Raw genomic sequence first — 72,089 nt, forward strand, 5'->3', positions numbered from 1 at the left:
TGTATTAGTGTTAGGGTGTCATATGAAGAGGAGTGGATGGTGGCCACAGTTACCAAAATGGAGGAAAAGGGGGAGCAGTGAGCATATTGTAAGTCTACATCCCAGGTTGGTCAATGGCTAAAAGAACATATCCCTGCCCATAAGGAGGCAGATGACTTTCCAGAACAAGAGTCCTTAATACTTCCCATTAACATGCTTATGCTTTAGTTTTTAAGCCTCTGCCCTCTCAGAATTCCCTGAGTTTTCACAAGTTTTCTCTATGCCCAAGGCTTTAAATGGAAGGGGTATTTGAAATTTGAACCTTTTTAGAATTTTAATGGAAAGAATTATTGCCATAATCTTGAGGTTATCCCAAAACTAAACAAATTAAAGCACATATAAAACAAGCCCAAGTCATATCAAATCCAGGGAGGTACTGGTCTGTTTTTCCACAGATCTTGGTGGCATCTGGAATTACCAAGATATTGGGAATGATATCTGGGTTACAATGAGCATGATAACTTCAAACAAAGTGTGGTGGACATAGATGCGTATTAATTAGCATATGTATAGTGGCTGCATACATAGGTAAATATCTATAATTCACATATTATTCCACCTATCTGTCTCCTTTTTCTCACAGAACATCAGCTATTTATATGTGCTCAGATTTCTCAGACAAAATACAACCTCCAAATCTTATGCTCCTTCCTTGATTCTGCTCTATTACCAGCTCCAAAACAATACTCTTCTGGTAAATAAATAACAAAAAGCAAATCTTGTTCAGAAATGAACCCTATTTAGTGGGGGAGTCCAAAATCTTGTCAGATAAGGCCCTTTGCTCTATATCAAGTTTAAGCATTTACCACACACACAGAAATATTCTCAGCTGAGCTGCATTATCCTCTGTACTTTGGTATACCTCGCCCTGGAACATATTTCCTGGCCTTTTCGTTGCCAGCACAATGCAACTCAGCTCCACTTATTTCATTGAATCCATCCCATGACATGTCACTTACATGAGATAATAATAAATTCCTTGGCATCCTGACTTGGGTTTTATTCTTCTTTACCTGCACTATTTCCACACAGGGCTACGAACACAGTGAATATTTTATGACTTTCAAAGCCTCTTACTAGCATTAGCATTGACTTTACAGTTCATAAACAGCTATTCCTTATGTCTTAGGCCAGGCTCATCTGAACCTACGCTCAAAGACAGACACAGTGAGGTATGTGTGGCCACATCACCTTGAGAGGTATGACATTTTTCTCCTGCTCAGGTTGTTCCAAAGGACTTAGTAATGTGGGAGTGTCAGCTATTGATTCCTGAGTTTTCACAATGGCAAGTCAACTCAGCTCAACTCCTGACTTCTAGAATGATGGGGCTGAAATGCCATCTGGTCCATGCCTCTGCCTCTGTGCAGGGCAGCACCCAAGTCCTCAGTTGACCTGCCTTGGATGAAGTGATGAATGAGCAGCATATTTACATGAGGAAGACTGGAATTTAAGCCTTGACTATGAGCTATGAAGGCTTAGGAGCCACGTCAATATAAACAACTTGGTCAGCAAAGCATTGACTTTCTGAGAGATTCCATTTGTCAAGTTGTCTCTCTTTCATGTAGTCAAATTTTCATGGTGGCTTGCACCTGTAATGCTAGCTACTCAGGAGACAGAGATCAGGAAGATCGTGGTTCTAAGCCAGCCAGGGCAAATAGTTCACTATACCCTATCTCAAAAAACCCTTCACAAAAATAAGGCTGGTGGAGTAGCTCAAGGTGAAGGCCCTGAGTTCAAATTCCAGTGCCACACACAAAAAAATTTCACCATCTCATGGAATACAAGAGAACATTAATGATTTAATGAGAAGTTACTCAGTCTGAATAATTGTCTTTTCTCTGTGCTCCAAAGATAAAATTAAGTAAATTAGTCATTTTTTGTTTCCCCATCTGTACAAACTCTTTAAACAATAATAAATGATGAAACAATGCCTCATCCTAAGAGCTTATACTGTAACTGAAAATTATTGAAATAACATCTTTTAAAATTACATTAGTTGATTGTTACTAATGCTATAATTTTATCATATTGATGGCATATATAGTGAAACTGTATTAAAGTCTCTCATATTTCCCAAATTGTTATACTGAGCATTATTTTTTTAATTTTGGTTAAACATACTACAAAATTTACCATTTTAGCCAGTTTTAAGTGTGCAATTTAATAGTGATAATACAATTTTACATCGCTTTGTAACCAATCATCATGTTGCAAAACCAAAACTCAATACTCATAAAACAACAATTCCATATTCCTCCTGAGGCAGGTTAGAAGTAGGAAAAAATTTGGGGCTTATGTAGGTTGCCTGGGGATAGGCCAGACCACCCTCACCTGGCTGGGAACCGCCTGTGCCCCTCCCTGCTCATCCATTACCCGATGGGAACTTCCTGGGCTGGCCTTCCCATGGGGTAGTGTATATTTTAAAAGCACCTGAAACAGAAAAGCATCTCTGTCAGCAGACTCCACCTGCACCCACCATACCCTCTGCTTCTTCTTCCCTTTCCTCACCTGGGAGATCAGGTGAGGAGACTACCCTCTCCTCAATAAAGCTACCCTACCTCACCCCACCCACATGCTCTGCTTGGCTTTTTCCATTTGGAGCACAAAAACCAGGATCTTCTGATCACAGACTGCACCAGTGCCATTAACGTTCCCTGTCCCTAGCCCCTGTAAAACACCATTCTACTTTTTGCTTTTCTAAATTTGACTAATGTTAGTATCCCATGAAAGTGTAATTATACAGTATTTTTATTTTTGTCACTGGCTTTTCTTAGCATAATGTATTTAAGGTTTATCCATCAATGTTGTAGCATCTGTATAAATGTCCTTCTTTTTTAAAAAGGACATAATATTCTATTGTATGTATATACCACGTTTTGCTTATGTAAACATCTATGAATGAAAAATAGAATTACCTCTACTTTTTTACTATTGTGAATCATGCTGCTATGAACTTCAGTGTATTAATAACTCTTCAACACTCTGCCCATAATTCTGTTTAATACATATGTGTACAATTGCATGTAAATATACATGTATATATATATTATCTGTTATCTATCGATATATGGATAGATGGATATACGTATACATGTACAGACATATATCTGTATCTCTCTATATGTACACTAAGATGTGTAATTGATGGATCAAATGTTAATCCTATTAAGTTCTTGTGTATCCACCCTTGTTTTCCATATTCATTATATCATTTTATATCCCACCAACATAGCAAAGGTTCCAATTCTTCTACTTCCTAATCAATAATTGTATTTTTCTGGTTTTGTTATATTTTGCTTATAGTAACTTTCCTCTTGGGTTTGAAGTGTAACTCATTGTGTTTTTATTTACGTTGACCTAGGAGTGATGCTGAACATGTTTCAAGAGCTTATTGGTTATGTTTATATCTTCTTTGGAGAAATGTCCATTCATGTCCTGTGCCCATTTCAAATCCATTTAGGTTGTTTATTTATTTGTTAATGAGTTGTAGATGTTTGTTACATAGACTGGATTTTAACCTCCTATCAGATATATAATTAGAAAATGTTTATTTCCACATTATATGTTGTCCATTTCACTTTTTCAATTTAACTTTTCCAATTAAGTTAATGCTTTTTAATTAAATTAAGTTAATGTATTTGTCAGCTTGAGAATTTCTGTTTGGTTTATTTTTCATAAGTTGTATCTGTTCATGGTTTAATTTGTTCATATATAATTTTCCTAATCTCATTTAGCTGTCTATCCATACTCTCCATGTGTTCTGTGGACATATTTAAGATAGATGTTTTAAAGTCTTCTTTAAGAAATCCTTTGGCTTGTGTTTCTTTAAAGTCAGGTTTTCGAAATTTATTTTAGTCCTATCTTGGGCCAAGTTTCTCTTTGTGTGTCATGTGATCTTTAGTTAAAAACTAGCCATTTGAAAAAACAGCCACCTCTCTGTCTTCAGAAACTAGCTCTGTGTAGGGGAATACCTTCACTGTTTGTCTCTAGGCTCTTCTAAACTTATTCTGGGGAATTTCCTCCCTGGGCATATTTTGATCCAGTTCCCTGAATTACTTTTAAATATTTCACTTTTCCTGAGAGTTTTATTCCTGCTTTTCATGGAGTCTCAACCAATGAAATACCTCTGCTTCTAATCTGTTGCCCCCAGGCACCAACAAGTCTGCAGTCTCCCTGAAGCTCTTACCTGCCCTGGTATAGGCACTGCCAATAGCAGCTTCAAATCTAATGTTCCATCCATGCCACTGTCTCTTCAGAGGTCCAAAGTCAAGTGAGACAAAAAAAAATCCCTCAGTCAGTATCCCAACAACCAGAATGTTGCATGCAGGTGCCATTCTCTTCAGTTCATTCCAAGGGAAGACCAGGGAATTCATATGCTGCTCCCAATTGCACCACGTGCTTTCAGTGATGGGATGGTATTACTGGTGAGCGAAAGCACCATTCAGTTTCTTCCTGCTTGATTACCATTTTTTTCATGGCTAAACATTCATTTGGTTGCTGCAGCTATCATACTGGTTTCTATAGTTATTCCAAGTTATTTGGGTATATATATGCTTTTTTTAATTCAGTGTTTCTAAAGTAGAGCTAGGACCTCGAACTTCCTAGTCCACTGATGTCATTACTGCCAAGAATTGTCTTTACATCTATTAGTTCATTATTATATTTTATCTCAATTGGCCAGCATTAGAACAAATTTATGTAAAAATAGTGGGTACATTTTAAATTCATCTAACCCCAATAACTTTGGCTGGAGAAATAAATGAATTTAAAAGTTTCTTTCATGAGTGGTAATTTCCAATAACAAAAATAATTGTTTCCACATACCTTCATGCTTTGGGACCCTTTTAAACCTTGCCAATGAACCAAAAGGTCTCTCCAAATAGATAAATTATATTCTTTATTAGAAAGATTGGATAATTTCTATAATCTATTTTACAGACCACTGATTTTTTTCTTTCTACTTTTTTTTTGAAAATTAAATATTCATGAGTTTTGCCCAATTTTTATTGGAACTTTGTTTTTCTTATTTCTATGAACCCTGTGTATATGAATATTGTAAGTCCTATCAGATGCATTGTATTATTTCCAAGTTTGTTTTTTCTTTCATTTTAGCAGTAACTTTTGCCACTTAATAATTTTTAACAGTCTGGTTTTTAAATGTTTTCATGGCATACAGAATAATGGGTTTCATTAGGATTTTTTCATACTTGCCTACTCTGTACTTCAATCATATCCACCCCCACATCACCCTCAATTTTACCTCGTCCTACAGCTGGTCCCTTCCAAATTGTACCCCTTCTACTTTCATGAGTTTTTAAATCTAGACTCCGTATATGAGAGAAAACATGATACTTGTATTTCTTAGTCTGGTTTATTTCACTTAATGTGATGATCTCCAGTTCTACCTGTTTTCATGCAAATGACATAATTTCATTCTTCTTCATGGTTTAATAAAACTCCATTGTATATATCTACCACTTTTCCCTTATCTATTCACCTCTTAATGGACATCTAGATTGATTCCATAGCTTGGCTATTGTGAATAGTGCCACAATAAGCATGGGTGTGTAGGTGTCTCTATTGTATGCTGACCAATTCCTTCAGGTATATACCCAGGAGCAATATAGCAGGATAATATGGTAGTTCCATTTTTACTTTTTTGAGGAAACTCTATACTGATTTCCACAGTGGTTGCAAAATAAACATTCCAGCCAACAGCGTGGGAGGCTTCCCTTCTGAGTGAATCCTCACCAGCACTTGCTGTGGTTTGTTTTGTTCACTATGTTGAGATGGACTCTTAATGCAGTTTTGATTTGCATTTCTTTTACAGATGAGGATGGTGAATATTTTTTCATGTATTTATTGACCACTTATACTTTTTTGAGAACTTTATCTTTACTTCATATGGTCATTTATTATTTGGAATTCTTTTTCATTCACTGTTTAATTTTTTGTTATTTATATCTTCTGTACATAATCCCTTGCCAGATGAATAAATGGCAAAATTTTTTTACAATTCTGTAGGCTTTATCTTCACTATAGTAACTGTTTCCTTTATCATATAGAAACTTTTCAATTTGATGTACTTGTACATGTTGGTTCTTTCTATTATTTCCTGAACTGTTGAGGAGTTGTACTCTGAAAGTCATTGCCTATGTCTACATCTTGAAGTGTTTTCTATGTTTTCCCTTATTTGTCTCAAAGTTGCACTTCTTACATTAAGATGTTTCATTCATTTTGAATTGATTTGTGTATAGGGTGAGAAGTAGGAATCTAGTTTCAGTATTCTACTTGTGGATATCCAGTTTCCCTACCACCATTTGTTGAGGAGGCTGTCTGTTCTCTAACATATGTATTTGGCACCTTTGTTAAGAATCAAAGGACTCTAGCTGAATGGGCACATCTTCCAACTCTCCCAGTTTTCTTCTGGGCATTTATCATTAAAGGAGTTGAATTTTGACAAAGACTTTTTCTGCATCTATTTAGAAAAATCATTTCATTCTTGTCCCTATTTCTACTTATGGACTGTATTACATTTTTTGACTAGTATAGGTTGAACCTGAAAGGAAAATGAGGAAATCGAAAAGAGAGACACACCAAGAAAGAATCTGTGACCTTCATAAGCAGCAGGTCTTTATTAGGGAGAAGAGATCTGAGAGAGACCCTCGACCATCAGAGTAACACTCTGAGAGGGGCGAGAGCAGATCTGTCTCATAGGCTAAGGTTTTTAAATATCCTGTGGCAGGAAAAAGGAAGGTTGGAGAGGATGGGCATTAGGTAAGATGGTTGCGAAAGAGGATGGAGGGAGATGCTGGACATTAGTGGGAAGGTCATTTGGGTTGAGCAGGTATGTGTGTTGTTTTCTTGACATTCTAGTATTTGCATTGTTTCAGTGTTTCTCAACATTTCAGCTTTCCAGGCTCTTTGATACACACACACGCACACCCACACACACGCATATGCATATGTATATATAAGGGGCACTGTTGTAGGAAGAATGTCGGATCAGCAAAACCAAGACTCAAACCCAAGTGGTTGGAGGAAAGGAAGATTTATTACACTAGAGGGCCAGCACCTGGATCTCTCCAAAAATGGCACCAACCCTGCAGCCTTAACATTATGCCTCAGAATACAGAAGCAAGCAAGTGGGAAGGACAAAAGCAGACATTGCAGATACCCTCTCACTGGGAGGTTACAACATATCATACTAGCACAAGGTTACAACTTATCACACTAGCACAAGGCTACAGCATATCACACCAACACATCTGTGAAACCAGGGCGCAGCCAGGGGAGGGAGCTTGCCCTCAGATCATTCCCCTGGGTTTCTTTATCAGTGCCACCTGTCTTCTGGCTACTTCCTGCTGGCTAGGGGCAATGTGGGGGGATTGTCAAGCCTGGAGAGTTTATGGAAGCATGATGGCCTTGAACTGCTCCCCTGAGATAGCCCAGGAAATAGCTGTAAAATGTTCCTGTAAATATTTTTGGAGGATATTAATGAGGCATGGTAGGAACCTTAGAGCCAGACAAACAAGAATGAGAAGGACATCCAGTGGGATGAGCCATGGGTACAATGGAAAGAATATTAGTAGGCTGTGAGGATGTTAGCTGTTGTGCCCTATCCCTGAGTTTTTTAAACCAGTCCCTAACTATGCCAGGCTTATTGGTGAGTAAACAACAATCCTCTCCTAAGAAGAGGCATAGCTGTCTTTTTCAGCTATGAGGAGATCTAATCCCCCCATTTTGTAGGACCACTGCCACTTATGAATGGATCTGATCCTGGATTGCAGAAATCTGTAAGGCAATGTCAATAAGGCTTTCTTTTAGAGCTTCTGATAGTTTTTGGAACTGGCTGATTGACATCTCTAGTCCAGTGGATCCTGTCCCAATCCTGGTGAGAAGACCCAGTCCCACCATGAAGAGGGTGAGACAGATATCTTTTTGTATGTATAAAGCTGACAATGGGTACAGGAATAATTTCTGAGTTGGTAGTGTATAAGATAGGAGTGATTAAGAAGGCAAGTGTACAAACTCCCACCCAGTTAGTAGGCAGACATGTATATACTTGGGACCCACACAGAAAGAAAATTCTTGTGGAGGGGAGAGACATCCCATTAATTCCAAAGAGAGAAGGGGTTCTAGATGATCCACATTTTGTTCTCTCTTGTAGGAGTGGAAGGAGATGGAGATGGAGGCTGTTAAGAGGGATTGTAAGAGGGGGGAAGAGGCGTTGTAAAAGGGGGAACAGGCACTGGTGGGCTTAGGGGATTCCATGATGAGTCAGTGCATTGGTGGGTAGAGGAAAAGCTGGCAGTAGGGTGTAAATAATAGTTTGCAGTTACTTTTGGAGAAGGTGTTTGGGTAGAGACCTGGCATTTTTTTTTTTTTTGCACTTCTGAAATTTTTTCTTTTTTTTATTATTTTATTATTCATATGTGCATACAAGGCTTGGGTCATTTCTCCCCCCTGCCCCCACCCCCTCACTTACCACCCACTCCGCCCCCACCCTCTCCCCCCCCACCCCCTCAATACCCAGCAGAAACTATTTTGCCCTTATTTCTAATTTTGTTGTAGAGAGAGTATAAGCAATAATAGAAGGAACAAGGGTTTTTGCTGGTTGAGATAAGGATAGCTATACAGAGAGTTGACTCACATTAATTTCCTGTGCATGTGTGTTACCTTCTAGGTTAATTCTTTTTGATCTAACCTTTTCTCTAGTTCCTGGTCCCATTTTCCTATTGGCCTCAGTTGCTTTTAAGGTATCTGCTTTAGTTTCTCTGCGTTAAGGGCAACAAATGCTAGCTAATTTTTTAGGTGTCTTACCTATCCTCACCCCTCCCTTGTGTGCTCTCGCTTTTATCATGTGCTCAAAGTCCAATCCCATTGTCGTGTTTGCCCTTGATCTAATGTCCACATATGAGGGAGAACATACGATTTTTGGAGACCTGGCATGTTGAAGAGTGGGATGGCATTGGGGTGGAGTCTTCCATTACAAAAGTCTGAAGTGACTGTACTGAATTTGCCCTGGGGATAAAAGTGTGGCAAAATGTATAAATTGGGGCTCGAGAAGTAGACCATTTTGATATGTTTATGCCTGTTGCCCTTCTGAATAAAGAGTTGGAGTTGCCTACGATGGGAAAGTGGGAGAAGAAGGGTCTATGCACATTGGGAAATATTAAGGGAGCCTATGGGTCTAGCATCTGGGAAGTGGAGTCTTTGTATACATAAAGGTGCTGTCTCATAGAGGTCAGTTTGAGCTATAGAGCCTGTGCTTTTGTAGGGATGGAACATTATGAACTTTCTAATAGGGGTATTGCTTGGAGTCTTAAATCAAATAACACCTGAGAGGCAGATTCAGCATCATTGCTCTGTGAATGGCAGGTGAGTTGAGCTCTGATATAAGGTTCTCTTCACGTTGGTCCAGTCCACTAAGGTGACAGGATGTGCATTCCAGTCCTTTTCAGTGGACCTAGTACAGATCCAGCAGGAGGAGAGACTAGGATTGGCTGCTAAAAGCAGTTGAGCAGAGGCATTAATTAAGGGAGAGTATGCAGTTAAAAGGGGTGTGGCTGTCATTGCTTGCTGGAGAGATAAGAAGAGGGGTACCTGTGCAAAGAGAGCAGAGATAAACAAGAGATTCATTGTGAGACACATGGTGAGGGCTGAATGTGAAGAAAAGGCAAATGAAGAGTATTTGGTCAGGCATGAAATCAATGCAATCTCCTTGTAGCCAAAGGTCTGAGAAATCCCTGCGAGGTTTTCTTGTGGTAGGTGATAATTGTTAAATTGGCTTTGGAGTACCTGGAGGAAGGTCTGGTACAGTTGGAGGAGTCTACTCATCAGTCTCCTGGATAGAGGGGCAGACAGGTAAAATGGATCTTGGGGGGTCCAGTCCTGGAGCAGAACGGGGGGTCCATGGGGAGATGAGGCTCATTTTATAGAAGAGACATGAAAGGAAAGTAAGAAGCCAAAAAGAGAAATACACTGAGGAAGAATCTGTGACCTTCACAAACAGTAGGTCTTTATTAGGGAAAGGAGAACTGAGAGAGACCTCATCCATCAGAGTAACACACTGAGAGGGACAGAACACATCTCTTTTATAGGCTAGGGTTTTTAAATGTCTTGTGGTGGAAAAAAGGAAGGTTGGAGAGGAGGGGCATTGGGTAAGATGGTTGGGAAAGAGGATGGGGGGAGGTGATGGACATTAGCTGGCAGGCCTTGGGGGTTGGGCACATATGTGTGCTTTTTCTTGACATTCCAGCATTTGCATTGTTTCTGTGTTTCTCAACATTCCAGTAGAACCCTCTTTGTATCCCTGGAATAAAACCAAATTGATCATGGTGGATGTGTTATCACATTTGGATTTCAAGTATTTTATTAAGAATTTTTGTCTTTGTGTTCATCAAGGAAATTGGTCTATAGTTTTCTTTATTTGTTCTATCCTTAGTCAGTTTTAGTGTCAGGATAATACTGGCTTCATAAAATGAATTTGATAGTGTTCCTTCCCTTTCTGTTTTGTGGAATAATTTGAGGAGCATTAGCTCTTCTTTACAGGTCTGTTGAGTGAAGTGTCTTTCAGTTGGTAAGTTAAGACCATTTACATTCAAGACATTATTGTCAGATATTTATTTGCTCACTCATGTTTTTCTTTTGGTTATTTTCCTGGTTGAATAATGTACTATTTTTTTTTCCTTCTTTCTCCTTTATTCATCTTAGGAGTTTGCCTGTTTAGTGAGTGGAACATACTTGATTGTTTCCTAATTCCAATGTGCTCATCTGTTCCTCTCATGAAGTTATTTCTTTAGCTGTGTTTGTGACTTTTTCCCTCATCTCTGTGTAGTATTTCTTTAAGTATCTTCTGTAATGCTGACTTAGTGGTCATGAATTGCTTTAGTTAATGCTTATCTTGGAAAAAAATCTTTGGTTTTCAAGGATAACTTAGCTGGATATAGTATTCTTTGTTGACAATTATTTACTCTCAATTATTATTAGTTATTCCATACTTTTCTTGGTTTTAAAGTTTCTGTTGAGATGTCTGGTGTCATTGACACTTGCTGTTGTAAGTAAGTTGTTTTCCTCTTGCAGTTCCTTTCCTGGAGCTGCACTCTTGGAAATTTTTAACTATAATATGGCTTAGAGTAGTTATTTTATGGTCATGTCTACTTGGGGTTCTAAATGCCTCCTATATTTGAATATCCACATCTTTTTTCTAGATTTAGCAAATTTCTGCTACAATTTCATTGAATAGGTTTTCCTTTCCTTGTGCCTCCTTTCGATTGTGCCTCAACTCTTTCTTTTGCCACATGGATTCTTAAATCTTGTCTCTTGATCATGACCCAGAGTTCTTAAAGTTTGTGTACATGTTTGGATTTTTTTCCTTTATTATTCTCTGAATGCAATAGTTTGTCAACTTTGTCTTCAATCCCTGATATTTTTCCTACTTGTTCTTGTTTATTGGTATTGCTTTCTACTGCATTATTTGATTTACTGACTTTTTCCTTTCCATATTTCCTTTTTTTTTTTTTTTCAGCATTACAATTTCCTTGCTGAACTTTGGGCCCTATTTCTGAATTGCTTCTTCAGCCCTTGAATTGGCTTCCTTACTCAGTTCATCTGTCTGTTTGAATCCTCTTTGAGGACCACTTTTTAAAAACTAGTCTTTTGAATTGTTCATCATTAATTTCAGTCATTTCCATATCTTTTCACTTAGTTATTGAGAGGGTATGGAGGTTTTGGGAAGAATAATATTGCCTTGCTCTTTCAAATATTTTTTGTTTGTTTCAAAGTTGTGATTTCTGTACTTGTTGGGATGATTATCTCTTTAAGTTTTTCTTTTCATTTTTCATTTTTTTACTTTACTGGGAATTTCTTAGTGGACAGCTTTTGTTAATGGTATGATACAGTCTGTGATCAGAATCTTGGTTTTTGTGACCAGAGGAGCCCTTGAGCCAAGAGGGAGAGCAGTCCCAAACTATCCCTAACCTAGCCTGCCTCACTTTCTCATGGGATCATGTTTTTATTACTCAGAGGAGAGAAAACAGCTAGCATTTACAAAAACAACTATTTGACAAACAGCCAGATATTTAAATGTAGAAAAAAAAAGGAAACATCAACTATACCCCCAAGATGTTACAAAAGAAAGGAACTAAGATACTTATATGATCAACTAAGAGTTTTTAAATTATTAAAGCTATAATAATCATTAAATAGTAAGAAGGAGAAAGGAAAAAAAGAGAAGGCAAGGTAAGAAAGAATGGAGAAGTATAAGGGATGAAGACGTAAGAAAAGTAGAATACAATAAAGTAAGTAGAGACAGACAAAACATTCAGAAAAAAAACACAAGAGCAGTGACTATATATTATTATATAATATTTATTCCTTGCTAAGGAGGAGCGTGCATTTTCATCCCCCAGGCTTGTCTTTTGCAGTTTACTTTGTGGGTGGGACAGTTGTTTTTGTTCTCTGAAGTTAGAACCAGAACAAGTTAAACCAGAAAGGGCTGTCTGCAGAATGAGTCTCTTTAGAGCAGTAAGTGTTTTCCAGTCTCTGACTCTCAAACTGCAGCTCTTCAGAGGTTTTCATCCACTATTTATTCTGAGGTTGCTGTGGCCCCCAGCTCTCTTGTGGCATGATGCAGTCTGTGGTTCCTTTCTATGTCATGGGCTAACTTGAGGTTCCTCTCTGCTGCACAGTGTCTCAGGCCCATGTTTTCTACTTCCTACAGAATTCTCTGCCTGTGAATGTGAGTCCAAGTTTCCTGGGTCCACAGCAATTCTAGGTGCAGTCCCTGTCTTAGCTAATGAAGTTGTGAGGCCTTTGGGGTTTGGAAAGACAAAAATGCAGAGTCTTTTTCTCTTCTTACCTGAAAAGTTTGTCTGTAAGACCACTCCTCTCCACAGCACCAGTGAGTTGTTGTGGATTTGGTGAGCTGCAGATTGGTAAAATAATTTACTGAGACAGAGAGTGGAAAAAAACAAAGATTTATTAGGATGCCATGAAAGGGAATAGAATGGTGGTCAGCTATGCAAAGAAGTTTACAGTAAGTTTTCTACCTCAGGTTAAGCCACTTTTGATTGGTGTCTCCACTTTTATGGACCTTACTAATTGATTGTCTCTTCCTGGGGTCATGGTTTGAACTTCTCACACACTGGTAGCATCTCTGTTCTATGTGGGTCTCCCAGAGGGCTGGATTCATCCCCCACATTCCATCTGTTCCTTGGTATTCCTTTGTCTGCCATGCTTCTTAAAATAGGGGCCTTGTCCACAAGAGTGAGTTAGGAAATACATAAGGTCCCTTCTTCAGAATCTTCTTCCTGTGTATAATTCAGAATTCCAACGTTAAACTTTGCTTCTTCAGAGTACCAGCTCATGCACCAGTTGGATCTCCTGAGGAGACATTCCGTTTCTCTTACTTGCAGCCCCACGGCAGAGATTCTCACCCATCCCTACCAATTTGCTTAGTGCTCTATGTTACTGTTCATGGTTTCTTTTATAAATCTAAAGTTGGATATTGCTGGATCTTCCTGTTCTGTAACTGCTATTTACTGTTGCCCTCCCTTGCCTTTCCATGCCAGCCGCCTCTCCCTGGACACATGCACCTGATGTTTTGTTTCAAATTTGTGAAAATGCAAAAAACTACAGGGAGTCCTTAATCCAATATCTTCTCTTCTTTAGTATTTAATTTCATTTGTATATTTTGGATTTGTACTATTTTTTTATGCTTCCTCAAATAATAATTAGTAAAGCAACATTTACAATATGTAGACTTTAATTGTATGTATGCAACTATAAATATTTGACAAAGCTCATAAAAATTTACATTTAATAACTTTTCTTTCTTTCTTTATTTTTTGGATACGGTCTCTCTATGTACCTCAGACTAACTGTAAACTCACTATTTAGTCCCAGGTGCCTTTGAACTACTGATCCTCCTGCTTCACCCTTCAGAGTGCTGGAATTTCAGATGTACACCACAACATCTGTCTTTTGTTTTCTTTTTACAATCATTTATTTCCTTACATGTCTAAAGCTTGTTTAAGATAAGCAATAGAGAAATTGTTCCTGAGATAGTTTGTCAAGTGTTCCCAAACAATCTCATTGGAACACAAGAATTTCTCAGAAAATAGAAGCAGATTATCTTCTTCTAACTAAGCATGAAAATAACAAATATGTTAACAAAATTTCCTAAAGTCATTGTCCTTTAAGTGGAGAAAGCAAATTAGTATTCACAAAGTCTGGCTCAAGTCCACTCTTCTACTCAGAAAATATCTAATTGAGGAGTCAATTTAGATTTTTACTTACCTGTGTTAAGGAAGAAATAAAGATTTCCTTTTGGAGGAACTTCACAGGTAGCTTTGTTTAAAACACGCATATTGTCATATATATATATAGAGAGAGAGAGAGAGAGACATATATGTGTATATGACAATATATACTAAATTATAGTCAGAATTTCAAAGGGTCATCAAAAAAGCTGGTTATCCCAATCATTTTACAAATGGAAAAAGTGCATCTTCATGCTAATTGTGCTGCTGAGATGTGATCCTAATCTTTTTGGTCTAGTGAACCCTGGCCTGGTTATGTACTACAGTCTCCTTCATCTATCTCACTGGCACCATGAAATTCAATTTGTTACTCACTATTAAACTTTGGGGTTTCATATACAGGTGTCCAGGCACCAGACCTGACTAATAGTTTGTAACAGTGAGGGCCACAGGTATCTGTGTTTATCAAGCCCAAAATATGTTTCCCCTAGTCTCTACTACTTAAGAAGCACAGTAGTCCCAGTAAAGAATTAAATAAAGTCATAGTGTTAATTCCACAGGATCAACTTTTCTCTAAGGGAGAATTGTTTTAACGTCTCGGTGATGAGTGAGACACAACAGGTAATTTGGTTTAGATCATGGAGCATATATACAAAAATCATCAGATTATTTCCAATATCTCCTGCCCATGCTCATCCCCCTTCACCATAATTTCTAGACATTCTCTCCCTCTGTCCTGTCAAGCTCTTCTTTCTATTATAGGCTTTACTCAGCCTCCCCTCCTGCTCTGGTTTTGGCATTACTCCAGGAAAGTCCTTGCAGTTCTTCCCAGTGGATATTTTCGTGAGTCACAGGCAGCACGGAGCCTGTAGTCATATCAGGAGGTGAGTGGATGGAGATAGTCTAGCCCAATGCCTTAAACTGATCTTGGGCTCTGCCCTTAGCCTTATGAGACAGGCCTACAAGATATAGCATAAGAGGACATGCCTTCTGCTGCCCACATAATTCCTATCACAGGTAATGAGTGGATGCTGTTCACCTGCTTGCCTCCATAAGGTATAGGGCAGCTGATCCCAACTTGGAATATGAAAATGAGTAGTGGGTGAATTTCTCCCATTATCTGCCACTTCATCTCTTTAATGGTATCTGACTTTCAGACTCTTTCTTGGAGCTTAGTCCCTAAACTTTCCCATTTTCCTCCTGACATGTTAGTTCATTAGCTCCAGGAGTCCATTGTCAAGATTTATCACATGCGCCCCACCATGTTGCATTGGGAGTTAGTTTATCGTCGCATGCACGTGTGAGTCTATGTCTGTGTTTGTTTCTAAGCATGTTACATGCACTACATGTGTGTGAGGAGCATGCTTTCCAAGGTAGACCTGCCACTTAAGAACAGCTTCAGTTGGAAATATTTCTTGAAAGTTAGGTTTTTGGCTTTGGAACTTGTCATTCTGATCATGAATTCTAGCTCTGACCCTACAAAAGAAACCTGGGACAAATTATTTAAACTCCCTTAAGAGCAGGTCACTAATAGGTGGGGGGAGTAAGAGAAGGAAGGTAAGAAGGCAAATATGGTTGATGTACTTTCTATACAAGAATGAATATAGAATTTGTAAAACTGTTGAAATCACCCTAAGAAGGGGACTAAAAATAGAGGAGATGAACCAATTAGGTTTATTATGCACATTTATCTGGAAATGTCACAATAAAATACCTTGTATAGCTATTGTAAACAAACAAAACTGCCTTTTTTCAAAAAGAAGAGCAGGAAAGTAAAACAGACCCTGCCTGAGGGTTGGTACCAGTGGGAGGAGGGAGAATATAAGGAAAAGGTGTAAGAAGATGAATGTGATAGAAAGATCACGTACTCATGTATGAAAATGGAAAATGAGAACTATAGAAACTGCTCCAGGAATGGAGGGGGGTTATAAAGGAGAATGATGGAGAGAGGTGAATTCAACTGTGATATATTATAAGATATTTTATAAATGTCACAATGTACCCCTAGTACAACAATATTATGATAATAAAAGAGATTTTAAAAAAGAATGCAAAAACTAAAAAAATTAAAAAGTAAACTTTTCTACTCAACTTCTCTACTATGAAATGGGAGATTTTTAATAACTTTCACTTCATGATTTGTGAGGAGTATTAAATAACAGCTAATTTAGAGCTCATCAAGTTTCCACACATATCATATACACTAGAATCCATCATGATTATATTACCATTATCCTTTATCATCTTCTAGAAGCATTGTGTGGTAGTACACTGATTTTTTTTTTGGCAAGTGTGAAGCCAGTAGTCCTCCATAGAGTTTCCAAGTAACTTTTCTACATGACTCAGGCCAGCAGCATAAGACCTAGAGCACATAGACATGCATGGAGAAAATTCATCACCCAGCAGAGACCTAGCCTGATACTGCCTGTGACTCTTCTATTCCTGCTCAGGTTGTTACAAATGGCTTCCTTGTAATGAGGTGGTCAGGGTATGAATGTCTTGGCTCACACAGGTCAGTCTTATTCAGGAGCAGAGCTTACTGATTCTTAACATAATGGGCCTGAGTGGTCACATAGTCCAGGCCTCTAGTGGATGTGATTTTCCCCCACAATTGTATCAGTAACTTGGTTTAGATCTGGGTGATCAGTTGGTTGCATGCTTGGAACCTTGTAAAGATAGGTCTGCTTGCCTTTGACTGTATATATCAATGATTTCAATTCAGTAAGAAAATTATTAAGTAAATGATCTGTTTTCTGGGTGTTCTGTTATCAAAATTGGGACTGGACATGGCTGAGATCTAAAATGAAAGTATGAAGCAAATCAAAAGTAATGCATATTTCCCATATTGTAAAGTTGTAGAAATATCTTTGATCATTTCTTTTCAAATTAGCTTTAACTATGTCCTTCTAAAACCAAGTTACTGAATAACACTTTTGAAAGCATTCATTTTTTTAGAACATCATTAATTTTATACTTAGGAATATTTTGCTTTATTCTATAGACAGCAACAAGATCATTACTAGATTATATATTTTACTTACCTAATCTTTATTTTGCTAACAGACACTATTAAATAACTATATAAAAGTAATAAAGAAAACGTAGTTGATTGGTTGTTATGCCTGGTAGCTACCAAAACCATAGTATAAAAGAAAAACATGATTTAATTTACCCATTACCAAATGAAAGCTATTCATGTGAGAAATATAAACACATAAATAACTGTTTTGAGTTGATTCATTCCATTCATCTTGAATGTTTGACCATTGTTTTCTGGGTGAATATCTAATAAGAAAACATTTACTTCCTGTTTAATGTGCACATTACTTGTCCCCAGATTTTGCTATTGTGAGGAGCACTACCCATTTCTAAGTTTTCACTTCATTTTGGCTCTTAGCAATACTATAATAGTTCTTTCAAACACAGCAGAATAACAGATATAAAATTAAAGCAAACACAGATGCCTGCAGAAGAGGACAGTATCCCACCTGGCCACCTGCAAGTTGGACTGGCCCTCTCTGTATGTTGCAAAGGCCCACCCAGGGCTGACTTTCCACACCCTGCAAGTAAGCACCACCTGACCCACACTCCTGCTTCTGTCTTGGCCAGGGCAGTGCTGAGCCCTAGCTATTAACACAGCCCAGTGGGGGTGAATCTAATAAAAATGAACAAGAGCCCGGTGAGGAACAGTAGGGAACACTTTTATTACTTTGTAACTCAAAAGAATAGGCTAGGACCTGAGCATCTGGGGAGAATTCAGACACTTCACAGATTTCAGCATCTCAGAGCCCCAGGACATAGACGACAGAAGGGAGGAGGAGCTGCAGGCTGGGGCAGGTTTTCTGCATTTCAGTTCCTGCAGCATTCTTGTCTGAGGTCCTCATGGCCCAGATCAGCAGCAGCCCCCAGAGCAGCAGCCAGAGCCTCCAGACTGCTGTCCACTGCCACAGCAGCCACTGCTGCCACCACTGTCACAGCAGCCACTGCTGCCGCCACTGCCACAGCAGCCACTGCTGCCTCCACTGTCACAGCAGCCAGAGCTCCGGTGTCTGCGTCGGAGAGACCGGCGGGGTCTATGGTGGCTCAGGCAGCAGCCACCACCCCCAGAGCTGCAGCAGCCCCCAGAGCTGGAGCCACAGCAACCCCCAGAACCAAGGCTGCAGCAGGAAGAGACTGGAGGACACTTAGGGGGACACTTTGGGGGACATTTGGGGGTCTGGCACTTGGGAGGACACTTGGGGGTGCACTTGGGAGGAGGCTGGCACTGCTGCTGACTCTGCTGGCAGGACATCTCAGTAGGCAGGTGTTCAGGAGCTGGGAAAGAACAATACACAAGTCAGACCCAGGACAAGGAGGCCACCTTACCTACTCTGACCTGCTTACCAATTTTAATCATGGAAACATCATGTCCAATAGTTTTGGGTTTTTTCCCTTTGTTTTTTAAGCTTTCTGTGTGCTAATCTTTTATTAAAACAAAGTAATTCCTAATTGGGTGGTGAATATGATCAAAGTACATTACATACATGTATAAAAATGTACAAGGAAACCCATTATTTTGTACAATAAAAAACCTCCACTAGTTATATTTTTAGTACTTTATCATCCTCACATCATCATCAACAACTCTTGGAAATCATATAGGAATTTCATATATTATAAAATAACTGTACACTAAGACCAAGTAAAATTACAAACTGTGTCAAGGAGTCAAAGATTTATAACTGGAGGAAGAAATACTTCCTCGGACTCTGAATTCTCCGATAATGTTAATTTCAGGGAAAAAATGTTTTTTGGCAGTACACAAGTTTGATTTCAGGGCCTCATCCATACTAAACAATCTACCACCTTAGTCCCGTTGAAAGCCCATTTTTCACTTTAGTTATTTTATGAAAAGTTCTTGCACTATTTTTTTTCTGGTTCAGAATGTCTAGCATTATAGCATCACCACACCCAGATTTTTGCTGAGAGGGATTTTACTAAATTTTTCCCTGCAATGAATCATGATCCTCCTGATATCTGCCTCTGGAGGAGTTGGGATTACAGCAATAAACCACCATGCTAGGCCGAGTGAAAAACTATTTTTAAAAATTAAATGCAGTCATTCTTTCATCATGATTTGTAAGATAATTTTACTCCGTAGGTCATATTGCAAAACTGGTAATGTTGGAGATTTGTAGCTTAGGAAGCCCACTCCGTAAGAAAAGACTGATAAGCCCATCAATTCCTGCAGATATAAGACTTGAACCCCAGGCTCCTCGGGTCAGACCACAGCTCAGATGTCTTCAGCTCACCACCTGCTCAGTCTGAGGGGTTGGCATGTCAAGTTTCAGGCTGGTGGTGTCCTAATCATCCTGTCAAGTGTGTGACTTGTCAAGATTCCTGGCTCTATGGGTTTCCTAAGCCCAAGAGAACATCATGTTCCCTGACCTAGCTCCAATTCTTCCTCTACAGGTTCTCTCCAGAGCCCAAAGGAACACTCAGTTCTTCCTCAAACCTTCAGTGGTGCCAGAGTCCCCTTTGTCTCCCACCCCTCAGTCTTCCTTAAACTCTCCTCCTCTGGGGGCCTCCAGGGTCCTGGTCAGCTTCCCCTTTAGCTTTGGTCTGGTTATCCCTCTGGAGAAGCCCCTGCCCTGCTCCCATGGGACACTTACTGTGGTCACAAGCAGCACAAGATCTGTAGGCACCTCAGGAGGTGAATGGATGGAGATGCTCTGGCCCTAAGCTCTTTTATCCTGGCCATGGGCTCTGTCCCAGCCTGTGAGCCAGCACCTGGGTATGAGATGACCCACCTCCTGATGTCCACATGGTCTTGTGATAGGTGAGGACTGGATGATCCTCACCAGTCCATGGACATGAGGGATGCTGATTCCAGCTTAGGCTATGACTGAGCGAAGGAAATGAATTCCTGGCATCATTAACCTCATTTCTTTGAAGGGTACTGGCTGAGAATGTCTCATTGCTCAGTCTTTCTCTTCCAAAGGTGATCTATGTTTCAAGTAGCCTGGATTGAACTACTCAAAATAACCTGTGGTTTTCATGGATGTCAACTTCTATCCCTGTGCTCTGCCAAACTGCTGTGTGGGCACAGGGTAGAGATCTACACAAGTAAAGCTCTGGAAGAGGACCTGTCTCCGTACTGGTACATGATAAGGTAGGACTTTTAAAGTTAGTTAACCTGTATCATTTCTCCATTATGTTAATATGAAATAATAAAAAGGATACCATGAAAGACCCTGAAGGACATACAGAAAAAAAATTGTGCACACACACACAAACACACACAAAAATACTGCTTGATAAAGAGACTGGAACATGGTAGTCTCTTGAGAATTGAAAAGCATATAGTTGCTGAACACAGTCAGAAGGTACTGCTTTTTGCCTTAGTTTTTTTCTTAGATATTGTCTGACCCCTTTGCTTGGCCAGGCCTGGACTGACTGCTATCCTACTGTCTACACCTCCCTTATAACTGAGATAGCAAGTGTACACCACCATACCAGCTTATTGATTGAGATGGGATCCCATTAAAGTTTTGCCTAAGCTGGCCTCAAACCAAAATCCTCCCAATCTCTGACTCCAAAGTAGATAGGATTATAAGCACAAGCCACCATGCCAGCCTAGATACCGCTCTTTTAAAGAAATAATAACATGAGGTGAATGGATATGATCTAACATATCTATGGCCTCAGCAAAAGAAAAGGTCATTTAAAAAAATAAACTTATGGGCCAGGAATAGTGGCACATGCCAGTTATTCCAGCTACTTAGAAGCTGGCAGCAGGAAGATCAGGGTCCAAGACAGTCTGGGAAAAAGCTCAAGACCCTATCTGAAAAATAAACTAAAAGGAGAAAAACTGGGATTGTGGCTCAAGTGATGAGTACTTGCCTAGCAAATATGAGGCCCTGAATTCAAACACAGAACCACTAAAATAAATAAACAAATAAATAAATACCACTAAAACAAAAAAAAAGTACATGCTTTAGCAGCAAGTATGCTAAAATTAGAATGATAGATTATTATGGTTGCTGGGCAAGAGTGCCATGCAAATTTGTGAAGTATTCTACACTAAAAAAATAAAATAATTTTTTTAAAAATCACATAACGTAAAAATGAGATCCACTCTCTCCAGAAGGAATATGCTTTTTACTTTTTATTATTAGCACATATCAATTATATAAATAATGGGTTTCATTGTAGCACTTTATGCAGTTAACTAACACAAATCCCTAATACATCACGTGAATGTGCTTAAGGAGTTAGTTTTTAAGCCCCTGTCCCCTCTCCATTGCCTGGATTTGGAATAAAATCTGGGTCACAATGAGTATGGTGAGTTCAAACAAAATATGGTGGAGACACATGTGTATATATCAACATTTGTACAGGGACTAAATATTTAGCAAAATTAAATATTTAGAGAAATACATGTGTATAATTAAGAATTATTCCCTCTACCTACTTATGCATCTATCATCTCCCCTTTTCTCTGACTATAAACTGTTACATGTGCTCATACTTCTCTGATAATATACTACCTCCAAACTTTCCTTGCTTCTGTTCTATTATCAGATTCACTTCAGGACTCTCTCATTCCCACAAATAATTAACACTAAGCCATTAGCAAAATCTTGCTCAAAACTACAAAAAAGGAAAAAACTCCAAACTCCTATTGAGAAATATGGATATATTCTTTACATCCACTTTAAGCATTTACCTCCCACCCTTGGAAATGTTCTAAGCTGAGCTAGGTTATTTTCTGTACTTTGGTTATGCTTCTCTGCAACACATGTCCTGGCCATTGCCCTGTTCAGACAATGCAACTCAAGTCCCAGTTTTCTGTTAATTCATCATATGACATATCATGAAAATGAAATTATAATAAATCCCTTGACAGTCTGGCATGGGCTTTATATTTCTTTACCACACAACTTGAGCACAGGGCTATGTACACAGTGAATATTTTATGACTTTTAAAGCCTCTCACTAATATTGGCATTGGTTTTACAGTTCACAAATAGCTATTCCTTATGACTTGGGCCAGGCTCATAGGAATTTACATTCTGAGACAGGCACAGTGATGTGTGTGTGGCCACATCACTTTGAGAGATCTGCCACCCCATCACCTAGGTACAACATTATTCTCCTGCCCAGGTTATTCCAAAGGACTTAGTAATGAAGGAGTGTCATGTATTGCAATGGCAGGTCTATTCAGAGGCTCAACTCCTGATTCTTAAGATGCAGTCGAGATGCCATCTGGTCCATGCCTCTGCCTCTGTGCAGGGCAGTGCCCAATTCCTCAGCTGATCTCCCTTAGATGGACTGATGAATCAGTCACATACATGAGGAAGACTGGGATTTAAGCCCCGGCTATGATGGCTTAGGTGTCAGGTCAATGTAAATATCTTGATCAGCAAACAATTAACTTTCTGAGGGTTTCCATCTGTCAAGGTATAGTTAAATTCATGTAGTCAAATGTTCACTATCTCATAGAATATAAGAAAATACTGCTGGTTCTAACTAGAAGTAATTCAACCTGAATAATTATCTTTTCTATGTGCTCCAGAGCCATAGTTAAGTAAATTAGTCATTTTTCTTCTCTTTCACCATCTCTGCAAACTCTTTAAACAATAATAAATTATGGAGTAATGATCATATACTATAATAAAAAGTTCAGTTAGTATTCAAACAGTGTCTTTTAACATTATATTGATTGCTATTTGCTATAATTTTAATATGTTAATAAGATTTTATGAAACTGTGCTAAATTCATTATTTACAAATTGTTACAGTATATGTTCTTTTAAATTTTTTTTTGCTGAAAAGCACCACACAAAATTTGCTATCAATCTGTTTTTAATTTTATATCTCAATGATTTTAATCACATTGTTTTGTATCCATTCTTTAGAACTTTTATCATCTTGCAAAATTGAAACTCTTCACTCCTAAATAAACAGTTAACTGTTGCTACCTCTCCCTAGCCTCTGTAAACCACCGTTTTACTTTCTGTGTTTCTGAATTTGGCTACTATCATAATCCACATAAGTGCAATTATAGAGTATTTGTGTTTTTGTCACTGGCTTATTTTACTTAATGTTAAGTTATGCTTAAGGTTCATCTGTTCTGATTGTTGCATATGCATAAATTTCCTCCCTTTTTAAGGCAACATGATATTGCATTGCATAAATGTACATTTTGCTTATGCTATTATCCATGAATGGACAATTGAATTGCCCCTCCTTTTTGCTATTGTGAATAATGCTGCTATGAATTTGGGATATGAATAACCCCTGAAGACTATGCTTTCAATTCTTTTATATATATATATAAATTACCGGATCATATGTTAATCCTGTTAAAATTTTAAGTAGTCACTCACCATACTGTTTTCCAAAATCATTATATTATTTTTTATTCCCACTAACAATGCTAAAGGATTCCAATTTCTCATTGTTGTTTTTATTTTCATTTATGTAATAGTGATACTGGACTTTTTCATGTGTTTATTAGTCATTTTTACATCTTACTTGGATGAGTGTCTAGTCACATCCTTTCTCCATTTTCAACCAGGTAGTTCATTTATTTGTTCATGAGTGTAGGAATTTGCTACATATTCTGTACATTAATCCATAATCAGATATATGATTTCCAAATATTGTTTCCCATACCAAAGCTTGTTCTTTTACTGTCTTGATTGAATTCACTCATGCCAAGTATTTTTTAATATTGATATAGTGAAATTTATCTGTTTTTACTATTGTTACCTATGCTTTTGGTACCATATAGAAGAGGTCATTGCTAAATCAAATGTTAAAAAGTTTTTCCCAATGTCTTATATTAGTAATTTGGTTGTTTTCATTATGTTTAGGCCCTTGATTCTTATTGAGTAATCCTTTGTGTAAGGCATTATATGCTAATGGTCCAGCTTTATTCTTTGCATGTCGGTATATAGTTTTCCCAGCACAGCTGTTGAAAGATTGCTTTCCCCCCATTGAGTTGTCTTGGCACTCTTACTAAGAATTATTTGACCATGTGAGTTTTCCCTCTGAGCTTTATTCCAATCCTTTATTCTATTCTACCAGACTAATTGTCTAAATTTGTGGCCTTATATATTTTTAATGCACTATGGAGTGCTTTTGTTAATATTTTCTTGAGAAATTTTATTGTACACAAATATCATCAAGGATGTTGCTCTTTAGTTTTCTTTTCATATAGTATCTTTGACCTTAATATAATAATAATGCCAGCATAAAAAGAATGAAATTAGAAATGTCTCTTTCTCCTTGAGAATTAGAAGAACTTGAGGAGAATTGGTGTTAATTTTTCTTTACATTTTTGCTAGAATTCCCAAGTGAAGCTCTCTGGTCCTGCATTTTACTTCATTTGGAGGTTATTGGTAGTGATTCATTCTCCTTGATAGATTTTCTGTTGCTCATGAATCCCCCTTGATAGCTTATATGTTTTCAGAAATATCCATTTTTTGTCAACCAAATGTTCACAGTATCATTTTATAATCCTATTGTACCTATAAACTAGTTGCATAATATCACCTTCATTTCCAATTAGCTTTTATGATGTGATTCTCCTCTATCATTTTCTTAATTAGTCTCTAATAGTTTGTCATATTTGTTGCTCTTTTCAATGAAGCAATTCTAGGCTTTATTAATTTTCTTTCTATTTCATTTATCCCTGGTGTAATCTTTCTTATTCCCTTTCTTTGCTAGATTTGGGTTCAATTTATTCTTCTTTTTCTTGTTCCTTAAGGTGTAAAGCTAAGTTATTAATGTGGGATCTTTCTTCCTTTTTTCATGTAGATGTTATAGCTGTAAATTTTCCTCTTAGCCCTACTTTTCCTGCATTGCCATGGTTTTGGCATGCTTTGTTTTCATTGACATTTGTGCCAAGATATTCTGTAATTTCTTTTGTGATTTTACTTTGACCTATGTTTTTTTAAGAGTTCATCATTCAATTTTGAAATATTTGTGTATTTTCCTGATTTCTTTTCTATTCATTTCTTTTTCCTTTAGATTGCGATTGGGAACTATAGCTTGTATGATTTTAATATTTTAAAATTTGTTAAGAATTGTTTTGTATGCTTCAATGTGGTCTGTCATGGGGACTGTTGCATGTATATTTGAGAAAAATGTATTTAGGATCTACTGATCCTAAATAAAGTGTTCTTCACATGGCCATTATGTCCAGTTAGCTATTAGGTACAAGTTTCTGTTTATTTACAGATCTTCTGTATGGTTGCTGTATCTATTATTGAAATAATAATAATTGATTCTTATAATGAAATAAGAGATTTTAAAACCTCTTACTATACTATACTTTTTCAAAGGATGAAGTTCAAATGGCCAAAAAACACATGAAAAAATGCTCACCATCCCTGGTCATAAAGGAAATGCAAATCAAAACCACACTAAGATTCCACCTCACTCCTGTTAGAATAGCTGTCAGCAAGAACACCACCAACAAGAAATGCTGGCGAGGATGTGGGGAAAAGGAACCCTCATACACTGCTGGTGGAAATGTAAGCTAGTAAAACCACTTTGGAAAACAATATGGAGGCTTATTAAAAAAACAAACATAGATCTGCCACATGATCCAGCAATCCCACTCCTAGGGATATACCTGAGGGAATGCGACTCAGGTTATTACAAAGACACCTGCACACCCATGTTTATTGCGGCACTATTCACAATAGCCAAGCTATGGAAACAGCCAAGATGACCCACTACTGACAAATGGATTAAGAAAATGTGGTATTTATACACAATGGAATTTTATTCAGCTATAAAGAAGAATGAAATATTGTTACTCACAAGTAAATGGATGAACTGGAGACCATCATCTTAAGCAAAGTTAGGCTCAGAAGGCCAAAATTCACATTTTCCCTCATGTGGATTATAGACCTAAAATAAATTCAGTAATATTATTGGACATGGGTCACAACTAAGGGGAAAACAGCATAGATGGAATAGGGAAAGGAAAGGAAACCTAAAACTTGAATGCAGTTGATGTGCTCCCTGAAGAGGAGCGAATATGGTAATCTTAAACTGTCAGAGACAGCTTAAGAAAGATATGGGAAGGGAACTAGAAAGTGGTGAAAAGATTAGGTTGAGAGATGAACCCATGTGGGTTGTAATACACATGTATATGGAAGCAATGCTAGGAATCTTTCTGTATAGCTATCTTTACCTCAAACTAGCAAAAAATGCTATGTCTCTCTTATTATCTCTTATGTTTTCTTTTCAACAAAATCAGAGAATAAGAGAGTGGAACAGGTTCTGCTTGGAAACCTGGTGGAGGTGGGGGTGGCCCAAACAATGTATACACATGTGAGTAAATGTAAAAAGTATAAAATTAAAAAAAAAGAAAATCTCTTATTGTTATTGTAGAGTACTGCATTTCTCCCTTCAGCCCTGAAAATATTTGCCTCATATGTTTAAAAGTTCTGATGTTTGGTATATATATGTTTGTAATTACTAGATGTTTTTGTTGAATTCTCCCTTTTATAATGTCCTTCATTGTCTCTTGGAATGTTTTTAATTAGGCATTTTGTGTATATTCTGTAAGCTTTCTTTATTTTTTTTCTTGATTTTATTTTTTCCCTCAGACTCAATAATTTCAAATGACTTGTCCTCAAATTGGTGATTCTTCTGCACATGTGAATCTGCTATCGAATTACCTTAGAGAATTTTGTAGTTAAGTTATTGTATTTTTCAGCATGACAATTTCTGTTTGGTTCATTTTTCATAAATTCTATCTGTCAATATTTTAATTTGTTCATGTATAATTTCCTAATTTCATTTATCTGTCTGTCATACTTCCCACTGGCTCTCTGAACAGATTCAACATAGATGTTTTTAAAGTCTTCTTTAAGAAATCCACTGGTTTTGTTTCTTTATTTTACTCCTGAGAATGGGCCATGTTTCCCTCTTTCCGTCTATGCTTTGTGATCTTTGATCAACAACCAGTGATTTGAAAAACCAGCCACCTCTCTCAGTCTTTAGGAACTGGCTTTGTGTAGGGAGACTACCATCACTGTTCAGCAGAGTAAGAAGACTCTGGGTTCTTTCAAACATTTTCTAGAGATTTATCTTCCCTGGGTATATGTATGTGTGCTTTTGATCTAGTTCTTGAACTACTTTTAAATATCTCAGTTTCTGAAACTAGATCCATGTATATCACCCTATACCAAGATTAACTCAAAATGGATCAAGGATATTAATATCAGACCACAAACTCTAAAGTTGATACAGGAGAGAGTAAGAAATACTCTGGAATTAGTAGGTATAGGTAAGAACTTTCTCAATGAAACCCAAGCAGCACAGCAACTAAGAGATACCATAGATAAATGGGACCTCATAAAACTAAAAAGCTTCTGTTCATCAAAAGAAATGGTCTCTAAACTGAAGAGAATACCCACAAAGTGGGAGAAAATATTTGCCAACTATACATCAGACAAAGGACTGATAACCAGAATATATAGGGAACTTAAAAAACTAAATTCTCCCAAAACTAATGAACCAATAAAGAAATGGGCAAGTGAACTAAACAGAACTTTCTCAAAAGAAGAAATTCAAATGGCCAAAAAACACATGAAAAAATGCTCACCATCTCTAGCAATAAAGGAAATGCAAATTAAAGCCACACTAAGATTCCACCTCACCCCTGTTAGAATAGCCATCATCAGCAACACCACCAACGACAGGTGTTGGCGAGGATATGGGGAAAAAGGAACCCTCTTACACTGTTGGTGGGAATGTAAACTAGTACAACCATTCTGGAAAAAAAATTTGGAGGCTACTTAAAAAGCTAGACATTGATCTACCATTTGATCCAGCAATACCACTCTTGGGGATATACCCAAAAGACTGTGACACAGGTTACTCCAGAGGCACCTGCACACCCATGTTTATTGTGGCACTATTCACAATAGCCAAGGTATGGAAAGAGCCAAGATGCCCCACAACTGACGAATGGATTAAGAAAATGTGGTATCTATACACAATGGAATTTTATGCAGCCATGAAGAAGAACGAAATGTTATCATTCGCTGGTAAATGGATGGAATTGGAGAACATCATTCTGAGTGAGGTTAGCCTGGCCCAAAAGACCAAAAATCATATGTTCTCCCTCATATGTGAGGGAGATCAAGGGCAAACACAACAATGGGATTGGACTTTGAGCACATGATAAAAGCGAGAGCACACAAGGGAGGGGTGAGGATAGGTAAGACACCTAAAAAACTAGCTAGCATTTGTTGCCCTTAACACAGAGAAACTAAAGCAGATACCTTAAAAGCAACTGAGGCCAATAGGAAAAGGGGACCAGGAACTAGAGAAAAGGTTAGATCAAAGAGAATTAACCTAGAAGGTAACACCCACGCACAGGAAATCAATGTGAGTCAATGCCCTGTATAACTATCCTTATCTCAACCAGCAAAAACCCTTGTTCCTTCCTGTTATTGCTTATACTCTCTCTACAACAAAATTAGAAATAAGGGCAAAATAGTTTCTGCTGGTTATTGGCGGGGGGAGAGGGAGGAGGCGGAGTGGGTGGTAAGGGAGGGGGTGGGGGCAGGGGGGAGAAATGAACCAAGCCTTGTATGCACATATGAATAATAAAATTTTTTTTTTTAAAATCTCAGTTTCCCTGAGAATCCTGCTCCTAATCTCTTGCCTCCATGCACCAGAAAGTCTGCAATCTTCCTGAAGTTCTTGCCTGCCTATTTCTGTAATCTGGAATCTAATACTCCATCTATTATGGTCGTATCAGTGATCCAAAGTCAAGCAAGGGAAAAATCTTCCCTCACCCAGTCACAACCAATCAGAATGTTGCATGAAAGTGTCATCATCTTCCTTTTATGCCAAGGGAGGACCAGGAAATTAGAGCCTCCTACTGACTATACAACGTGTTTCCAGAGTTTGGATTGTGTTATGGATGGTCAAAGCAACCATGAAATTTCCTTCTGCCAGTCTGTCATGGTTAAAGTATCATTTGGTTACTCCAGCTTTTTTTCACTGGTTTCTAGAGTTTCCATGAAAGTTTTTTTGTGTGAATATTCTTGTTTATTCAGTCTTTCTGGGATGACACTAGCCCCTGAAACATCCTACTTCATCATCTTGCTGATGTCATTACTGCCAAGAACTATCTTATACATCACTTAGTTCATTGTTTTATTTTACCTCATTGACTAGTATTAGAAAAAACTTATGTAAATGGTAAGTTAATAAGTAAATTAACTGAAAATATTCTTTCATTAATGGTTATGCCGATTTGTACTTACAATTAGAAATAAAAGTATTGTTTCTACATACCTTCCCCTATAATGTTTGTGACCCTTTAATTTTTGTCAATGTATTATGAACCAATAGGTCTCTTCCAAAAAAGATGAGTTATATTTCTACCTTAGTAATTATGCTGGATAGGTTTTGTACCCTATTTTAAAGATTATTGATTTTTTCTTTCTTCTCATTTGGTTTTTAAAACTGCATATTCATGGTTTTGCCCAGTATTTTATAGGAACGGTTTCTTGCTTACTACTCTTCTTAACATTTTTCTTTTTGCAGTACTGGGGTTCAAACTCAGGGCTTCATGCTTACTAGACAGGTACTCTGCTATAGGAGGCATACCTCCAGCTCATGCTTGCTTACTCCTAATTTATGCGAATCCTATGCTTCTGAAGAAAATAGTTCCTATTAGTCCAATTGGTATTATACATTTTCCAAGTTACAGTTTCCTTTCCATTATTTTAATATACTTTCTGCCACTTAAAATTTAATCTTTAATATCCTCACTTTTAAACTTTGTAATTACATGTACAAAATATAATGGGTTTCATTATTACATTTTCATAGTTGTATAGTATGTATTTTGGTCATATTTACCTCTCATCACACTCAATTCTCTCCCTCCTCCTAGGCAAATAGTCTATCATCTGCTCTCATGTCTTCATTTATAGATTTAGCTGTGCTGGCAACAGTACACAGAGCCTTACCCGTGGCTCTACCACTTGAGATGCACCCTCAGCCCTTTTAAAATTATAATTTCATTTTTGAGACTCCTGTCTCAAAACTGATACCATTCCCCAAGCAGTCCTTGAACTTGAGGGAAATACGATTAAGTTTATTCATTTTCTTATAAACTATCCATGTGGGAAAGAAAAATATATAAATACTTGGAAGAAAAATGACTGATTGTTTTGTTTTGGTTCAGTTCCCTCATTTTGAAGGTTTAGTCACTGCTGTTTGATTAAATAACTAATAATGAACCATTTACCTTTAATTTCATAGGCATTTGTCCCACATTTTACTATTGTGAAGAGGGCTACCCATTTTTAGGTTCTCACTTCATATTAGCTGTTAGAAAGACTAACATAGTTCTTATAAACATAGTAAAGTTGTAGGTATAAAATCAGAGAAAACACCTTTGTACCCACAAGAGGACAAGAGCTCCACCTGGCCACTTGCAGGCTGGTCTAGTCCTCTCTGTTTACAGCATAGATCCACCAAAGGCTGGCTTTCCTCACCTTCCACCAAGGTGCAGTGATCACCACCTGACCCACCCTCCTGAGCCAAGCTTCTCACCCAGCCAGGTAAGGACTGAGCCCTAGCTGCTAACACAGAGCTGTGAGGATGACACTAGCAAAAACAAGCAAAAATCTGTGAGGCTCAATAAAGAAGACTTTATTATTTTGTAACTCAGAAAAAGAGGGGACATGAGCATCTGGGTAGAGTACAGAGCCTTCACAGGAATATTTCAACATCTCAGAACCCAGAGCATAGAGGCAAGAAGGAGAAGGAGCAACAGGCTGCCGTAGGTCTTCTGTACTTCAGTTCCTCCAGCATTCTTGCCTAAGGTCCTCACAGCTCAGGTCAGCAGCAGTCAGAGCCTCCAGACTGCTGGCCACTGCCACAGCAGCCACTGCTACCTCCACTGCTGCAACAGCCACTGCTGCCACCACTGTCACAGCAGCCAGAGCTCTGGTGTCTGCGTCGGAGAGATCGGCGGGGTCTGTGGTGGCTCAGGCAGCAGCCACCACCCCCAGAGCTGCAGCAGCCCCCAGAGCTGGAGCCACAGCAGCCCCCAGAACCAAGGCTGCAGCAGGAAGAGGCTGGAGGGCACTTAGGGGGACACTTTGGGGGACATTTTGGGGTCTGGCACTTGGGAGGGCACTTGGTGCACTTGGGAGGAGGCTGGCACTGCTGCTGGCTCTGCTGGCAAGACATCTCTGTGGTCAGACTTTCAGGAGCTGAATGAAGGGGAAATGATATAAAGTCAGACCCACAATACAAGGCCACCCTACTCTGACCCTCTTATCATCAATTTTAATCAAGGAAACACATCTCTAATAGTTTTATTAATTCCTTTTCTTAGCTTTTATTTAGTTTTCTATAAGCTCCTCTTTTATTAAAATAAAATGACTGCTAACGGTGTGGTGAATATGATCAAAGTACATTATCTACATGTATGAGAATATCTAAGCAAAGCCTTTTAGCACTTTATCATCCTTGCATCATTATAATCATCATTATCTCTTTCAAAGTCAAGTAAGAATTGCTATATATTGTTCAGTAGTAGTAAACTGAACCAAATAAAAGTTTAAAATTGTCCAAGTTAAACATTTATAAGTCACAGAGGTAATTACTTCAAATTTTTCTCCTGACTCTGAAATTCACCAATTTAAGGGTCATTTCAGGGGAAATATATTTTTCAGAGGAAAATGCAATTATTCCCTCTTGTCATAACTTCCAAGGATATTTCACTTTGCAGAACAGTATTGCAAAGGATCTTGGAAATCTCCAAGATTACCAGGTCAGGAAGCTCATTTCCTTGAAGAAAATACTTATAGACCAATCTATGCCAGTAGATTTGAGATTGAACACCAGTCCCCCTCCTTTCAGGCCACAGCACAGATGTCCTCAGCTCACCACCTGCTCAGGCTGAAGGGGTAGCATGTCACATCTCGGGCTGGCAGTGTCCTAATCATCTTGACAAGTGTATGAACAAATCTCATACCTATGGCTCCATGGAGTTTCCTAAGACCAAGAGAGCCCCCTGGTTCCCTGACCTAGCTCCAGATCTTCCTTTGCAGCTATGTATTTTCAGATGTGGGCTCCCTTCCTGAGGTCTGATCAAGTGAAGTCACTCCCTATGCTTCAGTGACCCTTGCCCTCAGTGGCCACTCTACTGAAGAACTGCTTATTCTCTTCCAGAGGCCAAAGGCACAGGCATCCAGTTCTCACTTATGCCTGCCAATGGTGCCAGAGTTCCCATTGTCTCCTACTCCTCAATCTTCCCTTAATTCTCCTCTTCTGTCAAACATGGCCTTCTGCTCCCAATAACCTGACCAGCTTCTGCTCCAGCTCTGGTCTGGCAATCCCTTCGGAGAAGCCTCTGTCCTTTTCCCATTGGACACTTACTTGTGGTCACCAGCAGCACAAGATCCGTAGGCACCTCTGCAGGTGAGTGAATGGAGATGCTCTGGTCCTAAGCCCTTTTATCCTGGCCTTGGGCTCCTCCCCAGCCTGTGAGACAAGGCCTAGTCACCAGAAGCCTGGCCTCTTGATGCCCACATGCTCCTGTCACGGATGATGACTGGATGTTCCTCGCCTGCCTTCCTCGTGGGTGTCAGGAAAGCTGCTTCTTGTAGGAATAGTGCTTTTTAGAAACAAAGAGTTGGAATCATGACAATTTATATATGATCTTCTGCTTAATTCTCTTTGGATAATGGCTGTCTTGAGGGTCTCTTATTTCTTATTTTTGAAGCTTGAATCCCCAATTCCTGTTTTCTTCTCGATGTGTATGAAAGCTCATTTGCTCTTGGCACCTGGCTTGACTAAAACTTGTAAATGCCTTCATGTTTCTTCACTTAAATCCAAGTCACCCTGCCAGCTACTAGGAATCAGCAAACATCTTTCCAAAGCTGACATTGATAGCCTGTGTGCCAAGAATGTTTTCTATGTGCTTACATGGTTGAAAAATGAACACTCCTGACATAAATATTATGTTGAATTCAAATTGTATTGTCCATATGTTTTCTTTATTTGAAACCCAGCCACATCCATTCTTTTATTGATTGTGATTCTTTTCACTCTACAACGGCACAGTTGAGTAGTTGGGACAGAGTTGCCATGGTTCATAAATCCTAAATAAAATATTTTATCTTTTTTCCTATATAAAAAAAGAAATCACTAGCGCTGGAGGAGTGGCTCAAGCAGAAAGAGTGCCTGCCTAGCAAGTGTGACACTTCTGCTTTCAAACCACAGTGCTACCAAAAGAAAAAAAAATTGCTGATCCCTGGTGGATTCCATTGCCTTGTAAGAATCTTGCAAACAGACTTAGTTTACCATCTTGGCTTTGCCATCTAGTTCCTGTGTGTCTTTGTGTAAATTACTTAACTTGACTCACTTTTAACTCTTTTTGTTTGTTTCTTTCATTAGTTATAAAGTGCAGATAGTGATAAAATGCATCATAGTATATTGAGCTAGTCTAAATATCTAAGATACTATTAGAATCTAAGAAAATAATTTGGCATAATGTCAGTATCATGTTGAACCCTCAAAAACTGAGATGCAAACATATTCCTAAATAGAGGAGAATGTATATAATTTTTAAGACATTGTTGCTTTCAAAAGTTGGTAAATTTGAGCTGGGCACTGGTGGCTCATACCTGTAAATCCTAGTTACTTGGGAGACTGAGATCAGAAGGCTTGTGGTTCAAGGTCAACCCAAAAAGTTTGGGAGACCATATCTCAATGAAAAGAAGTTGGGTGTGGTAGTGCATGCCTATCATCCAGTAACAGTGGGAAACAGTGATCGAGGGAAAAACAGGAGACCCCCATCTCCAAAATAATCTGACCAAAAAAAGGGCTGCACGTGTAGCTTAAGTCGTATAGGGCCTACCTGGCAAGCACAAAGCCATGAGTTCAAACTCCAGTACTGCCAAAAAAAAAAAAAAAAAGGTAAGTCTGGGATTGAGAGTTGTTTGGTTTTATTCCAAATATGTACTCTTTTGTTTGTGTGTGTTTAAGGCTCCTTGGTTCTAGTAATCATATTGATGTGTTTGACTAGGTACGGCCAGGAAAGGAGTTGTATGGAAGAGCTAGAGAACTCTGCATTGCTCCACATAATTGGAGAGACAAATATCAGAGTTCCTAGGAGTCCTGATGATGGAAAGGTGGAAAATGTAAGGGGAGGAGAGGAAGATGGGAAAGGCTAGGTATTCAGTCCAGGGTCCCTGTTGATGACAGAGGCAGGAAGACCTCTGAGAGTTAAACCCTTGCTCTAGGTTTTTGTTATTGAAAATGGGTTTCTACACTTCTACTTTCAGTAGGTGAAGGGAAAGAGCAGGAATTTACAGATTAAGTTGGTGTACAATTCCCTAGTGAAATTTTCTGAAATAAAACTAATTAGTTAATTAGAAAAGGCACATTAACTCAGAAAGAATACAAGGATAAACTCTCTCCTTCCTGTCAGTGGCAGAAACAGTGGGGAGAATCTGAAGTTTACCAGAAACTAGAACAATATAATGTGTTAATAATATCTTAGTCATAAAGGAAAGAGTGAAGACAGTTCATTCATAGTTGCAAAATTTAACCTGTTTTTATGCATATGTGTTTGTGTTTAGTGAGAGACTAAATGTGTGTTCATATAACTTTCAAATAGGTTGTGTATTTGTGTAGATACTTTGTGGGCTCTTTGCCTCCCATCTTCTATTTCATTACAACTCTTCTAGAAATAATTGCCTTTGGCCATTTAATATGGTGATTACTCATCCCAGTTTGCCAAGAACAGTTTGGGGTTATGCCTTTTGTCTCAACATATATTATCATAAACCTTTCAATCTCAAATATTTTCCAGTTTGGATGATAATTTATGTACTTATGCTATCATTACACAAAGTCTTTTCAAGGATAAAACCTAAACCACTAACCCTTACATTCAAGGACCTGGCCGGTATGACCCTATTCTGTTTCTATAGGATTTTCTGAGCTTTGCCTATTAATTCTACTTTGTACAAGCTACTCCCTGCCTCACCTGTTTTCCTTTACAACTTTACTTTATCTCTGAAATGAGACTGATTGTTTCTTCAGAGTGGATCTGAATATAATGCACTTTGTAGTCCCCCCTACCCCACAGCTCTTAGAGTAGGGATCTGCATATAGACATTTCACCAGTATTTCTCAGTAATTCTCAGTAGCATCTGAGAATTTGCAAATAACTCTTTCATGTGACTCAACTCCATCACATATGCGACTGACCCTGAGGCATGCACAGAGATAGGTGGTGCCATGTCCCACACAAATGTGCTTCTGTATCACTCATGGATGATACTTGCTTTCAGGTTGTTCCAAAGGGCTTAGTTACAGGAGGAGAGGCCAGGACATGAATTCCTTGGCCACACAGGTAGTACTACTCAGAAGTTCAACTCAAGATTCCTGGAATGATGGAACTGAGATGCCATTGAGCCTTGCCTCAATCTTCATTTGGGGCAACACCCAACTGTCATTTAATTCGACTTGGGTGCAGGTGATAAGTCAGCAGCATGGTGTAGTATCATGAGGACTCATTTCTAAGCTTTGGCTACTAGATTTATATTGCATGGATACCATTTTAATAAAAAACAGTCTATTAATAAGGGATTTATTTTATGAGGACACCTCTCCAGCAAAGGCATCTGTCTCATAGCTCACATTTTTAGAGGATGGGATCACAGCGGAGATCCATGGGAAGTAATTCAAACTGGGTGAATTTCCCTCTGTCCCTCAGCCTCTTCCAGAGATAGGAATTTGTATATTAGAAATTGTAGCTTGTTACCCTCCCTTTTAAAACTTTTATTTAGTATTATATTTTTAAATGCACACTTAAAATATTTATGACTTACAATTCATTGAGAAAGAAAATAATTTTGAGTGAATCAAGGAAAAGGAAATATAAAAGAAAAATGATGTATATATTTAAAACTTTAAAATCCACATAGCAAATACCACCATAAATAAGACAGAAAGAAATGTCATTTGCTGTAACTCACAAGACATTTGCTTGGACATATAAAACATCAACTCTTACAAATTAATAGAAGTTATGCAAGTATGCCAGTAAAAAGAAAGGTCAAAGTCCATGAACAGGTAATTCACAGAATCAGAAAAGAAATAGGAGTGGCCAAAAAATATGCTTAGTAATGCTAATAATCAAAGAATTAAGAAACAAAGGAAAATATCTTGCTTTTTTTCTGCTATAGAGTATCTATCCAATTTATTCATTTATATCAAATTGCCAAAATTAAGTGCCTAACAAAAATCAGCTGATAGGAGGAATAAGTTCTGATATACTATGGTGCAGGGGAAAACAATTAATCATGCTAGGTTATGTATCTCAGAAAGATTAGAAGAGAGGAATTTGAATACACTAACCATAAATGATAAAAGTTTAAGGTATGGATATGCTAAATACTCTGAGTTGTTTACTACCCAATACACACATGAATGAAAACACCACGTTATATCTCCTAAATATATATAGTATGAATTTGTTTTTTAATTTAGAAATACCAAAGTATCTTTAGTGTTAGAGAGAATGTATGCAGCTGAGCACTCAGGCTTCACTGCTATGAAAATAAATCAGCATAATTATTCCTCATGACAATGTGATGATTAACTCATTCAACACATCATCTGTTGTATAAATGACTTAAAATACACATAGATTTTTCCAGTGTTTGAGCAGTTAGGAATTTAACTTAAGGAGCTAACCAAATACTAAGGAAGGAATATACACCTAAGAATGCTCCCAATAGCAAATTAGGAAGAGTTCAGCAGGTTTTCTGAATACCAGACCAATATTTTTACATCACTTGGAACATAATAGAAGATAAAAAATTAAACATACTTTTTAAATAATAGCAAAAAATCTAGGTTGTATAATAATCTCTCAAAATCAGAAAACAGCTATTTGTCATGTTCATCATTGAACAATTATATAAACATCTGATATCACAAAGTGTTGCCACAATGAGAAGCAACAGTAACTATTTAACACTTATGAAGGACATATAAATTAGAGATCCATGTGACAATACATTGTGAAGTTAAACAGGATCTTGTCAACAATTCAAGAGTGTAATCCTCATCACATATCATAGAGAGATTGTTGTATAAATGTTTATAATTGCAAGATAATAAGATAGAACATAAATATTCATTTAAAATGTGAAGGAAGGGGTTAAGAAACAATAATATAGATGGGGAGAAATTGATCAAAGTATAGTATATACATGTATGTCAATATCACAATGAAACCCCTTTGTATAATTAATTAATACTAATAAAAAATTAAAATGAGAGTTAAAAAATAAATACATAGGAATAGTCTCACTCCAAATTCAGGAGCAGAGGGAGAAGATGGCATGAAATGTGTGAAACTATTAACCACTTAATTAAGGGATGTGCAAGAAATTATTCATTTAATGAACATTTATAATCTTTAAATGTCAGGTTTTCATGTTTAATGCAAATTTCTTAAACCAAAAAAATTTACCTTGAAAGTTAATTTAAATTAATTTAAAATTCTGAATTAACATTTTATTATATTAAAGTTATATGTACATATCTTTTTCTTTTATTTTTTCCTTATTTTTGTGCTGTGTGGGGACACATTGTAGCATTTACAAAGGTTCTTACACTGTAAAAACTATGTCTTACTTGAATTTACTCCCATATGTGCATATCTAACATATACCTTATTGTATGAAACTTCTGAAATAGTACTCACTGAAAATATTTCAATAAAATCAAGTTTATGAGTATAGGGACCTTTTTTCTATTTCTCCGCTAACATACCTCTACTGCTTAAGGAAGCTCCTGGCAAGTATTAGGCACTTAGAAATTATTTATTCAATATTTTATACTGGGGATTTGGCTTTCTATTTTGTTTTGTTCATATGATTTTGGATACATGAAATTTTTATTTTGATACAATCAGATCTATCAGAATTCCTCACTAACATTTTCTGTTTCTTTTGTGCAATAAAAATATTTTTCAACATGAGTCCCACTTTGCTAGTAGATTTTAAATTTTAGTTCCTTAATCTACTTGAAACTCATGTTGTTTAAGGAATGTGAAATTTCCAGACTTATTTCTACTTATTAAATAAGCCATCCTTTTTCCACTGATGTTATTCCTATGATGTTCCAGTTAACATATTTTCAATTTTTGTACACAAACAGTCCCTTTCTGGTCAATTTATTTTGCTCCATTTGCCTCTTTGGTTATATTTGTTCAATAAGATTTATTCTTTGCACTTGGGGAATTTATCATGCAAAAAAGTCATGAGGTCTTTAAACAACCCTATTCATCAGTCTGGGAGCTATGAAAAAGAGAAGGTATCTTTGAGTTGCTAGGAATCTAGGAAAGAGAAGGGAAATTCATAAGGAACTGTGGGGCCATCTGGTGAGGATCCTGGACTGTGTTTGTCTCTCTAGAGAAGAATAAGAATATGCCATAATACACACAAACTAAGAGTCTACCCCTTGGCCCTCTGTCCAATGTCCAGGGAGAAGCGGAGAGGGTAATAGCTGACACAGACTAACTAAGGCAAGTATCTTAAAAAATGAGCTTACCCTCTCTAGGCCTCAATTGTGATTTTGTGACATAGGATTAGAAGTGGACCTGTCTCATGGAAACTTTAAAGATTAAATAGCATACTATGAGCAATATACTAAACATAAGCCTAGAAGTTTGGAATTGCTCAATCACTGACAGTTCTTATAATAATTTGCACTCATCAGAACATGGAACAATTATAGACTAAGAGGTGCTCTTCAAGGACTGAGCAGATGGGACTCCCCAAGCTAGCTAAACAGACAGTCCTTTGACACCAGTAGAGGGTAGGGAAGCTCTCCACCAGTGATCTGAGTGTCTAAAGTGAGAAGAAAGTGATTTGGAGCTTATCATGTTAATAGGATAGTGTCAAGATCCTGACCTCAAACCAGACAGGAAGTGTGAAGAATTTTTTATCTGTGAAAAGGAGGTGTCCCATACATGGGAAGCATGAAAGAAGTGACCTCCAGCCCCACTGCATAACCCTGTGCTGTGGAATCAGCAGAGAGCAAAGGGGACAAGCAGGAGACTTACAGAAACCCTGTAGGGAGTTTGCCTCCATGTATTTAAGTAGCTCCTGGTTTTAAGGCATCTTCTAGACCCCATTTAAGTCTTAGATCCTTGGAATTTGGAAGGATGAAGAAAGAGGAAGAGATAATGTTGACAATTCTAAAGGGAGTATTTAGAGATTTCCTGTCTTTCTTGGAGGAGTGAGCTCATGTTAAACACAGGACTGCTGCCTTCTGGAGCCCACAGGATGAGGAGTGAGTCCTTGTCCCCACAAAGCCCCGAGTGTGGTGTGATATCCTGAACTCAGCAAGTCCTTCTCCCAAGGCCTAAAATGCTACCCCTTTCTGAGTATCCCTGATCCTAGTGTAAAGAGGCCTGGTATTGCATTAGTTACAATTTGTAGAGACTCCATGCCATATGAGAAAAAAGAAGTGTACCTGGGGTGGTTCCAGGAGGAAAAACAAGAAGACACTATAGGATGAGAGACGGTATTTGGAAATAAGGCTGGTAGTGTTAAAGTGTATGAAAGTAAAGGAAATATTAAGGAAGCTCCATGGAAATGGAGGACACTGACTGACATTAATTCAGAATTGAAACCTCCAGTCAGACTATAAGAAGGACTACCAGAAGCACAGACGTGGTATGTCTTTCCCAGAACCAGACATTGTTTCCATGTGCCTGTCATTCAGGATACAGATGGAGAGTGTGTGTGTGATTTATGGCTCTATTTGTGTAAGCAGCAATAGCAACAGAAACTCTGAGGCCCTTTTGCACAAGGAAGTTATTTATGCTATACCAGTCTGCATTTTTAAAGTATGAATTAGGTCATCTTGTCATGTTTTGCTGAAAGGGAAGTATGGTAAAATTCTTTGGGAGGGTAGATGTGAAGAGTGAGAGTATCAGAAAGAATCAGTATCATGGGATACTGGCTGTGTTCCTGCCTCCTTCAGTGTGCTGGCTGTGGTAGCTCAAGTGGCAGTTACCGCCCCCCCCACCGCTGCACCAGCACCCAAAGCTGGAACACAGCAGCCCCCAGAGCTGGCACTGCAACAAGAAAAGAATGGAGGGCACTTGGGGGTGCCCTTGGGAGGAAGCTGGCACTGCTTCTGGCTCTGCTGTCAGGATATCTTGGTGGACAGGTATTCAGGAGCCTTGTTCTTTCAATGGAGAAACAAGCATAAATCAGAACCTGGACACAGAGGCTACCATGCCCACTCTTGTCCTTTCAGAATCATTTTGACTTCCCTCAACTTGAAAGTCTTGTGGTCAGATACAGGAAAATCACATCCCGTGTTTTTATCACTGTATAGTTTACTAAGTGCTTTATTTCAAAGTCTCATTTCAACCCTCATTTGGGAGGTTGTCAAGCAATATAATTTTCAAACATGTGAAATAAGTGGCTATTCATTAAACTCTCCTAAATATAAGAGAAAATATATAGAAAGAAATCAACTCTAGTCCACCATTCACTCCACCACATCACCAAGAATTCCTAAGACATCCAGTGTAGGGATTACTTAAGAGCTTAGTCTCTTTAAGACAAATGCAAAAAATTTCTGAAATGTTTTGGTTTTGCAAGAATGTGGAGAACCATAACTTCCAAGGATTTTGGAGTCAATTTGCCCAACCAATTAAATTTATAAATAAAAAAACTGAAAAGAAGTAATTTTTCTGGCCTAACAGTATTCACCAGCACATCATGATTTTTGTCTCCATTCTGTGACTTCCAATCCAAGACTCTGTCCTTTGGAACAGTCTTCTTGTTGAGGTTGAGTCTAACCAGAGCCGCAAGTTTCTCTGTTCCTTTTTACCACTACTTACCTTGTCCCTGGTGTATCTTTTCTAAAAATGAACATAGTTGTATTTCCAAAATTATGTTCCCACTGTAATACTCACTCCAGCGTAATCTAGTAGCCAACATTTTAACAAAAAACTAGTTGGTTAAAAGTGTAGCATATAGCACGCCAAATCTTTCCAGTTGCTCTTCATCTCTCTCCCCCACCTCTCACTCTCTGCTTTCAAAGTTCCTGACCCCAATCACAGCTCCACATTCTTAGGCTCCTTGCTCAGCCTCTGCTCACTTTGACCATCCTTTTGAGAAAGCCCCTGCTCCTATTCTCAGCAAACATTTACCAGGGTCACAAATAGCACAGGCTCTGAAGACACCTCAGGAAGTGATTGGATGGACATGCTCTGGCTATGAGCTCTTTAATTCTGGCCTTGGTCTCTATTCTTAGAATGTCAGATAGGACCCAGGACTGGGAGAACCCACCTTTTAATGCTCATGTGACTTCTGTGCTCCTCACCTGCCTCTCTTTACTCAGCTCAGGGCAGTTGCTTCCAGCTTGGAGAGTGTATACTTCATGTGAGGACTTTGGGTGGGCAGATATGGATGTCACCATTCCTGGGGGCCTCTACGTCCGTATTTCCTATAAAAGATAACTCCCCCCAAGTCACTTATAGATCCTGGGCACACAGTTACTTTTTTTCTTCACTATAGAACAATAATTTTTCATCTATATCTTTGGTTCTAGATGGCTTGGTATGAAAATCCACATTTGAGTTGTGTGAGTATGCATGTGTGTGAAGTATAATGATTTAGAAAAGAAGCCCTAGAAAGGTAAGCAAAGTATTAAACTTCTTTGAACTTTAGCTTTCTTATCTTTTAAGTGAAGATAATGATAGAATATCTTCTTTTCAGGATTAATGAATTATGATGGCAAAGGGGAAGTAGTCAAGATTATGTGTAGCTTGTGTTGACATTCAGGAAGTGGATGGATGCATAGCTATATAGACGCACAGAAAAATAGATACATACATACATACATACATACATGATACATAGATACATAGATAGATCCAGGCATGGATTTTTAGTGTTCATGGGGATGTTTTAAAGATTACAGATGCCTACTAAGTTAGGTGTCTCTTGTTAAACTAAATGACATCTTTTTTTCTCCTATATATCTCAGCAATTTGCCTTTGTGAAGGTAGATCTAGAATGCATATAGGAAAAGAGGACTAAAACAAAACATATTGCCCTAATTTATAGTTTCCTAGGGAAAATCTAAAGGAATGAGAATAAAAAAGTTAATGAGATGGCTTTGAACTATGACTTGAAGTAGTATAGCTGGTATATGTAAAATACGTTTATTATTTGATTTGAAAATTTTGCATGTTTAAAATATAAATTTGCTGTGTTTAGCTTCCCAGTTTCCTATGCTAAAAACACCAATGAAAAATTTAAAAGTGAAAATCATGATATCTAAAAAATAAATGTTCAAAAATAAATACATTAAAAAATCCCCTGGATAGCATCAGTAAACATTAGAACAGATTAGTGCATTTGGACTTGAAGAAACTATCAAAAATGAAAAGCGGAAAACTATTGAAAAAAATGAACAGGTGATTGATAACCCATTGAAAAATATCTAATAGTATAACCGGTTTGTCAAAGCTGTAATTGGAGTTCTGGGCCACAGACCCAAACTTCAGTTGTTCCACATGTCAGGTCTCTCCACTTGCACAAATATGGCAAATAAAGAGATGAATAATAGTGAAGGGTAAAGGAAGGAGATTTATTAATGCAGCATGGGCATCCCACAGAAGAAGGCATCACCATCAGGGTATAGACATGAGCTTTCATTTTAAACAGAGAAAGAATTAGGGTAAGGGGTGGAAGATGTGCACAATTTTTAAACATTCCCAGGCAACGTGTAGCCTGGATGGATCATTATGGTGGGGCTTCCCTGAAGTCATTATCACTGTCATCACTTGAGTGGAGAAATCTGGTCATAATGAGCAAGTCGTTGTTGCCTAGCAGGTGGTCAGTCCTGTGGAGGTCTTGCTGTTTCTTTCCTTGGAGGTAGTTTCCATCTTTTCTACTAAAGATGTTATTGATGAGTCCTGTCCTTCCTGGATTCCAAGGTGACTGCAAGGTGGCTACAGAGAGGATAGCTATAAGCAAAGACAGATACAAAATGAAGGCAGGCATGCCAAGCCCTTACCCTGCTTTTAGTTATTCTTTTGTAACTAAATGAAGCCCAAATAAGGATTCAGTGCTTTTACCAAAAGCAGTTTCTAAGTACCGAATAGTCTAACATATGTATGCTTACAGTCCCAGAAAGAAAGGAAGGAAAAGAATAAAATAAAAAATATATTTTAAAATAATGGTAAACAATTTTCAAATCTGATGAAAACCATTCAACCAATATGATCAAGAAATCAATAAATTCCAAGCAGGATAAATACAAAGAAAACCAAGCTGGTACCAGTGGCTCATGCTTGTAATATTAGCTATTTGGAAGACTGAGATCAGGAGGACGTCAATTTGAAGACAACCTGAGCAAAGAGTTCCGAGACTCCATTTCAGTGACAAAAAGCTGGCATGGTGATGCATGCCTGTCATCCCAGCAACAATGGGGAGCTTAAAAAAGGAGAATTGAGGTCCAGTTTGGCCTGGGCAAAAAATAAGATCCTATCTCCAAAATAACTAGAGCAATAGAGGCATGGTTCAAATGGTAGAGTGCCTGCCTCTTAAGCACAAAGCCCTGAGTTCAAACCTCCATACTGCCAAAAAAACGAAAAGAAAGAAAGAAAAGAAAACCAGTAAATGAAATAATACCTCCAGGAGAAGGATACAAATTAGTCTTGGACAGCAGATGAGGGAGAGAGGAATTCTGAGGAAGGATACCCAGGAGAAACTTGTTAAGGAGAGCTGGTCAAATATACACTTTAAAAGGTAGTCAAACTTAGCTCTGTGGAGATGGTGGAGTTGAGAGAGTAGGCATCAGAGAGAAGAAGGAGTGTGAGAATACAAATGGTATAGGAAGGTTCAGGTGGTCTTAAGAGGAGAGATGTGACCCAGCTCAGGGTTCCTATGACAAGGTGTGGTGGAGAATATGATGGGTGGATTTGGCAAAGCCAGAATTGCTCTCAGACCTTTACATACATCTACTTTCACCTTTCAGATCAGGAAGTCTCATCTTTTGGAGGAATGAGCTGAATAGTCCTTGGCAATCAGAACCACAGAGATTATTAAGCACCATCCTCTTTTCCTGGATAGTCTCAGTCACAACCATGTGGATCCTCTGTGGTATCCAACCATGCCAGAATTCAGGACTACTCTAGGACCAGGGACTAAATCTAGTTCACCACATAGTTATTCTCCTACCCATCAACAAAGTATTCATATGTGCAGTGCGTGTCTTGTGATTACTAGTACTAATTACTGGTGTATTTGAATATAAACAGCTGAGCTATTCTCTGATGCATGGCAGTCTTATTTGTTTACACATCCAAGGCTAGTTTAGTCTATAGAACAAACTGTGGGATGCGGAATTTTTCCCCTTATGTGTTTGGGGAATACATAGTTTGGCTCCCATCTCCTAGTTAAAAAAAAATCTCTTTAACATATGGCAGACCCTACATCACTAAGCCATGCACAAAAACTCAGTCTAGGCATTTTGGTGTCAGTGAGATTGCATATTTAACTATGGCAAAGAAAGAGACCCCTTGGAATTGAGGTATTTTAGACTGAGGAATAGGAAATTTGACTCCACATGCTGGCAATTTCATAAAACCTCTCACAAAAGGCAGTTAATAGCTGGCTCTGTTTTTGCTGCCACGTCTGCATTCCACCCACACTAAGGCCAGATTTGTCCAAGTTTCAACTCTCCCACTGGGTACTGAGTAAGCTCTTACATCTGGGTATTCATTATAGCAATAGTTTGCACCTCCAAATGGAATAATTTTCAAATACAGATCCAATTGAATATAAATTCAGTCAGTCTGGGATGAATTTTAGAATTTTGTGTTTTTAGGCTAGTAACCCAGGTAATTTCACTCTGTTGCAGTACCCACCTGGTTGGGGAAGCTCCCTGAGAACATCTGGTGCAATTCATTTCTTATATAGTAAAAATCCCAGGCAAGGAGGTTTAGAAAGAGAAAAAATGACAGAGAATTTCCAAAAGATGGAAGCAGGGTTCCAAGGTGAGAAGCATTGGTCTTTATACCCAATCACTCTCACATTTACTTGCACTGAGTCACCCCTCACCTCTGGATGCCAGACCCTTGCTCCAAGGCATCATGACTGAATGTCAGGCATAAGGGTCTGGTGTGATGTCTGCCTCACACTGCTTGGAGCTTGGCCAGTGCATTTGTGGACAACAGTCCACCAAATTCTCCCAAAAGAAACAGTACATTATTTACATTGCCCTCTTTGTCTCTCCACCACCTAGGGCTCCAAGCCCTAGTACAATATAAGTCTAATTGGAATTGTCACCTTGAATCCCCCTGTACAATGAATATATCCTAAAAAGTTTTTTTAAAAAAGAACAAAGGTATCGTGTATAGAAGAAAGGACTTTAGACCAAGTCAAGTCTGGCTGTATGGCTTTGGCAAACTAGTTAAATCTTTGTGCTTAGGTTTCCTGCTGAAAATGGCAAGATAATTCTGTTCGCCTGAAAAGCTACTGTGGGAATCAGAGGTTAGACAGACAAACAGATGTGTAGAGATAGGTAGACACTTGTGTTTATATACATACATTCATACTCTGTGCTGTACTTCTCAGAAGATCCTAGAGACACTGATGCTGCTCGTCCAGGTACCACTCTTTAAGAACCAGTGTGCTTCAGTTATACACTGAAAATGAACAAAAATTAAGGCTGCTCTTTTTCTCAGTGTCTTCCTAACAGGTAAAAACTGAATATTTGTCAGTAATATTATAATGCATTTCCTTTATACCAAACAGGGTTTGATGGTGATCTCTAGGACTCCACCATCAACATTGCAAAACTAGATCCCTTAGGCAAGGGAAAGTCATAGGAAGATCCAGTTGGTGGATCTGGGTTCACAAATCAGGCTCAGTACCTGGGTGGGGTGTATCCTGTGAGGCATGGCCTGTGAGGAGGATGCTCTGGATCAGACCTTCCCGGGCCAGGCCAGAACCCACACCTGCTGTCATCCTCCTCATATGAGCCCTTTCACCCTCTGTAGACCACTATGGCCTCAAGATGCTATCTTGCTCTGGAGAAGGGCCTGTCCTCCAGAATGCTCATCCTCTGGAGCCATAAATGTGCTGCACTTATGTCATCTGCAGTTTTCCACTGCCAAGAACACCATATGATCCCATGGAGGAATTTAGAGTCCAGATCACATTTCCCTTTTCTATAACCTCAAAAAAATAAGTAATATAGCTCTAAAAGGCAGTGTATTCCCAGAGTGCTTCACGGTGCTCTGTTCTTGCTAGTACCCATTAAATAATAAAATTTCTTTCCCCACTTTCCCTCAGCTTTTAAAAACCTGGATCCAGAGGTGACATCATTCAGATTATGGCCCTGGGCCAGGACTGGGCAACTATCAAACCCAGTTTCGAAGACCTTTATTCCTCACTTAGAGCATATGAGTTGCTTCGCTGTTCCCTCATTCTAGCAATGGACAGGAACATGGAGGGGAGATAGAAAACTCATGAGGTAATATAGTTGGTGAGGCTAAGGAATACCCACACTTAAACATTTTTAAGTATACAGTAGAGTGGAATTCACTCTACCTCTGGATCAAACTGTGGGCATGATTTAAGTGGTAGAGCACTTGTCTAAAAATGTGAGACCCTGAATTCAATCCCCAGTGTCCCCGCAAAATAAATAAAACAAAAATCGACCAAACAAAACCCCCCACCTCATTTCACCAAGTCAAGAAGGAGAAAAGAACAGGCATTACTCAACTCAGGCTGTGAGTATGTCATGTCTTTATTGTTATATGTGTTCATTTGCCTCAGTCCCTACAGTTGCCCATCTGCATAGAACATGGGTCAAAATGCTAACCTATAAGCCTTGATAAAATGTAACCTGACTTAAGATACACACAGAAATTTAGGAATATTCTGATTCCACTTGGATGGGAGTTTACAATCTAGTTGGACAGATAAAACAGACACACCTGAAAAGTGAAGTAACAATTCAAAAGATGTTGCAAAAAAAGATGGTGCAAAGCATTTGCCAAATGGGTGGTATAGCCAATGCAATGAGTTCGTGGAAGTCAGCACAGGCTCCTAAGGGTGGGAACAAGCAAAAAAGGCTCCAAGTAAGAGGTACTGAGAGACAGGTTAGATTTTAGATGCCAAAGAATAAGAAAGAAATGGTCCAGGTATGTGAGCAAAGTCTTGGAGGCAAGGAAGGACACCTAAGGAATGTCTCAAGGAACACCCATGATACACCATGGTGTCTGGCTAGAATTAAAGACATATACAGGGGAGAAGTCAGAGGTGAGGCAGGAGAGATATCTGAGGCCCAGATGTGAAAGATGGGAGACCTGCAAATGAGTTTGGCATCAAAACAGGAAGCCTCTAACGGTCTTTGGAGAGCGTAAACAAGAATATACTAGAAATTGTGGCTGCTAGAAGAGGAAGAGCAGTATTTTGAGAACAGGAGGCCGAGGCATCTCAGCCACACTTCCTTTAAAAGTAGGCACACTTTACTTCAGCATAGCCTCCACCTTTCACTCCAGAATAGGTGTTTCCTTGGTCTCCACAGCCATCTATACCCTGTGGCTCTGGAAATACATCACTAGATCCACAGCCAGCGCCACTCTCTTGGCCCTGGTTGCAACTATACGGACCACAGCTAGGGCCCTCGGTATCTAGTCGGCACGGATTGGACTCGAGGCAGCCTAGGTCTCCTGAGTACGGAATTGGATTTGGCCCAGAGCAGGGGATGGGACAGCGAATCGGCTCTCCACTTGGCTCAGGGCTTGAGCAGGGCGCTGGAAGGGGAATTGGCTCTGAACATGGACAAGGATCTCGGTGCTCATAGGACTGCGAGCATGGACGTGGCTCTGGATTTTCACACTGCACGGGGCACGGACGTGGGGCTGGGCGGGGAGCTGGACGTGGAGCTGGACGTGGAGCTGGACGTGGTTCCGGACACAAACAAGGGTCTGAAAATCTCCTTAGTGGAGGACATGGGCGGGGTTCTGGACTTGGGCATGGCTCTGGGCGTGGACATGGTCGTGGAGCAGGAAGTGGGTATCGTTGCCATGATGGCTCTGGACACCGGTCAAGACGCTGTGGCGGGTAGGACCTTGGGAGTGGACGTGGCTCTACACATGGTCTCAGTTCTGGGCAGGAGGCCCCAAAGGAGGGTTGTGGAGTACAGCTCTGGGAGCGGCCTCTGATGGGAGGAATCTGAACAGGACACCTCTGTGGGGGAACCTGCCTGGGGCAGCAGGGGTGGGAAATCTCTATTCGGCACTTGGGTCCACATCTCTGAGCTGAGCCAGGGCCCCTAGGGCAGTGGCTGTTGTAGATGGGTTCAGAGCGGCGGGGTGGGGTACAGTAGTTGTAGGAACCCGAAGAGCATCGTGATGGCAGGTAGCTGCTGTAAGAGGGCTCATAACGTCGTGGTGGGGAACAGCTACGGTAAGAAGGCTGCAGCCGACGAGGAGGGAGGCATCGGCTGGTGCTCTGAGACAGACGCTGCCCAGAGAAGCTGCCATAGGAGCTCCCGGCCTGGCACTGTGGTGCACAAGTGCTAAAGGAAGCTCGAGACTGACGCTGGGGGGCACAGCTGGTGTAAGAGGCCCCAGACTGGAATCGGGGGGCACAGCTGCCATAGGAAGACTGGGGCTGACGCTGTGGGGCACAGCTGGTGTAGGAAGCCCCTGACTGGAATTGGGGGATGCAGCTGCTGTAGGAGCCCTGATACTGGCACTGGGTAGAAAAGCTTCCCTGAGCCGGGCCCACTGGTTGACATTCTACATAATTATGGACAGGCTGCGGAGCTGGTACATAGGTCTGCACTGGGCATTCCACATAACGAGTTTGTGTATAATAAACTGGAGCACATTCTACGTAGCAAGTCTGAATAGGTTGTGGGACTTCGTATTGCACGTAGGACTGGCATGGAGCCTGGCACTGGACACAGGAGATTTGAGTCTGGCATGGAGCTTGACACTTCACCTGGGTGGTCTTAGTCTTGCATGGAGCCTGGCACTTCATCTGGGTGGTCTTAGTCTTGCATGGAGCCTGGCACTTCACCTGGGTGGTCTTAGTTTTGCATGGAGCTTGGGAAGCTTGAACTGAGCATGGTGCAGGGCACTCCAAAATTTGCATCTCACAAGGGGCTTGGACCACCACCTGACCATTGGCATTGGGGAACTGGGAGGGACCAAATGAGGAACCTTTGACACAGCACTGGGAGACAGGCAGGCAATACTGAATCTGCTGCTGATCACACATGGTCATGATGCAGGTGTGAGCGGGACCTAAGGGTAAAGAGAACAGGATCAGAAGGGTGGGGTTGGGAAGAAGGGGCCAGAATCTAGGAGCAGGCATCTCATGTGTCCCCTTGCCTTTCTTCTTCTGCCTTCATCCTTAACCCAAGAATTTTTACTGACTTAGCTGGAACCAGAAGTAATCACCATTGTCCATGTGACCTGCTTTGGGTCTGCCTGATCCTGAACAGCCAGGATTAGGAGTGTCCAGGATTTTTCCATAGAGGGTGGACACATTAGTGTCCACCACCAGAGGGCGCTGATAGCAAGAGGATTCTCCACCCTTCCTTAAGTCCTAAGGTAAAAACAGCCCTGTAGGAAGGATAGTTATTACGTTGCTCTCCAAGCTGTAGCCCAAAGGGAGACTCCACACCCTTGGGCGGTTGGATTTTTCTCACACACCCATACCAGCGCACACATGCATGTGCACATATGTAAAAATGAACAAGTGAGAACAAAGCACTTAGGCACGCCTTATACTCACATAACATCAAAGGAACCATTGGAAAGTAAAGGAACCAGTCACTTACCTGGCAGCTCAAATGCAATATTAAATATTTCCTCTTTGTAGCCAATCTTTTTAAATGAATCCTTTTAAACAGACCCTCGTGCAAGTAGGCAAAGGCATGTTCACATAAAACACTCCAGCCTTAGAAAAGCTCAGTATCAACATGGCGACTTGCCCAGGCAGGCTGTTATTATTAATCACCTGGAGTGTGACAGCCTGCTGACTTCAGAAATGTTTTCTTCCCAGCCCTTCTGAGAGGCAGGATAGTGTTACCTAAGTAACTAACACTGCAAGATTCCTAATCATAACACTGATATTCAGCTGCATAAGCATCTACACAACAGGAACATTACGAACACAACCTGAGAATGCAGGTAGACATTACCACACTTATCCATGGAGAAAACAACACTCTTTGCAATCCCCAAATCCACCTACTCAAATAAAGGCATCCCAGAGACCAGGACAGCAGAGGGCTGATTTAATAATTAGCTCATTCAACAAAGCACCTCTCCAGAAGCTCCCAAAATATTGAAAGTACTTGTAAAGAAGGAAGGACAAAGTTATACATTTTCCATTTGTAGAAAATATCTAAGTAGCTATCCCCTCAGGAAAGTTAGCCCTCCCTCACATGACTCTGCTCACAAGATATAAATCACTGGTGTCTTTTTTTCTAGGAAGAATAGATCCTAATCAGGGGAAATGGTACCTGAGAATGAGGCCAGGGTTACCAAAGACAATGCACTGACTTCACAGCCCTATCTCTTCTCTCAAACTCTACAAATAAGCTTTTTATGTCTACTAAAATCTCACCAGACTTTTCTCCTCAGACTGATGTACCATTCTCTTCCTCAGCTCCTCAGCTCTGCTTGCACTGTGCCTCACTCCTGTGAATCTGGGCACCCCTTGAACATCGCCCCACTCTAATCCCTGGACCCAGCTAAAGACTCACCCTCCTCAGCAGGCACACAGTCATTCAGGCCGAGGCATCTGGGCAGAGGGCTGTCTTTATATAAAGGGTTCTAGGTTTGGCTTAGGCCATGAGACAGCTGGTTGGCATCTGCCTGGTTCATCCCCCAGGTTAGCATTCCAACAGGGTTCCCTCCCTGTGTGCCTGTCCTTGCAGTCACCTACAAAGTTGGGAGTGTCAAAGCTTCTGTACTATGAAGGAGAAAATTCTTGTTTTCTTCCTCCTTCTTCACCCTATCATTTTCTTCTCCGTCACTAGAGGACCTGGTGGTAAGGATGATGGGGAATAGCAAAGATGTCTTCTCTCCTAAAAGATTATTCTATTGGCCTACATTCTTCCTTGCCTCAGATTCTCACCAGACAGAGATAAAGGAGGAAATTCTCTCTAACTTAAAGCAATTAAAATTGCCTCAAGGGTAGAGATAACTTGATAGGATGAAGAGAATATGGAGTCAGAGCTCAGTCTAACATCCCAAGTTTACTATTTACAGCTGTGTGATCTTTATAACTAACATGAATATTGATTTTTTTATTTACTCTTCTGCAAAATGGATATAATTAAATCTCCTTTACTGGTTGTCATATACAAAACTATCTACCCAAGAATGATATTCAAAATATCCAACATCTGTTCAGAGGAGTGCATATCACAAACCATGGACACAGCTGGGTCAACTGTCACCTGCCACATCCCAGTCCTGAGCTGAGCAAAGTGATGGCTGTACAGTAGATGCTCAGCTAATACCACAGAGCAGATTTGAAGGTAGCACAAGACAGCTAACATTGGGAAAGTCCTTGAAGACAGCACAGTGCAGAGCATAAGTCTTCTGAGCAAATACAGAAAACATCTTTTTATGTTTTACCTGCCTAATATTAAAATAAATCATTAATGTTTATAAATAAAAAACTTTAACATTCCAGACATCCAAAGATGTCTTTGGACATCTTTTCTTCTCAAATCCAAAGATCTCTTATAGGTGAACCTGCCTTCTATAAACCTGAGTAACAGTTGCCCTCCTTGGAAAGAACATATACTTTTCCATTCTACAGAACTTCATCATTCTTTATTAAATCTAAAATTCAATTGAAAATATAAGATTTCTTGCATTATATTATTTGCTGAAGTTGAAAAGAAAGTGATCCTTCTGCCTGGATTGTTTCACTTGTTTCTGTCACCCATGTGCCTTTGTATGCATTTAGATTCTGACCAAGTTTGTGAGCAGATATTTTCAATTTAGACAAATTTTGAGCTTCAGAACTTACTAATGGGATGAAATCTATTTAGCCTCCATGAACCTAAGTTTCATTATCTGTAAGTTAGAAAAAAGGAGAAGGGGAAGGAATGGGAGAGGAGGAGGAATACTTAGAAAATACACAGGATTATTGTACAAATTAAATAAGAAAACTGACCTAAAGAACTTAACACTTAATTAGCCAGTTTCTTCATAGGAATATGGAAGTAGTAATACTTCACAGGTGCTCATGAGGATTAAATCAGATAATGGGTATGAAAGTGCTTTGTAACCTACAATGCACACATCAATCATGTCTGTGAAGTCTCTCTCATGGGGCAGTCTACCCAGTTTCAATGTGACTTTAAAGTGCTAGCTCTGGATCCCATCACTCATTTCAAAGGGGTCTCCAGGTACTTTTCCAGACTTAAATAGTAAAATGTCGTAGAACAAGAACCCCCAGAAATTACTAGGTTCTACCCTCTCATTCTATAGACGAAGACTCCAAAGCCCAGAGAGATGAAGCTATCTGGGACCTAGTGCTAATGAGTCTCTTGATGGAACTAAATTCCATATAGCCATAGTCCCAGGCCAGCACTTTTTCTACTATCACAAGTTATTTCTCTGATTACACACTTTGACCAAGCTGCTCTAAACTTAGGTAGCTCTAGAGTTTGAAATTCTTTGAGAAGGTAGTCTGGAAATTAGTGAATGAGACAAACTGAAAGCCTAGACCAGCTGGCCTCATCAAAATGCTAATTTTTGACCCTAATGGCTGTGTCTCCTTCACTCATCTTTTAATGGAATGTGCATGTTCTGAAGGGAAAATGCCTATCTTGCTCCTTTTTGCCTCTCCACATGCTGACATAATATAAGTCTGTTGATGGATGAGTGATAGATGAGTAGAAGTTTGGGCATGAAATTAGGCTTGGTTCACATATCTTAAATCACTAGAGTATGAGTTGATAGACCAGGAAAGCAGTGCAACCCTCCCTATTTCTTTCATCTGACAGACAGGATAGAAGTGAAGGATAAGAGAGGAACAGGCTTGGAAGTTAAGCCTTAGCGATGACAATAGGGCTAGGTGTTAGAGTTTTCAATAATATGATATCAAAACCTAGTTATCTGGCTAAAAGCAAAAGATTCAACTCTTGACATTCTTCCTTTTCTGATGTGTAAAGCCTAGGATTAAAAGTTGCCATTGTTAAAGAGCTAGAATCAGTACTGAGATTGAGTAAAGGCAGGAATAAATGTGGTATATTCTTTTCTTCTTCAATAAGGTCTAGAATTCTTCCAAAATAAATAGCTCCTTTAGAGAACTTCAATGTGGGCTTTCAGCCTGTATGTTTTTAGATGACTTTGCTCTTTAGCTCAGTCAACTCAATATGGACAAATAATTCTCCCTGGAAAGTTCTTCCTCCCAAGCTCTTATTGTTATACAATGGGAATCATTATTGATCCTCTTTCTAGCTTACCTCAGCATACAGTTTCCCCCCACCCTTCATTTCACTCCGTAATTTCTCTCAAACTTTCCCCCTAATGTCTGTTCCTGCTTCATATGCTATATCTCAGATCTTCATGATCTTCTACATGGTTCAATAGTGGTGGGACAGTTTTATCTGCATCTAGCCTTTAATTGGAAGTAGCCACATGAGATTGAGCATCCTAAACATAAAGTAAAATAAAGCAAAATAAAATAAAAATATAAAGAAGAACATATATGGTGTTTTTTGCTTCTCATTGTCTACTGGAAAAAATATTAAAAATCCTTCAAGGTATAGAAATCCCTTCATAAACTGACTTCCTTCTACTCTTTCAAGCTCATGTCCATCTTATAATCACTGCCTGCCACCCACCCACCACCCCACACAGCGTCATATGAAGTCATGCAAAGTGGTTTGCATTCTCTACACATGCCTTGATATTTAATGACGGCAGACTTTTGCAAGTGCTGTCTCCTCTTCCTTTCGTCTCTTGTCTGAATGTGAAGTATTGCACATTGTTTGGGAAAACTCCAATGGTATGTCCTTGGTAGTGCTCCATGATTTCCAAAGCTATGACTCACTATGCTCTGGCAGCACGTTAGACATACCTGTCATTGAAGTTGTCATGTGTTCTGATTGTTTACATTCCCATTTTCCACACTAAGTGAGTTCCTCAAGGAAAATAAGTTGTGATATATAAAACTTTGCATCCCAGAAGCAGGTTCTATGCCCTTGCATAGTATTCATTTCTTCTTTGTTGATTAAATAATCTTTTTCTCATTTATGCAAATATATACAACCCCATACATGTACATATAATCCTAGTCATATGTCTTTTATATTGCAGTTTATGGAATGATTTGTTTCATAATTGAAATATAGTAATGGACTTGATAATATAGTAAGGCTACATTAAAAGCCACAACATCATCAAAGAGAGGATGAACTAGATAGATAGATAGACAGATAAATATACAGATAGATAGATAGAAAGATATGTTAAAGGCAGAGGTTATCTCCAGGGAGAAGAAAATACATAGAGGCTTTTTAGACAGATGAAACTATTTATAAATAGTAGTGTATATCAAAGTATTCATGGCTAGAATCATAATGACATAAATATAAGAATAAGTGATTACCATGCAATGATTTATAAAAACATATAAGCTATCAAAAGAGAGATTAACATGAAGATATCTATAAAACTATAAAAATGGAGCTAGGTATAATAAAATGTAGAGTAAAAGATAGAGATGAAGTTGTATATTTTTTTAAAAAAGAAATGTAAATGGTACAGATTGGGAATGGAGCAGATTAGGTGAAAAGAACATAGAAAAAAAAAGATAGCAGTACATGTGGATGCCTGAATAAACCAAAACATGGAGGGAACTTAAAAAAACACACATAAATCCAGAGATAATTCTTTGAAGACTTGCTATACTGCTGTTTATTTGACTAAGAGTTTGACATGCATTAACTCTCTTAATCTTTAAGAGATTGTGTGGTATGTAAATTATTATTTTATTGAGAGAACAGAGGTTCAAAAGGGGAGGCATTTGTTGCAGGTCACAAGCTAAGAAATAGCAGAGCAAGTTATCTAGTCACAGAGGCCTCTGGAAGCACATATGCAATGAGATGAAGTTACCTTGAGTTAGAAATGTACTCTATGTTTTGTTATAGGCCCCTTTCAGGAGTTATGATACCCTGAATCTCTGGCTTGTCAAATGTTAAAAAATTTAGTGAAGTCTTAGTAATGCCTGAATCCTGAGAGTCAGGACATGAATAGTTTCCCTCTGCTATAAGATGTACATTTTCAACCCATTCAAGAAGACATTTCTCCCTTTGTGTCGTTCTGTAATCTTCTTTCCATTACAACCTGCCTTCCATTACTGTAATAGTTGGAAGTAATGGGACTGGGCCCTGAAATGGAGGTTGCATTTGTCACCTGAGGTATCTCTTACTCTCTACATATAATTTCTAGAGACTTGTGACCTTTATTCATTAAAGAAGTCAAGGTTTTAAATGGGCACAAGGGTAGTATTAAGTTCTCCACCCCAAGTTCAAGGTTAGATGATTAGATGTATACTTAAACTACACAGTATATATGTGTCATCTGGGTCAAAGGCAAAGGTAAAAACATAGAATCACAGGTTTTTGTCATGTAACTAAGTGGCTAAAGAAACAAGGATACTCAAGGTTGTGACAAAGAAAGCAAAGAAAGTTATTAATAAACAGAGCAGAAGAGCTTTCCAATTCTGTGCATCCAACATTAACAGAAGCATTAAAAGAAAAGAGACAATACAGAACAACAGTAGTGATAAAGAACATCACATGAATGTATAAGGAGAGATTGAGGCTGGGCTTAAAAGTTTTTGTCAGAGACTATAGAAACAAGGGCATGTGTGTAATAACTATGCAACAGGACTAACTAAATGTAGACGTCTATGTCCACTCTAACTTCTTTTTACATTTTGCACTTTTGACAATGTTTCTCATTTGAATGGGAATATGTGCCTGTTTTATCAGCAGAATAAAAAGTAGACTAGGCTAATTATACTCCTACTTGTACAGAGTTTGGGCTTATAGGAGGCTCACTATCTCACAACACTCATTTCACTAAACCAGTAGTATTCTAAGCCTAATGTAGAGCTAAGTAAACTATTTTTAATCTTAGTAAATTCTCAGTGATCACAGTTGGCAAGTCATGCTTAATTACATTTTCAGCCTCCATGAATATTACCCTACAGAGCATCTATAGGACATCCCTGGGTTATTACTATCCAGTGGGTTAGAAAACAGTGGAGACTGGTTGGTTCCTGAGATGAATTTAGCTACATCCAATTCTTCAAAAGAGTTCCCATTGTAAGTTGCCTTTTCTCAGAATTCTTTCCTCTACTCATATTGCTCTCTCTCCCCTCCCTCCTCACCCATGTCTGTTAGGCAATAAACAAACATCCTCCAGAATTTCCATCACATTTCGCTCAAACACCAAAGTCTGCATCAGTCTTAGGGGCTCTGTTCTCGCCACCATCCTGGGTACAGTGGGATACTTTGGGACCTCCAAATTCTTCTTTTTTATTTCCTACAAATGCTGCACTTCTTTGCTGATGTGCCTGGATTCTTCACTAGATGATGAGCATTTCGATGGCACATCTTGAAGATTGTGCTTATCAGAAAACCAGGTTCCCAGAAAGTGCCCATGAAGTGTTTATTGAATGGCATTATAAAAATCAGCCTAGAAATAACCCCCTGTGGCCAATAAAAATAATCAACTACTTGATAAGATACCAGAAATGACTGCAGTAGACATAAGTTGATAAGAAAGAAGATAGAACTTCAATTATTACATTGAATGTAAATACATAGTTTGACTGCTATATTTGAACTATTTGTTTTCTATGGGTTTCAAAGGTGAACTATCATCCAGTTTAGGATTTCATATCTTATTAAATTTATATTTTACTTCAATTTAATCTTGGGGTTAATTTATTACTATAAAATTCATTCATGCATTATGAATATTTTATTAACACAAATACATTGGAAGTTGTATGGCCTCCAATAAAATCAAATTATCCAAGCGTCAGTTGGACTAGATAAATCATATAGTTACTTCTTGTCCTCATACTAGATTTAAATTAGAGGAACTGTGATAAAAATAAGAAGAGAGAAATAGGGAGAGAGGGAACTATAGATTAAGAAAGAACAATGAACAAAATAAATATAAAACTGTGAAGATAGTGGAAATTTGTGCAAATAATATTATATAGATTGCTCCTGAGCATATTCAGGTGAAATTAACATTAAAATATGATTTCTTACTCCATACACAAAGATTAATTAAAAATAGGTATTGACCTAAATTTAAAAGCTAAAATTACGAAACCTTAAGAAAAAAATAGGGATAAAACTCCATGAAATTGCATCAGGCATTGCTTTAGTAGATACAATATTGAACACACAAGTGACAAAAGAAAAAAATTAAAAATCAGACTTTATAAAAATTGAAAGCTTTCTTGTTGAAAATTATACCATTAAAAATTGAAAAGATGACCTACAAAACACAAAATACCCTGAAAATCATTGTCAGGTATAGTGGGGCATGCCTGTAATCTCAGTTACTTGGGAGGCAGAGCAGGGAGATTGTGAGTTCGAGGCCAGCTGGGCAAGGATAGCAATGAGACCTTATCTCCAGACCAAATAACAAACAAAGGGCTGGAGGTATGGCTCAACTAGTAGAGTACATGCCTAGAAACCATGAGACCTTGCATTCAATCCCAAGTATAGCAAAAAAAGAGAAAGGAAAGGTCAGTAAATCATATACCTCAAAAGAGACTCATAACTAAAATATATAAGGAAATTTTACAACTCAGTAATAAAAAGATAATGCAATTTAGAAATAGAAAATGAACTGAATAATAAGCATTTCTTCAAAGGATATATAAAAATGACCAAGAAGCATGTGAAAAGATGCTCAACATAATTATTCATAAGGAAATGCTAATCAAATCATAAGGACACACATTTCACATGCACTGACATGACTATAATGAAAAATAGACAATAACAATTGTTGAGGAGGATATGAAAAATTGGAGCCCTCAATAAATTGCTGATGGGAATGTACATGGTACAGTCAGTGGAAAACAGTTTGACAGTTCCTCAGAAAGTTAAACAATAAGTTTACCCATCAATCTCACTCCTACTGAAATGAAAAAGAAATAGTCATTTGAAAACATATTCAGAATATTTCACAGCAGCCATAGTTGCACTAATAAAAGTACAGAAACAAAGCATCTGTCCAACAATAAATGGATAAACAAAATGTAGTTTACCCACAGGATGCACACTAAAGAATCTTAATTTACCATAAAAAGATGAGAATCTAATGTATGCTACATGATTGAATTTTGAATTCTCACTTTTAAGTATGTTAAATGAAAGAAGCCAGTCACAAAAGACCACATAGTATGATTCCACTTACATAAAATGTCCAAAATAGTCAAATGTATATGGACTGAAAGGAGATCTTGAGAGAATGTGACTGTCAATGGCCGAGTATTTCTATATGGGATGATAAAATATTCTAAAATTATTGTGGCAATGATTACAAAGCTCTGTGAATATATGATAAATATTGAATTTTACACTTTAAATGGGTGAACTATGTAGAATGTGAATTATAATCTCAATACAGATTATATATATTTTTGTATGTGCATACATGTATGCAAATATATGCTATATACATACACACAGTTAAAAATACATAGATATAGAGATATATAGATAATATACAGATACATCGATAAACACACATGTTAATATCTATAAATCCTAAGAAGTCTAAATCACATTCATAAAACACAGAAGCACACCATCTTAAGCTCCAACCTCTCTCCCACACATCATACCCTCTAGATATCTCTGAGGATCAGCCTTTGTTGAACCTCTGTCAAGCATCTTCCCCAAGTGTCTGGGGATACAAATCATCTCAACTGACATGTTCACTGGAAGTTGAACTGTAATCCAAGGCAGTGATACCTTCCTCTTGATAACTACTTTTCTTACTTTTTTCCTGCTCATATAATAGATAAGATCTAAATTCTTCGGGTGGAGTTACTAAATTCAATTCACTCAACAAATATTAACAGGTCACCTATCAGGTTCCTAGAATTAGATTAAGAACAGTCATCAACCATTAGCTCAACAAATATTGTCTGAGTACCAACTCCAGTCTTTGCCTTCAAGTCTTATAGTTTAATAAGGAAAATGCAAAGATAAAGCAGATAAAGATACTACAGTGAGATAAGGACTTGGGGAGATACAAGTACAGAGTAGAAGCACAGAAAGGAAGCACTTGGAGGAAAAAGCATCTGGAAGCACAGACTTCCAAAGGTTTTACCTTCCACCCTGGAGGAAAACACACACATTACACCTGCAAGTCAATGCCATGAGCCTCTCATAATGAAACTAGGTGGCCCATGGCACAAAATAGCTAGTACCTGAAGTAGAGGTTCCAGATTTAGCAAATAAAAATACAGGATTCCTGGCTGAATCCGAATTTTAGATAGATTACAAATATTTTTAGTATATGTATGTCTTATGGAGCTGAAAAAGTTATGAAAGGTATTTCCAGACTAATACAGATTGTAGGATGGCAATGATGACATGCATATATTCATTCAGCATTGGCTATGTAAAAAGCATTGTGCTATGCTCTTCAGATATAGAGTTAAGAGACAAAAGCAAACAAATGCAGCTCCAATGCTTAACAAGTTTTTGACTGGGTGGAAAAATACTAATAGAAGGTCACACAGATGAATAGCCAATGGCAACCCTGATCCACAAAGCAATGAAAGCTCCCTAAGGCTCAGTGCACAGAATAGGGGAAAACTCACCTGGCCAGGGACAGCACAAAGGGCTTTTATGACTAAGCAAATATGGTACTAATGCCAAAAGGTTGAGTAGGAGCAAAGGTGTGGAAAGAGTAAGCTAGAATAGGAACAGCATGTACAAAGGGATTGCAGGTGGGACAGGAGGGATTCTAGCAAGCTTATGGAACTAAAATCAGTCAATGATGTGAAAGTAGGCGGAAGGAGCCAGATGACTTGAAGGAGCCAGATGACTTGAAGGACCCAGGTCTAAGTTCTCAGATTGCTGTCAACTATTTTAAGTAAAAATGTGATGTGATCAGACCGTGGATGACCTGGGAGAAATGACGTTGCGGGAGCTGGAGCAGAACCATGGAGACAGGGAAGGGGACAATTTGTCTCAACCCAAGACACAAATCATTGACCTATGCTAGTGCTAGGCACTATGGACACAATCCACATTATCATATTTGAGCTCAAGAAGTAAAAACCACAATTAAGAAGCTAAGATATGGAAGGGAAATGGCAAGCTCTTGTGAGTTAGATGCATATGGACTGGTCCTACAGTTCTTCCTCCAATCAACTGTGTGGTAGAGCAAGTCACTTATTCTCTCTGAACACACATCACATATAAAAGCTAACTAATACCTGCCTCACAGGTTGCTGTAAATTTGAAGAATCAAGTCATGAACTGGCCCTCAACGAAGGTAATTACCTTATTAGCATCATTATATTAACATTATTACTTAACATTATAGCAATTTTATTGCATCATGAGCTCACCTAATGGAAAAATAATCATTTTTGAAATAGTTTGCAAAGAGCCAAAATCATTTGGAATATGACATCACCAAGGCTAATCATGTGACAGTAGGTATAATTTAATGAGTAACAGACTCGAGCTTCAGGCTAAGTCCCAGGTCTCCAGGTGCCCTCTCCAAATCTCTATTTATTCATCTCCCCACTCTATTGGTTTTACTTCCTTGCTTGTTTTCCAAAGAATGCTGTAAAAAGAAATATGATAAACAGCTCAACATTCTTTAAGTTGATACAAATCACAGTTAGCATAGGAGTTGCCACTCCTAAACACGTGCAGCATTTCTGATCTACTGGATCTGACAGAAGGGAAGACTGTCTCTCTCTTCCAATTCAAATGACGAGGTCATTGAGTTGCTCTGGGCCTGTGTGGTGGGGGAGATCTGGGCAATGTGGTACCCAGAATTTGTGGAATTAATAGGACCCTGTTGCTTGGAGGACCACTTATCAGCACTGTGGGGGAAAGGTGCAGGAGTGACAGTAGGTGTGTGGGAGGATCAAGGACTGGGATTTCCCATGATGTGAGCTAGAGCATTGGAGTCCTCACAGTTTGCAGAGGTGTGTGGTTACTAAAGGTCAAGAGAGTTTTCATGGAGCACAATGATGAACCCTCTGAGAAAAGTTCTTTTTAGCATCTCAAACTCTAAGACAGAAGAAGGAGTGTGAGGTGTGAGGCCAGGGAAAGCCCAGAGAGGGCTCAGTGTTCACTTGTCTCCTCCCACTGTTGGCTCCTCTGTAGAAGAGAAGCAGCAGCCTCTAAATCCATGTGGCAGCAAGGGTCCCAGGTGTGCTGTCAGGGCTGTCTGTTACTGCCAGCATGGGGGTGAGGGGGACAGTGGGGGGAGTGGAACCTTTGGTGGCTCAGATAGCAACTGCCACCCCCCAGAACTGCAGTGACTCCCAGAGCTGGAATGGAGCAGGAACAGGCTAGAGGTGGGTGAGGGACTGAATATTTGGGTAGGCACCTAAGAGGATACTTGGGGAGAGATTTAGGACTGAGCATTTTAGTGGGACTAGGAAAGGGGTCATAATTGCTCATGGTTCTGCAGGCAGGACATGTTGGGCAAAGCTCAATCAAGTGGAGAAATAAAGAAATCAGTTCACAATTCCAAAGATTGAGTCCTATTATTTTCTTGCCCCTGGATGTTTTAGAAACTTACTCCCTACAACTAGCTGGTTCATGGTCCAATGTCTGCAAAGGGATTTGGAAACTGATTTGGAAGAAAATAAATATTAGTGTTCTCTACCTTTACTCTACTTTATTTCCAGTGAGGTATTCTGACCTCCCTACATGTATGCCAAAGTCAGTTAGCTGTCCATAAGCTTACTTTCTCCCCAAAGAAACAGGTAATTTGCTCATATTTTGACTCCCAATCTCAAGGGTATCTTGTGGAGGTATGGTACATCCAAGATCATTCATTTTCTATTGGGTAATTTAGAAGATGGTGATACTGAACCAAGGCCCATGTAGGTTGCAAAATCCTTTGTTTCTCCTAACCTCAGGCGACTCCTTTCCCTCTTGCTGCCCTCTTCTTTCGCTTTCTGCATGCAGTCCTTCTTCCTTGGAACCTTCTTCATTAAGCACTCACTTGGCTCAGTGGGAGAAGCAGGAGCCATCATTAACAAATGATTAGGCTGAGGGGGAGCCTGGCACTGAAGCCCTTTTATGATGGGTCCACTACTTCTAAGAAGTAAGGCACCTCCTGTATATGCACAAAAGTCACTTTCCCTGCCTGGAATGAGGGTGACTCTTCTCACACTCTGACCCTGGGGCTCCAGGATCTCCCTGGGCAGGGGCCAAGAAGAATCCCAGAAGCTAGAGATTTCTCAAATATCTGCTCCATGAGCCTGCTGCAGGCCTGCCATTCCACTCTCATGCATTCACTCATTCCTTAATTCAGTAAATATGTATTGTCTGTTTAGTACTGGGTTTTGCAAAATGCTTTGTCTTAAAGGTTAGCCAAGTTGCCGTGAGGACATATGTATAAACCATGCACATTCTACTAGGTACTATAAGAGGGCACCATGATCAAGGTGTGAGCTCCTAACAAACTCTTACATCTTATATGTCTTTTTTCTTATTCAAATGAAATACTTGTTGAGTGCAGAATCTACACTAGACTTTATTCATCTCCATACCCCTAGATACACCATAAACAGAAGGGGTAGCCTTGGAGAATGAATGTGTAAATGACTGACAATAAATAAAAGAATGAATGATTGGGTCCTTTTTAGACCCTTGTATACACCTGTACACAGGTTTGTGTGTCAAGATACCATTCTTTGGATTTCAGAAGTTCCCTGAAGGAGGGCTCATACTAGGTCAAATCCAGCATGATCCTTGGGTGTCATTGTCTATCAGAGCCTCCATAATATTACATTAACTAAGCACCCAGTCCTGAGGGAATAATGTTCAAATCAAGTGTGGAACACGTATGCAGACCAAGAAAAGAGGTGAAGCTCAGGTCACTGACAAAGAAAAAAGATCCAAGGATGATCCAGAAGACAGCCTAAGGAATTATAGAGTAATGAGACTTTGTTGGACTTTGCTTTAAAGCAGAGTACAAGGGAAGAAGTTGGTCAGATAGGTAAAATTCTTATTCTTGCCTCAATGATACATCTGAAATTAGAGACAAGAAAACTGTGTTAAACTAACAAAGTTAGTTTGTTCTACCTTAGAATAAACACCCTATTAAGTACTCAACATGGTTTGAAGGAATCATGAGTCAAACAGATGAGTACATATGTGATTTCATGGAAAGACAGATGAATACAAATGTTGTTTCTCTGTGAGAGAATACCTGGTGCTGCTGGAGCCATGGGAGAGCACCTAACTCATAATGGAGAGGAACAAAAAGACCTAATTAACACCATGAGCAAGGAAGAGACCATCATGGTCATCAGGATCAAAAACAACTGGAGACTGCACTCTCTCATGCATGGGCAGGAGATAAGGAAAGGAAAGAGACACTGTGCAGAAGGGTCAACATTAGCCTAAGATAAGACAAAGATGAAGAAGAAGTTCATTACTATTCCAAACAAAGAAAATGATCACCTCTGTTGAATGTTCCAGTAGCTCAGTCCATTTGGATACTGGACATTAACTGTGACCTATGAGAGACTTATTTCAGAGTAGAAACAAAAGCAGGAGTCATTGTTTAATCTATCAAAGAGTAGGTTTAATAATAAGTAATCAAGAGGTTAAAGAACTTAAGCAATTAGAAAGGACAAATGTAAAAAAACCATCATTTCTTAAGAATTATAAAGACAAAAACTTATTAGAATATAAAATGTCAAAAATGTGAAATTACTTGCAAGAATTTTTGATATTTAGAAAGGGAGTGGATAATGAGGGTTGGGTTTGTTAAGGAAGGTTTACTCAAAGGATAAAGGTCATTGTTAGGAGTGACCATGATCACAACAGTGATGCTGTTATTAATAATGAAGATGATTTGACTAATATGGGAATGACAAAAGAACAATAGTCTGTGAAATAAATGTATTCCAGAGGACTTTCTGGTTGCAATAACATTTTTTGTGGTATCACTAAAAATGTCTATTTGGTGTTTGTCCCTGGTTTCTTGCACAGAGTTGTAAAAATCTTGCATTTTCCTCAGGGATAGAGTATCTTTTGCTTTTCATAGCAAATCCCTTTAGACCATACCTGAGTTTTATGCTAATGAGATAGTGGAATTTCTAAACAACTTCAAGATTGGGGATTAGTCAATATGATTAGAGAGTTGGAACTTTCAGTCTCACTAGACACAATTGACTTAAAAAACCACAAAGGTAGGCTTCAGTCAGTTTCTGGATAGATGAAAGTATCAACTTTCTGGGAGAAGATTACCTGGAAAGGGGAATAAAGTTGTCAATCTCCCTTATGTACATAGCATTTGCTATTGTTTGGATAAGAGACACCCCCCCACAAAGCCTATTTGTTAAAGACTTGGTCCCCAGTCCAAGAGGTCTTTGGAAGGTAGTGGAACTTTTAAAAGGTGATGACTCAGGAAGGACTTTAGGTAACGGGTATGCCCTTGAAGGGATAGCCTCTACTCTTCCTCTCACTCTTTTACTTGCCAATGAGATGAGGGCTTCCTCTACCATACCCTCCCACCATGATTTACTTTCTCAATGAAGAGCCAAATGCAATGGAACAACTGAGAATGAACTGAAATTTCCAAAACTTTGGGTCCAAATAAACCTTTTCTCCTTACATATTGATTATCTTGGGCATTTTGTTATAGTAACAGAAAGTTGGCCAACAACATCTCTTGCATATGTCTGTTATTGAGTTGTAGTTTTTACAATAAACCCATAATCTTAGGTAAAGCACTTTCTTGAATTCTGAGTCTTTTTAGTGAATTCTTGAACTCAGGAAGGATTCACAGAACTCCCGAATTTTAGTCCAACAGGCAGAAGTATGATTATCCTGGGAGTCCTATGTGAGAAATTCTCTTGTGGAACTGAACCCTAAACTATGGGGTCTATGCTAACTCTGGGAGTTAGGGTCAGTATTTAATTGAATTTTTGAACACCCAGCAAGTGTTGGAGATTTGCAAAATTAGTGTAGAAAACTGGCACATACATAGTATCAAAAGAAAAGTACTCAGCTGTTAAATCATTCACACATTCACTCATTTAATCTTTGCAGCAGCCTATGATATAGGATAGTCATTTCATCCCCCCTTTTTACAAGAAGCACATTATAATGCAAGAAGTTAGTAACTTATTTCAAGAGCACATGGTAAGAATTTTATTGAGAAAATGTTTCAGCAATGTACTAAAACACTTAAAACCTACGTAAGTGGGAATAAGCACTATTTTATTTAAAAACGTTCTTAGACAGTGGCCTTAGACATAGTGACCCATGAATGTAAAACAACTACCTTTTCACATTAAATCACTTCACCTCGCTTAATTTTCACTGTTTCCTTATCACAGAGACATGGATTCTTTATCTGCTTTTCTTTTGTCCATCTCTCCTCACTTTAAACTTCATGAGAGAAGGGACTTTGCTATCTTGTCTATGCTATCTCTTTAGTACCTAGAATGAGTGCATTTTGGATTGGCAGTAATTCTTTTAACTAGATGACTTCCAAGTCAGTAGATGAAGTCCATATCTTTTTCCTGGTCTCCTGGATGATAAAAGTGGCTGCCTATTGGATTTTACCAGTTAAGAGTTTCATCATAACCTCAAATTCAAACCTTATAAAATAAAACTCAGCACTTAAGACTCCATTTAAAGAAAACTCTGTTTTGATTCCAACTTAATGAAAGGTATCATTGTATTCCCAGTGCAGAAACCACAAGTACCCTGAATTGTTCTACTTCTTGTAACTCATCCTTTACCTAAACAATCAATTGGCAAACTACTGATGATATGCTTTGCATCTCTCCTGAAATTTTCTACTTTTCTTTGTCTTCATTGTTTCTACATGAGTCCAAGGAATATCTTTCTTAACAAGGGTCTCCTGGGCCTTGTCCTACACCATTCCAATCTTTCCTGTCCACTGCAACACTCATCACCTTTCCAAAGCAATTTGAATCTACCAGTGCCAACTTCCTCCATTGGTCAGTATTTAGAGATCAGTATTTTCCCAACGTAACACATTCCTCAATAGAGACCCAAGGGAACACAAGGATCCCCACTGGCCACAATTTGGGCAGCACCTGGGATGTGTGCTCTATGTGAAGAGTTTTAGGGATTCCACTGTACATAACTATGAGAATAGCTGAAGGGAACAACGTTCAGAGATATACTTGAGAGTGACCAGCCTCCTTATCAAGATGGCCCAGGAGGGGAGTCCAGAAGCCTTTATGCGAGAAGCATAGGTACACAGTCTGCAGTCCCAAACAAACACAAAGCCTTAATTCCTGGTGATAGGCTCCTTTTCTCCCCCACTAGCAATGCTACTTAAGGATTTCTGAAGCAGGCTTCTCTTCCAGAAGGAGAACACATTGTATTTGTGTTGCAAGGGAGATGCCAATGGTGCAATTCTCTCTGTGCATCTACAGTGCAGGGCTAATTTTCAGGTCTGCCTGGGCTTGGGGCTTCTTCATGTGTATTTCCCTCTCTGTGAGTGTGCTTTGACCAAGGAGAAGCTATAACTTCACTAAATCAAATTACCTTCAGGCCACTGTCTAAGAACGTTTTTAAATAAAATAGTGCTTATTCCCACTTACGTAGGTTTTAAGTGTTTTAGTACATTGCTGAAACATTTTCTCAATAAAATTCTTACCATGTGCTCTTGAAATAAGTTACTAACTTCTTGCATTATAATGTGCTTCTTGTAAAAAGGGGGGATGAAATGACTATCCTATATCATAGGCTGCTGCAAAGATTAAATGAGTGAATGTGTGAATGATTTAACAGCTGAGTACTTTTCTTTTGATACTATGTATGTGCCAGTTTTCTACACTAATTTTGCAAATCTCCAACACTTGCTGGGTGTTCAAAAATTCAATTAAATACTGACCCTAACTCCCAGAGTTAGCATAGACCCCATAGTTTAGGGTTCAGTTCCACAAGAGAATTTCTCACATAGGACTCCCAGGATAATCATACTTCTGCCTGTTGGACTAAAATTCGGGAGTTCTGTGAATCCTTCCTGAGTTCAAGAATTCACTAAAAAGACTCAGAATTCAAGAAAGTGCTTTACCTAAGATTATGGGTTTATTGTAAAAACTACAACTCAATAACAGACATATGCAAGAGATGTTGTTGGCCAACTTTCTGTTACTATAACAAAATGCCCAAGATAATCAATATGTAAGGAGAAAAGGTTTATTTGGACCCAAAGTTTTGGAAATTTCAGTTCATTCTCAGTTGTTCCATTGCATTTGGCTCTTCATTGAGAAAGTAAATCATGGTGGGAGGGTATGGTAGAGGAAGCCCTCATCTCATTGGCAAGTAAAAGAGTGAGAGGAAGAGTAGAGGCTATCTCTTCAAGGGCATACCCGTTACCTAAAGTCCTTCCTGAGTCATCACCTTTTAAAAGTTCCACTACCTTCCAAAGACCTCTTGGACTGGGGACCAAGTCTTTAACAAATAGGCCTTGTGGGTCAGGGTGGTGGGGGTGTCTCTTATCCAAACAATAGCAAATGCTATGTACATAAGGGAGATTGACAGCTCTATTTCCCTGTCCAGATAAACTTCTCCCAGAAAGTCGATATGTTCATCAATCTATAAACTGACTAAATCCTACCTTTACGTTTTTTTAAGTCAATTGTGTCTAGTGAGACTGAAACTTCCAACTCTCTAATCATGTATGGCACACTGCACAGGAAACAGGAAGATGAGAAGATGAGATGACAGGGAGCAAGTCTTGTTCTTACTGTGTTGCACTCAACAAATTAGTTAACTTCTGAGTCTCAATTTCCATATTTATGACATTAATGGAGGATGGAAATTACATGTTTTAAAGAATTATAGTTAAGAACACTATAGAAGCTAATACATAGAGCATATTTTTTGAAAAAAATAAAAACCCAGCACCTTAGATGTATGGAATTGGAAAAATCAGAACTCTTGAACACTATACATTGTCATTCCTCTGCATACACAGTCCCCTTAATTTTGCAGTTAGTTGATCATTTCATCTGTTTATTCACTCATTTGAAATTTTAACTATAGGAGAAGGATAGTAAACCACAAAAACAGAAGGTAGGATCTTGACAATAACCTACCTCCACATACCTGACCGAGCCCATCACCCACCTGTTCCTCCCCACCTAAAGGACTCACTGTGCAAAATCAAACACTTATCCATATCTTGTTTTATTTCTGCTACAGTCTATTTGTAACCATATGTACACCAGCACCAAAGGATACATTTTCTTGGTTTTAAATTTATAAGTAGTATATTATTATTTACATAATCTTTAAAAACTATTTTTCACTTATGTATTGTTTTATGTTGATTTGGTCCACTCATGTTGAAGGATTAATAACAATCCTTTCAGTGAATATTTAATAAGGAAACATTTGCTTCCAATTTCATGGGCACTTACTATTGTGAGTAGTATTACCCACTTCTAAATTCTCATTTCCTATTGGCTGGTAAAAATACTTTCAAAGTTCTTATAAACAGTAGAGTGATAGGTATAAAATCAGATGTACCCAGAAGAGGACAATAGCCCCACCTGGTCATCTACAGGCTGAACTGGACCTCTCTGTGTGCAAGAAAGGCCAACAGTAGGCTTATTCTCCATACCCTGTGCAGTAAGCAACCATCTGACTCACACTCTTGAACCAGGTTTCTGTCCCAGCCAATCTAAGATTGGGCCTTGACTGCAAACACACACCTTTGGGGATGAAATTGGCAAAAAACAAGCAAAAGTCCAGTGAGGCTCAGTGGGGAAAACTTTATTATATTGTAACACAGAAGAAGAGGGAGCCTGAGGACCTGCTGGAGGGGGAGGAGATCAGAGTCTTCCACAGGAAGATTTCGGCATCTCAGAGCCCAGGTCATGGAGGAAAGGGAGAGGGAGGAAGAACAGCAAGCTCTTAGGCACTTGATTCCTCCAGCATTCTTGTCTGAGGTCCTCATGGTCCAGATCAGCAGCAGCCCCCAGAGCAGCAGCCAGAGCCACCAGACTGCTGGCCGCTGCCACAGCTGCTGCCACCGCTACTGCCACAACAGCCACTGCTGCCTCCACTGTCACAGCAGCCAGAGCTCTGGTGTCTGCGTCGGAGAGATCGGCAGGGTCTATGGTGGCTCAGGCAGCAGCCGCCACCCCCAGAGCTGCAGCAGCCCCCAGAGCTGGAGCCACAGCAACCCCCAGAACCAAGGCTGCAGCAGGAAGAGGCTGGAGGGCACTTAGGGGGACACTTTGGGGGACATTTTGGGGTCTGGCACTTGGGAGGGCACTTGGGGGTGCACTTGGGAGGGGGCTGGCACTGCTGCTGGCTCTGCTGGCAGGACATTTTTGAGAGAAAGTCAGTAAACCTAAGGAGAAATTTAAAAGCAATGAACTCAAGTGTCAGGCAAACATGTCTGGATTTGACTGGTTCCTCACTCTAAAACAAACTACCCTTGAACAAGACCTAATACTGGAGTTTGGGAAACAGTAGGAACTGCAATTGAATGCAATGAAAGCTCTCTCTTGCACTACTCATTCCCTCAGTGAAGGTGCTGATCATCTTCCAACCTGGCTCTAATATCAACCTGAGTGAGGTTTGCTTCCCAAACTCTGGGAACACAGCAGGCCCTATACTTGGAAATCTTCCTGACATGCGAATCATTCTTAGGCATGTTGGTGAGAACTTGTGCTCTCTGATAACATTTATTGGAAGAAGATTAGAAGGAAAGCCTTGACAAGCCCAGATATCAGCCATTTAATTTCCAGGAATCTTTTTCTTCCTTTTCCCCACTGCTTCCATGCAGTTCGTCTATTGCTCTCTTGCCTGAAGCTAGAAAAGTCACTGCCCAAGACCTGCTTCTCATCAGAGACTTTCCAGTACAAGAGAGGTCAAAAGAGGATGGTCCTGACCAGGCTACATGAAGACAAGGCCATGCTCAGGCAAGTTTAGGCCAAAGAAGCCTTCGTATTGTCTCCCACTTCCTCAGTAAACCCCTTCTCTTTCCCTGCCTTCTTCTGTCCTCCTTCACACAGTTCTGCTCACCTCCCACCCTAGCCTTCCATGCCAAGGACTCACCTAGTCAGTGGAAGAAACAGCAGCAGTCACACAGTCACTGGTGTAGCTGAGGACTAAGGAGCCCAGCACTGGAGCCCTTTTATGCTGGGCCTGCTGTCTTCCCAGGAGTGAGGCATGGACCGTGTATGCAGAGCAATCACTTTCACCTCCTAGAATGAGGGTGACTCTTCTCACACTCACAACCTTGGAGTTTCAGAACCTCCCTTGGGAGGGACCAAGAGAAATCCTACAAGATAGAGACTACTTAGATATCTGCTCCATGAGCCTGCTACAGGATGGTCATTCCTCTTTCATGCATCCACTCATTCATTAATTCAATAAATATGCATTCTCTATTTGGGGCCCTTAATTTTGCAAGTTATCAATGACACAAAGATGACACGGATTGCTCTGAGAAACTTACAGTCTTACAGCATGAATATGTAAGCAGTGATTTATAAGTTTACATGCCATGTGATCTTGATCTTTCTTTAGTTCCTTATAGCAATTTCCTTCTAACCTATGAACCATTTGACAGTAGATGTGCTTTAGTCAGCTCTAGATTCAGTGTTCTTGGTATAGTGCCAGGCATAGAAAACTTAGAAGAAACCTGGAAGGAGGAAGACTGATGTTTATGAAACACTGAGGCAGAGACTCAGGCCATTGTGTAGCAGCCTCTTGGCATTCAGAATCCCTTGAGGCAAGACAGATAACACCAAATACTAATTCCTGAGATGTAAGTTATCTGAGAGCATGAATCTATAGAAATGAGATCATATTGGCAGAGTGTGGACTCAAACAAATCCACAAACCATACAGCAAAAGCCTTGGGGAGCCAAAAGCCTCTGGATGGAATGGCACATGAGGGTAGTGCTGCCATCACAGGAGAGATAGAGCTTGAGATGTGAAAGGGTTAGAAAGAGAGGCAAATATTATTTTGAAATTGGAATTTATAATAGACCTTTAACTTTGGGGGTAAAGGTGAAGATGAGCAGTGCTTGAGAATTAAAAGAGCTATATTGATGAGCACTCAGATCATAGTAGGAGTTGTAAAGCTTAAGGAATCTAAGCAAGTAAGTCAAGACACAAAAAATAAGGGAAAAACTATGTTAATCTGGAAAAGAAATTTCAAAAAAATCCCAAAATAACTGAGGGCCCACGTTGGCAAATGCTACAGAATAAGAATCCATTGGTGACATTAGAAATAGTAGCTTAGTGGTAAGGGCTTTATTTTTGTCCTTCTTTCTTGCTGTACTCAACTGTGGCCACAGATGGATAATTATGAAGGAAAAGGTGGTGAAAGAATGAGGGTTAGGTGTGTCTCATTCTAATTATTTATTAGACACTCTGCACCTAAAGCAGTATATTGATAATGTGGGGGATTTG

At 39.0% G+C, this 72,089-nt stretch overlaps 1 protein-coding gene and 3 long non-coding RNA genes across 5 annotated transcripts; 1 reads left to right on the top strand and 3 right to left on the bottom strand.

Annotated features, from left to right (window-relative positions):
• Positions 1 to 7,560: 7,560 nt before the first annotated feature.
• On the top strand, positions 7,561 to 28,818 carry LOC141413917 (uncharacterized). Its single transcript, XR_012438938.1, has 3 exons — positions 7,561 to 7,963; positions 20,284 to 20,454; positions 25,637 to 28,818. It is a non-coding gene; the product is annotated as an uncharacterized lncRNA (long non-coding RNA).
• Positions 17,984 to 20,111, bottom strand: LOC141413916 (uncharacterized). The gene is made up of 2 exons (XR_012438937.1): positions 19,955 to 20,111; positions 17,984 to 18,617 (listed from the first exon to the last, which is right to left on the bottom strand). It is a non-coding gene; the product is annotated as an uncharacterized lncRNA (long non-coding RNA).
• Positions 28,819 to 30,968: 2,150 nt separating the features above from the next.
• LOC109703065 (uncharacterized) lies at positions 30,969 to 33,382 on the bottom strand. Its single transcript, XR_012439195.1, has 2 exons — positions 32,727 to 33,382; positions 30,969 to 31,555 (listed from the first exon to the last, which is right to left on the bottom strand). It is a non-coding gene; the product is annotated as an uncharacterized lncRNA (long non-coding RNA).
• A 13,762-nt stretch (positions 33,383 to 47,144) lies between these two features.
• On the bottom strand, positions 47,145 to 51,277 carry Kprp (keratinocyte proline rich protein). Of its 2 annotated transcripts, none has more exons than XM_020188270.2 (2): positions 51,144 to 51,277; positions 47,145 to 49,674 (listed from the first exon to the last, which is right to left on the bottom strand). In XM_020188270.2, exon 2 carries the CDS (start codon positions 49,652 to 49,654, stop codon positions 47,870 to 47,872), a length of 1,785 nt encoding a protein of 594 aa, XP_020043859.2. In that variant the 5' UTR covers positions 49,655 to 49,674; positions 51,144 to 51,277; the 3' UTR covers positions 47,145 to 47,869. The 2 variants fall into 2 exon arrangements, with proteins under 2 accessions (XP_020043859.2, XP_073904185.1); XM_074048084.1 differs by lacking the exon at positions 51,144 to 51,277 and adding an exon at positions 51,005 to 51,143.
• Positions 51,278 to 72,089: the final 20,812 nt, after the last annotated feature.

This window comes from Castor canadensis, chromosome 11 (genome assembly GCF_047511655.1).
Source record: "Castor canadensis chromosome 11, mCasCan1.hap1v2, whole genome shotgun sequence".
Lineage (NCBI taxonomy): Eukaryota > Metazoa > Chordata > Mammalia > Rodentia > Castoridae > Castor > Castor canadensis.

Excerpts from the sequence above, each read along its gene's own strand:
- Kprp (XM_020188270.2), bottom strand. The coding sequence starts at position 49,654 with ATGACCATGTGTGATCAGCAGCAGATTCAGTATTGCCTGCCTGTCTCC.